At 46.3% G+C, this 72,089-nt stretch overlaps 1 long non-coding RNA gene across 1 annotated transcript; it reads right to left on the reverse strand.

Annotated features, from left to right (window-relative positions):
• Nucleotides 1-25,169: 25,169 nt before the first annotated feature.
• Nucleotides 25,170-55,228, reverse strand: LOC146059123 (uncharacterized). Its single transcript, XR_014470161.1, has 2 exons — nucleotides 55,141-55,228; nucleotides 25,170-25,350 (listed from the first exon to the last, which is right to left on the reverse strand). It is a non-coding gene; the product is annotated as an uncharacterized LOC146059123 (long non-coding RNA).
• Between the last annotated feature and the right edge of the window lie 16,861 nt (nucleotides 55,229-72,089).

A 72,089-nucleotide genomic window follows, 5' to 3' on the forward strand; every position in this document is an offset into this window, starting at 1 on the left:
GCACGAATAAGAATTAATGGTATGCTATCCGATCCTGTGTCAATCGCCAATGGGACAAGACAGGGGTGCCCACTGTCACCCCTCTTATACGTGATATGTATGGAGGCTCTGGCTAGAGCCATTAGAATTAACCCAGATATCAGTGGCTTAAATGTTGGAGGGGAGAACCACAGACTCGCGCTTTTTGCTGACGACCTATTGGCGATTGTCACGAAACCTATGATATCGCTCCCGAGCATTATGAAAGAATTCCTGCGTTTCGGGAAACTATCTAATTTTAAAATTAATTTTTCAAAATCTACAGCCTTGAACATCTCCCTCACCCCCGACATGCAAGCATTGCTGACTCCCCAATTCCCGTTTACCTGGCATCCCTCACATATTAAGTACTTAGGGGTCTCAATCCCAGTCTCCCTCCAGACAGCGGTCTCGATCAATTATGCCCCTTTAATACAAAAAGTGCGCAGGGAACTTGCAAACTGGGTCACCCAGAGGTTCTCTTGGATTGGCAGGATGAGCATTATAAAAATGAACGTCCTGCCTAGATTCCTCTATCTTTTCCAGACTATTCCACTAAAACTACCATTAAAATATATAATAGAGATACAAAGGGTGATCAGCAGATTTGTCTGGGGAGGGAAAAAACCCAGATTCAAGCACAAATACCTATTTCGCAGAAAAGCCCAAGGAGGCCAACAGCTGCCTTGGTTGCAAGCGTATCACCAGGCAGCGGTAATACACAGAATCCTAGACTGGTCGAGACCCGGCACTAACGCGAAACAGTGGGTGGCAGTTGAAAAACATGCCTCAGGATTAGATTTGCAGGCGACTCCCTGGCTCCCCAAAATAACTCGCACAACACACCCGACGGTTGACCCAACTCTGACAATATGGAAGTCTGTGCGGTACAAACTGGGGCTCACGTCCCCGGACACTCTTCTCCTCCCGATAATTAACAACCCAGACTTTGGCCCGGGCACATCAGGAACTGTAGCACGCAGATGGCACAGGGGGGGACTGTTTAGAATACTAGACTTGGTAACAGGTGGAAACATTAAACCCTTTAACGACTTAAAAGAAGCCAACGCATTACAACAGTCAGATATATGGTTCTACTTCCAAGTAAGATATTTCACCCAGTCACAAAGATCTTCCGTCGCACTAGCAAAGAACCCCACAACATTTGAATTACTGTGCACACAGGCCTCAGAACCAGCCCATATAGTATCGGCCATCTATAAGCTTATACTACAGGCACACTCCGCTGATACCCCTACTTTCTGCTCGGCCTGGGACGCTGACCTTTCCCCTAGGGGCATACACATAAAATGGGAAAAACATTGTGAAGGACAACGAAATGGCTGCATAGCCATGTAGTGTATTAAACATGATGAAGCTGGGTGTAGGCTTAGGGTAAGCATGTGACTCGGAGTGTCCAATAGGGACATGGTGTTTGGCAGCTTAGCTGGGTTAATATGGGATGCAGGGGGAGGAGTCTCCCTCTCTTCTCAGAAAAATTTGAGGTGAGTGGTTGTGCTTGGTTTTCTGTGTGAATTCTGTGGTAATACATAGGGTTTTTGTAGGAGGTTTGAGGTATAGTTTGGAGAAGAGTGTGCTTTGGTTACTAGCTGGGGTTTGTGAGGTGTTTGAGGGTAATTTTGGTGATTTGTGCGCTACTTGTGCCTGTTGCCATGTCTAGGCCAGCTCCCCAGCGTCCCAGGCGCGCCGCCAGGCGGCCTGCTCGCTTTGCGGCTGAAGTGGGTGAGGGCCATGCCGGGAGTGAGGCTCCGGTGGGTGCAGAAGTAGCCGCTGATGCCCCCTTGATCCCTGCTCGCGGTCGGGCGGTGGTTGCTGGTCAGGGAAGGGGGACGGCGACTGCTGTGCCGTCTGCGGGTAGGGCTGGGAGGGGTCGCGGCGCGGCCGTGTTACGCGGCGGGCGCAGCTATGCGAGAGGTGCCCGGCGTAGTGCTGGGGCCTCCGCTCCGGCTGGGGTTCTTGCTAGCGGTGCCGGAGGCGGGAGGCAGCCATTAGCCGCGGAAGAGTCGCGTCAGCGCGGCGTAATGGCGGCTAGGCCTGGGAGTGCAAGGGGGCGTGGCGGTGCAGGCAACAGGGCTGCAGTGTCAGGGAGAGCTGGCGTCAGGCAGGGACAGGCGCAGCCTGAGGTGGATTTGCCTATGGAGCCTGCTCCTGACCCGGATACTCCTTTTTATGGCTATAGGCCATCATGGGAGAGACAGGAGCCGGTGCCATCAGGGGTTAATAGAGCTGCTGGGGCAGCGGGTCGGGGTCAGGCAAGGGGGAGAGCATCAACCCGCGGCGGCCGACATGGGGCTGATTCAGCTGCTGAGGCCTCTGGTGGGGGTGCATCCTCTGCCTCTTTTGACCCTGCTTTGCTCTCTGCAGCGTTGTCCTCAATGGCTGGTGCCCTTGCTCCCTTATTGGAGGGCAGGCCTGATGGAGAAGGGGGTGCAGGTAGTAGTGGGCAGAGTGTGTTTGAGCCTATACCAGGCTGCTCGGAGTTTGTGAGGGCATTTGGTCGTGTGCAGACTCCTGTAGTGGCTGAGGATGAGAGCGGTTTTTTGGAATCTGGACCTGGTCCGTCACGCAGGCAGCCCAAGCGCAATAGGCGCTCGCGGTCCCCGAGGCCCCCTTCTTGTGTTCCCACAGGTGGTGAGGCTACCGGTCGGAGTCAAGGAAAGAAGGAAGTGACAGTCGACTTAGTGGACACGGATGTCGACGTCGATGATGATGATGATGATACGTGGGAAGAGCAGGCTGGAACATCAGGTGATGGTTCTTCAGATGGCGAAAGGGGGTCAAGTTCGGGCTCATCCTCTGGGGGCTCTCATTCCTCGCGCTACTCCTCCTCTTCCTCCTCTTCTTCCCCTGGGGGATCTGATGTGGGTAGTGCAGCTAAAGCTCGTAAGAGGGCAGCTAAGTACGCTAAGAAGGAGGCTGGGAAGCGTAGAAAGGGTGACAAGCGCAAGCGCCTAGCTTCAATTTCCAGGAGGGAAAGGAAGCGTAGGAATCTACCTAGTGTGGCCTACCTCCGAGGCCTTCGGGAAAGCTGTCGGAAGAAAATCCAGAAGGGTGACTTTGTGGATTTATTCAGCTTGACAGACGAGGCAAAGAAAGCCCATAAGGCTGCAAAGGCGAAAGGGGGTGTTGGTTCCGAAGCTTTCAGATCCTATGATAACTGGTTATCCGGTTTCTGTGTATTTGCGGCATGCTACTTGGAAGATAGGCCGGAGGAGCATATGAACATTATTCGCTATATTCATATGGTCCACGATATGTACAGAAGGTACGGTGGGGTTGCCTGGAGGAAGTATGATGAGCAGTTTAGGCGCAAGCAGGATTGCTTACACATAATAGATTTTGGCTGTAAAGATGTGGAGGTTTGGATGGAGGTTGCCAGGGTTCACTCGGAAGTGACTGATAGTGGTCGGCCTCCGGCGCCGGCAGCACCCCCGAGCAATACGCCTCAGAGGGCTATCACGGATAGCTCGGCGGCTAAGCGTTTTACACCGGGGGGTAGATCATTTGCTCCGGGGTCAACTAGAGGGAAGTGTTATGCTTTTAATAATTCCTTCTGCAATATGGGTCAGCGTTGCCGTTACAAGCATATATGCATCACTTGTTCTGGCAGTCACCCTTCGTCCAGCTGCTTTTGAGGGGGCCGCCCCTCCAGAGGGGCGGGTCCCGCGACTTCAAATAGACCTCCCTCCTCAGGCTCTGCTCGCTAGGGCAGTGACACCGGTTTGTGTTAAGGCCATGTCCCCATGGCTTCAAAGTTATCCTGACAGGGAAGCTGCAGAGTTTTTGTTAAAAGGTTTTTCTGTTGGTTTCAGTTTGCCAGTTAGGGGTGAAGTTAAAGGGGGGGGGCGTTTAGGAATCTGCAATCAGCAAGATACCATTCTTCAGTTTTAAGGGAGAAGGTCATGAAGGAGGTACACTTGGGTCGCATGGCGGGCCCCTTTTTGTCACCTCCGATTGCTGACATGATCATTTCACCTGTCGGTGTGGTGCCAAAAAAGGACCCGGGTAAGTTTAGGCTAATCCAACACCTATCCTATCCGGTTGGATTTTCAGTTAACGATGCCATTCCATTCGAATGCTGTTCGGTAACTTACCAGTCTTTTGATGATGCACTCGCGATGGTCCGGTCCTATGGTCCAGGAGCTCTTTTGGCAAAAATTGACATCGAATCGGCATTCCGTCTTTTACCGTTACATCCCAATGCTTTTAGGTACATGGGCTTCCGCATGGGGGATGAATACTTCATTGACAAATGTTTGCCAATGGGGTGTTCAGTTTCCTGTGCATTCTTTGAAAGGTTCAGTACCTTTTTGCATTGGTGCGTGGAGAGGTCCTCGGGTTTGAGCGGGATCGCTCATTATCTCGACGACTTCCTCTGCGTGGGACCTGCGGGATCCGATCAATGTGAGTGCATCTTGCTCAGCTTACGGGACATTTTTGCTAAATTTGGCGTGCCCATTGCTGATGAAAAGACTGAGGGCCCCACTACCTGCCTGTCTTTTCTGGGGATCCAGATTGACACGGAGGCAGGCTGTTGTTGTTTGCCTCCAGACAAGGTGGAGAAGCTGAGGGAGGCCATCGCGCAGTGCAAGGGGTCTCGCAAGGTGACATTGCGTCAGGCTCAGTCCCTTCTGGGCCAGCTTAACTTTGCTTGCAAAGTTATACCAATGGGACGGTTGTTTTGTCGCAAGTTGGAGCGATCCACTGCTGGAGTTAAAAGAGCTCACCATTTTGTGCGCCTGTCAACTGAGATCAAGCGTGACCTTGTCATCTGGTCCTCGTTTTTAGAGGATTTCAATGGCATTCGCATTTGGTTGGCTCCGATGGTGGATAGCTCCAGGTTGCAACTCTTCACTGACGCTGCGGGTTCCACAGGATTTGGGTGCTACCTAGATGGGAGATGGTGCGCAGAGGCTTGGCCTGAGGAGTGGTTGAGAAAGGGCCTTAACAGGGATATGCTGCTTCTTGAGCTTTTCCCGATCATGGTAGCAATCGAGATTTGGGGACCTTGCTTGGCGAATCGCAGCATACTTTTTTGGTGTGACAACTACAGCGTTGTCCACGCAATTAATAACCAGAAGGCTAAATCTATTCTGGTGCTGAGGGTCCTGGGGCAGCTGTCGCTACAGTGTTTGCGGTTCAACATCTTGTTTAAGGCGAGGCATGTTCCTGGTGTTCAGAACGAGGTTGCAGATGCGCTTTCCCGGTTTCAGTGGGAGCGTTTTCGTAAGCTAGTGCCAGGGGCTGACGCTTTCGGGGTTTCGTGCTCTCCTTATGTTTGGCAGGTCATCAGGCCGGAATGGAGGGCCTAGCGGAACTGTCGGTAGCGCCGGCTACGCTTAGGAAGTACCGCCAGGCTTGGTCGGAATGGGAAGCTTTCTCCGGAGGGTCTGCGCAGCCAGGTTGGCGGAGGCAGAAACTTCTGCTATCTTTTCTCTTTAAACTTTACAACTCAGGCAAATCCAGGGCGGTAGCAGTTAGTTATTTGGCAGGAATAGCCTTTTTTGCTCAGCTAAAAGGGCTCCCTGACTTTACCAAAGGCTTCTTGGTGCGTAGAGCTATGAGAGGGTGGTTGCGTAGAGCCCCGGTGGCCCCCGACAGCAGGCGTCCCATCGATGCTTCAATTCTCCCTTCCTTATTAGATAAAGTAGCTTGTCATGCTGAGTCTGCGTTTGAAACTCTGTTATTTCGTTTAGCCTTTTCAGTTGCATTTCATGGGGCTTTTAGAATACTTGAACTGGTTGCTCCTTCTAAGCATAGGGATTCTCAATTGCTGGCATCGGACATACGGATAGAGAGGCAGGCGCTTTGGTGCAGGATTCGGCGCTCAAAAACAGATCAGTTAGCAAAGGGTAAGTGGGTGTCAATGCCTCCTGTTTTGCCGGTATCTATCTGCCCGGTAGCTCTGGCAGGGCAATACGAGCTAGTGCGACTGGATTCGGATGGGTCTTGGCTGTTGCACTATGATGGGCTACCTTTGACCAGGTACCAATTTGACTGGATGATGAGGCATTGTTTGGAGAGCTTGGGCTTGGCAGCAGAGGATTTTGGCACCCACTCCTTTAGAATAGGTGCGGCAACATCAGCAGCTAGGGCAGGTTGGCAAGCTAGAGACATCAGAGCATTGGGTAGATGGCGCTCTGCGAGCTATAGAAAGTACATACGTCCGCATCTCCTGCCCGGTTAGTCTGTGTGTGTTCGGTTTCCAGCTGTTTGGTTGTATTCCTATGTTACCCCAGCCCGCCTGTTTCCTACTCGGGGATTAGCTACGCTCTGTTGTTGGGCCAGCGTCCGGAGTTTTCACGCTTTTTTGCCTGACCTGACGGACTGAATTTGGCTTATTAATTCGGCTAATCTGGCTCCAATTAAGAGTCCCTCGGCAGGTTCAGACGTTTTTCCTCCGGCCGAGTAATCCCTTTCTTTCCGATACCCTTCCACTACCTTTCCCTCCCTATGTGTGTTTCTTACCTTTTGTGTCTAGGAGTGGCTTCAATTGCTATTGAAGCAGTGCTACCGCACCAAATTGTGCAACAAACAAATTTTTTCTTTTGGCAGATCCTCCCTTAAAATGTTCATTCCTGTCCTTTTAAGAATCCATAGTAATCCATCTCATCCATTTTTTCCTTCAGGTGTGGGCTTCGACAACGTGAGGGTGTGGGTGGTAGGTCATTCATTTGTCTATTGGGCAGGCAGGCTCATGGAGTCAGGCGAAGGTCCGGTGGTGGTTGGCTGCCAGCGTGTGCGTTGGCTTTGAGTTAGAGGAATGTCCTGGCGCAAGCTAAGGGCTTTTCTTCTTATGAAGGTGAAGAATTTTGGCCTGCCAGAAGTGTTGGTACTTCATTTGGGCGGCAATGATCTGGGAAAGATGTCACAATTAGAGTTAAGGGCCTTGATCCTGGGAGATCTGGCCGCCATTGGGGCCGCATGGCCCACTTGCACCCTGATATGGTCATTTATAGTTCCTCGCCTGTATTGGAGAGGTGCCAGGGACTGTCGTGCGATTGACGAAGCCAGGAAAAAGCTGAACACAGCTGTGGCTCGTTGGGTTCTACAGGCTGGTGGTGCTGTGGTGCCACATGAGAGGATTAGATTCAGGTTTCACCAGCTTTATAGGCCTGACGGGATACATCTTGTCAAGGCAGGTTTGCGGATATTTGTGGAGGATCTGCTGATCGTGGTAGCTTTGGTTCAATAGTATGGTGGCGGGGCGGGGTCTCCGGGACCGGAGCCCCGCTTTGGCTGGAAAGAACGGCAAGTTCATAGATTTTAGATTAGTTATTAAGTTTTGGTAGTTGCGGAATTGGCTTGTTTTTCGGTGCGCTCGCCTCTCGTTGGCTTAGGCCTTTCGCTGGATTACCCGCTCGGGGACTGCGAACCCACCCGGATGGGTGGGTAGTCAATGTTGTAGGTTGAGTGGATACCGTTTTCTGAGTTAGGCTGATTTACGCAAGTTAGTTTGGGGGGTGGAGCTTAATAAGTTTTAGCCGTTCTTTCTGGCCACCATAAAATAACCATTAAAATAAATAAAACTTCAAAATTAGTTTAAAGTTTAAATAAACTCAGCTAACAAATTCTGCCAAATCCATGTCTCCGAGTCTTTATTTTAGATAAGGTTATGTAGAAGTATAAGTACATCAATTTACATGCTAAGGTCACACATCTGCTGATATGATGTTTAGGACAACGAAATGGCTGCATAGCCATGTAGTGTATTAAACATGATGAAGCTGGGTGTAGGCTTAGGGTAAGCATGTGACTCGGAGTGTCCAATAGGGACATGGTGTTTGGCAGCTTAGCTGGGTTAATATGGGATGCAGGGGGAGGAGTCTCCCTCTCTTCTCAGGAAAATTTCCCACCCTCCCTTCCCTAATTGTTTTTGTTTTGGGGGGGGTTGGTCTTGGTGTTAATCGCGTTAGCTGATTGGCGGGAAAGAACGGCAAGTTCATAGATTTTAGATTAGTTATTACGTTTTGGTAGTTGCGGAATTGGCTTGTTTTTCGGTGCGCTCGCCTCTCGTTGGCTTAGGCCTTTCGCTGGATTACCCGCTCGGGGACTGCGAACCCACCCGGATGGGTGGGTAGTCAATGTTGTAGGTTGAGTGGATACCGTTTTCTGAGTTAGGCTGATTTACGCAAGTTAGTTTGGGGGGTGGAGCTTAATAAGTTTTAGCCGTTCTTTCTGGCCACCATAAAATAACCATTAAAATAAATAAAACTTCAAAATTAGTTTAAAGTTTAAATAAACTCAGCTAACAAATTCTGCCAAATCCATGTCTCCGAGTCTTTATTTTAGATAAGGTTATGTAGAAGTATAAGTACATCAATTTACATGCTAAGGTCACACATCTGCTGATATGATGTTTAGGACAACGAAATGGCTGCATAGCCATGTAGTGTATTAAACATGATGAAGCTGGGTGTAGGCTTAGGGTAAGCATGTGACTCGGAGTGTCCAATAGGGACATGGTGTTTGGCAGCTTAGCTGGGTTAATATGGGATGCAGGGGGAGGAGTCTCCCTCTCTTCTCAGGAAAATTTCCCACCCTCCCTTCCCTAATTGTTTTTGTTTTGGGGGGGGTTGGTCTTAGTGTTAATCGCGTTAGCTGATTGGCGGGAAAGAACGGCAAGTTCATAGATTTTAGATTAGTTATTACGTTTTGGTAGTTGCGGAATTGGCTTGTTTTTCGGTGCGCTCGCCTCTCGTTGGCTTAGGCCTTTCGCTGGATTACCCGCTCGGGGACTGCGAACCCACCCGGATGGGTGGGTAGTCAATGTTGTAGGTTGAGTGGATACCGTTTTCTGAGTTAGGCTGATTTACGCAAGTTAGTTTGGGGGGTGGAGCTTAATAAGTTTTAGCCGTTCTTTCTGGCCACCATAAAATAACCATTAAAATAAATAAAACTTCAAAATTAGTTTAAAGTTTAAATAAACTCAGCTAACAAATTCTGCCAAATCCATGTCTCCGAGTCTTTATTTTAGATAAGGTTATGTAGAAGTATAAGTACATCAATTTACATGCTAAGGTCACACATCTGCTGATATGATGTTTAGGACAACGAAATGGCTGCATAGCCATGTAGTGTATTAAACATGATGAAGCTGGGTGTAGGCTTAGGGTAAGCATGTGACTCGGAGTGTCCAATAGGGACATGGTGTTTGGCAGCTTAGCTGGGTTAATATGGGATGCAGGGGGAGGAGTCTCCCTCTCTTCTCAGGAAAATTTCCCACCCTCCCTTCCCTAATTGTTTTTGTTTTGGGGGGGGTTGGTCTTGGTGTTAATCGCGTTAGCTGATTGGCGGGAAAGAACGGCAAGTTCATAGATTTTAGATTAGTTATTACGTTTTGGTAGTTGCGGAATTGGCTTGTTTTTCGGTGCGCTCGCCTCTCGTTGGCTTAGGCCTTTCGCTGGATTACCCGCTCGGGGACTGCGAACCCACCCGGATGGGTGGGTAGTCAATGTTGTAGGTTGAGTGGATACCGTTTTCTGAGTTAGGCTGATTTACGCAAGTTAGTTTGGGGGGTGGAGCTTAATAAGTTTTAGCCGTTCTTTCTGGCCACCATAAAATAACCATTAAAATAAATAAAACTTCAAAATTAGTTTAAAGTTTAAATAAACTCAGCTAACAAATTCTGCCAAATCCATGTCTCCGAGTCTTTATTTTAGATAAGGTTATGTAGAAGTATAAGTACATCAATTTACATGCTAAGGTCACACATCTGCTGATATAATGTTTAAGCATGTCCCGCTGCTCTACAAGCCCGGAGGTCGTGGAGACGCAATATAAACTATTGACCAGATGGTATAGGTGCCCTCCACAGATACACAGATTCTTCCCCTCAGTTTCCCCTATGTGTTGGCGATGCAACTTGCAGAAAGGGACCCTGATCCATATATGGTGGGATTGCCCGAAGATAGTAAAATTCTGGGAGGATGTAATACGGATCTCATCGGAGATCCTGGGATTCCGGGCACCGGAGAGGCCCGACTTCTGGCTGTTGTCCCATTCCACCATACCCTTCGTGAAATACAGATGCTCACTTCTGAAACATCTTAACAATGCAGCAAGAGCGATAGTGCCAGTGCATTGGAGATCAACATCACCCCCGACTATATGGGAGTGGTTTCAGAGAGTAGAATTTTATAGAACCATGGAAGATGTTTATTACTCTACAACAGATAAACAATCAGAGTACGTGGCCACATGGCTACCATGGCTGGAGTACAAGGCCTCGCCCCCATATAAAAGTCACATGCCTAACGCTCCCTAGCAATCTAGTTTAGAAACGCCTGACTTTATGGGATATAAAGGAAGAAAAATCTTAGACCAATGGATCCCGTCAATCTAAATAAGGTGTTTATTGTGTTTCTAAAACCACTTCCTCCATAAGGCAAGTACCCCCGTCCCCCCTCTCCCCATCTTTCACCGTGTCCTCACCCCCCTTCCCGCCAATCCCAAACCTTCACTCCCTAAAAGTGTTTTGCGCTTAGCAATGCACAGAGTTACATTAGGTAAATTGATTGATTAGATGGTTAAGTTGCAATGGACTCTTTTTCATTGAACATGTAAAGGCGATATCAGAAGAAAAAGTTTTGAATAGATTGACTTTGTTCACTGTACTGGATTGTAGCAACTGTTTTAGACAAATGTTTCAAATACTGTATTGTTGTTTCCCTATACTTGAAAACCATAAATAAAGAATATATAAAAAAAAAAAAAAATAGTTGTGATATTGTAATTTGCATGTAATGTATAGTATGATTAGATTGTGTTGCTAATTATTATCATTTTGTTTCTACAAAAATTATAATAGTTTAGAGCCAGTATATGAATAATAATCCCTACACTATGCAGCAAGTTAGGGTGCGATTGGTTCATAGGGGTGTATTTACTAAAGTGCAACTTTTCAGCTGTGCAGATATTGGGCGGTTATTCTGGTTTATCCGTAAGGCTGCAAATTCGCCTCGCGAGTCCACCAAACCCCGCCGTGCGAATGTTCGACTGGTGCTGCCCATTTCCCAAAGGTGACTCGCTCGCATGGGCTTGCAAATGGATGTTACACAGTAACATCCATTCGCAGGGCAGGGGGAACCTCCCACATCTTTCGATGGTCACTGACCACCAAAGGATGTGGAAGGTACATGCATATAAAAGTGACTTTCAAGTCACTTACATAGGCGTACACGCTGGCAAGGAAATGGGTGGGCAGCTGACATCCGGTGATGTCAGCTGCCCACCCCCACGTCATGGCCTCATTAGCATGAGAACCAGTGGCGTAAGTTCGTCTCAATTGCCCGGAGGCAAGATAAAAATTGGTGCCCCCCAACACACACATACACACCACCTTATATAAATATATGTATGCATGTATGTATGTTATGGATATTATGTTTAGAAAAAAAGAGAGTGTGGCATCTATGGTCCTGCTAGGAGGGGGAGTCAGCCACAGAAGTGATATAAACGGCTTTCAATTAACTGATTCAAACTCACAGTGGAGGAGAGGTGCCCCCTTGGGAGCAGGAGCCCGGCGGCAGATGACTCCATTGCCTCCCAGAGTTCTGCCTCTGATGAGAACGCCCAGTGTTTTCATGGGAATGCCCATAAAACGCTGAGTGTTCCCATATGCTGATGAGGCTTGCAGCCCCATGCCCCTATCCGCCCTCTGCCCGCTGTCCTGGGTGCAAACACCCAGCAAACAGTCTGTTCGTCAAGGGTGCATGCACCCTGAGTATGCACGTGAGCAGAACAAAAACATCAGACCCCGTGCGAACGCAGCCCTGCTGCGAAAGGACCAGAATTAGGTCCTTTGTCCTCAGCAACCTCAGCAACCAATCAGATTCTACTTCTGATTGGTTGCTGTTTGCTGTCTCCACATTTAAAAACCTGTAGTTTAGTAAATATACCGCATAGAAGGCATGTCATCATTAGAAGTGTCAGGATGTTATTAGCGCATGGTCACTACAGAGGCATGAAATCTGACACACAGCCGATAAAGAGGTAACAATAAGCCTCAACTGACCTATGGTCCACCTTACATAGGGCCTTATTCAAGTTCACTCTTTCAGACAAAATCCTTCTTAGATGGACAAAACCATGTGCACTGCAGGGGGGGCAGATGTAACATGTGCAGATAGAAATAGATTTGGTGATTTTTTGGTGATTCTTTGCAGGGTAAATACTGGCTGCTTTATTTTAACACTGCAATATAGATCTCACTTTGAAGTAAAACCCCAACCAAATCTAATTCTCTATGCACAAGTTACATCTGCCCCCCTGCAGTGCACATGGTTTTGTCCATCTAAGAAGGATTTTGTCTGAAAGAGTGAACTCGAATAAGGCCCATAGTTACATACAGTAGTACTAGTACTTAAGGCAGAATAAAGCCGTGCATCCATCGAGTTCAACCATTAGAGTGTATGATCTTGCTTTTACATGTAGTCAAGATCTGGTCAGATCGCCAGTGTTCTCTCCATCACTGGTGCATAGTAATGGTGACCATACACGCACCAATCCCGTCGGTGCGATGTGTGCTAAGAGGTGCGCGCTCCCGCGGCACCTCAACGCACAGTACAAAAAGTATGTGCTGCACATACTTTTTGTACTAGCTTTTTATCGCATCGCATCGTATTGCATGCACAACGCATGCACAAGGCATACGATGCGATGTGTGCTAGTTAAGCACAGAACGTACGCCGGGATCGAAGCGTGTATTGGTGCCTTATGTGTGCTGAGCGATCTGTGCTAAACTACACTCAGTACGGGGCTAAAGTCCCGTGTAAGAAAGGGACTTACAGCAAGGGTTCAAGGCAGCCCACTAAAATGTGCACTATCTTTGGCATTATGGGGGTGCAGGAGGGGTTTACTTTTTAAAGCAACAGTTAAAGTGCCAGTTCCAACACCAACCTGCAATCCCATAGTCCAGTATTGTAGAGCCATGCTACATCCGGGCTAAGTAAAATGATTGGGAAGACTTCTGCCACATGGCCTGTTTTGTTACCGCTATGTATGAACATTACAGTGCACAAGTGAGAGCTAAAGCAGAACCTTAAAGGTGGAAGCAAACAAGAGCAGAACACGGCTTTATACAGTAGGTTGGTATAAGAAAATAACAAGAATGTAAATAAAAAAACTTTCAATTTAGAAAAGGAACAATTCCAAGTCAAGTGATGCAATGCAAATTGCTTTACCATTCATTTTACTCATATTTTCTGCACACAGTTACTACAATAAGTATCTAAATTAAATACTTGTATATATTTTAAAATCTCAGTTTGTGGCATAAAATGGTTTTAAAATGTAAAACATCTAGACATTTTGACACACAAGAGCATTCAAAAATGTAATTTTCTCAGCCCAGGAGGGGAATATGAAATCAAATACAGGTTGAGTATCCCGTCCCCGTATATCCAAAAACCAAAATATTCCAAAAACCATGGTGTCCACGGCAGGCTTCAGAGCCCTCTTCAGTGGCATCTCCGGTCCCAGGGGTGCATTGCACGAGTACACGGGTGACATCACAACACCTGAAAACTTACGCAATGCACCCCTGGGACCGATAAAGAGTATCCTGAAGGCCACCGTGGATGCCGGGGGACACAGTGGATGCCAGGGGGACCATGGAGGCACCACCAGTGGACCAGGTAAATATGTGAAAAAATATATTCCTTTCTGCCCTGGGGGACTGTCTGCTGGGGACTTCTATCTATTAGGACACATTTTAATCGCTACGAAGGCTCGCCATTGCTCAGTTGTGGAAATCCTCTGCCATCCCAACTACACAAACCATCGAGAATAAAATACACAAGCATTATCTGTTTGAAATTGCGGATTGCATGTACTCTACAGCACCTATATCAATGTGTATGAGGTGCCTTAAATGGGGTCAGTATAGGGGGAAACAGCATCAGCCCTTGGCTGACAATTCGTAATAAGATCTCTTCATGTTACACTCTCCAAATTCTAGCCATACTGTTTGATATTTGCATACATTGTGGTTGGCCTAATGGAACATTAACATGTACATTTCCTGTGCATCATGTGGTGTTTAATATCAACTACTTTCAATTATAATGCTTTTTACTTATTGTTTATATGTTATTTCTATGTTACATCTTTACCCTAACCCAGGGGTTCCCAATCTTTTTCGAATCACGGCACCCTACAGTATCAGAATTTTTCCACGGCACCCCTAGGCCCAACAAAAATATATCTACAATGAAGTAGATTGTTTATATGTGCTTCTTAGGTTCAGTTATGTGGTAAAGGGCATGATTTGCTTCTGATTGTACATATTTTATGATTGGCAGCCACCAGCACTGGGTTTTGTCCATAAATAATTGATCACAAATAATTTGAATTGGTCCTGGACGACCAACTCGTGGCACCCCTGCAAGTGTCCCGAGGCACCCCAGGGAGCCACGGCACACAGTTTGGGAACCACAGCCCTAACCCCATTTCATTTTTATCCCCCCCCCCTTGATATTTTTGTGTGTGTATCTTAAAGCTTTAATAGAAACTATTATTACAAAATTAAATAAAATATTCCAAAAGCTGGAAAAAACCCTTATCTAAAATGCTTGTATGTACTCAACCGGTAATATTATATATATATATATATATATATATATATATATATATATATATATATATATATATATATATATATTTAAAGGACATAAAATTGTTTAACTGAATCTACCACTGAAGAATAAAGAAGTCAGCATTTCAAGGTCACATTCTCAAACCTTTAAAAACACGCACACACAAAAATAAGCAGCTCAGTGATTTGGATACGTGGAAAGGATGACGGCTGCAACTTATCAGATAATAGTGATCAGGTATCTTGTATAGTCTACCTTTTGCAAAGTTGGCATCTTATTGCTCTGGAGCAGTGGCGTAACTATGGTGTGGCAGCCCCAGCTGTGGCTTGGGGGAGCCAGTGGTCTCAGGGCGCACTGAATAATACCTGCTGTCCTATATGAATACACAGTTTAGTATCACTCAGTAGTAAGGAGTTAGGTCTGCTGGTGGTGGTGCCTTGGTCTGGAGGGGATAGACAGTTGTTGGATGGAAACATCCCTGCCTGTCCCTTAAACACCAGACCCTGGTACTGCCACAAATAGGTGTGAGAACTGTTCATTATTCCATAAAAGGAATAGCCATAAATATTGTTCTACTTTATGTTTAAATCTTAGAAGTGCATGGAGGATTCAGCCACATATATGTATGCATGCATCTATTTATATGCATGCTTGCATGTATGAGAAAATCATGAAAAATCAAGTGTGACTACCATCTGATAATATATAAATTATTTATATATTGCAATTATGTTTTTTAGAAAAACGAATGTACGGCTCAAAATAAAGCAGGTATAGCATATATATATGTATTTTTTAGCCAGTGTTATTAAATATTTTGTATTTTCATTATAGGTAATTTTTTTATATGTGAATTTTGTGAAGCGCTGCTTTGACGGAAATGCCGGTGACTGAATCGCTGTTTTATAATAAGATCTATGGCTACAATCCATAATAAGATGGCCGCCGTGAGTAATAGAGACATCTTCTTCACAAAAATGGCCGCCGCATTCAGTGATATGCATAGAATGATGCGAGTAAAAGAAGGCAATAAATATGTCTGAAAGAAAGTGAAAGAAGTCCGGCACTCCCCTGAAAGCAACGCTGTCAAATGATGTAATTAATGATTGCTAATCAGAGGGCTATATATACACACAAGGTCCATGAACGGACACACCCACTGACGAAGTCCGGCAAGGACGAAACGCGTTTGGGCGGAGCTAAAGGACGGAAGCTGGTGACGCGTGGTGACGCGGTGACGCGGTGACACGTGGTGACGCGGCTTAGTCCAGGAGAGAGACTGTTTGTACAGCGTGCTACGTTCCAGATAGCCCCAAATTGGTGATATACTTATGCGCTTTTGTGTTATTGTGATGATAACACCTGTACTTTTGTGAGTGAACTTTTTATGAGTAAAGATTGATGCTTTTAAATCTAAAATACTACACTATTGTGCGCCTCTTGTTTTTTCCTTTTTTTTTTTACAAATCTACAGATTGGGCTGCTTGGAAGGGCCCATACAGGAGAGCTGCACCAGTCTGAGTAATCAAAACCTGGGACATTACATATTTGCTACAGCGATCAGCGCTTTTTGAGGATAAACTGTTTTTGGAGATTGTGGACTTCCTAAAATCCTCTAGCAGCGATCGGCTGTAGAAGAGTATATACAAAAGTGTGGTAATATTTGTGATTGTAGACTTTTTATATTACTGTCTTCTTAGCTATTTGTGTGTGTTTTTTGCTTACCTGCAAATAGAGAATGTTGCGTACTGACTATAGAACAAAGAGATATGATGAATGTCACAAGATTTTTAATGATCATTTAAAAAAATCTCAAAATGAGCTTCCAAAGAGTTCAAATGAGGATATGGATATAGAGTCAATTTGTGACTATCAAGAAAAACTCCTAATTAAAGAGATGCGTTTAAGTTGGGAGATTACCTCAATTGAAAACTATTTGGAAGTAGATAGAATTCCAAGAGGGTTAAGGATTCATAAAAATCCTACTTTTGGAAATGAAAGAGCTGAGTTTAAAGAGAAATGGTATAACACCTTAGATGCCTGTTCCAAAGAATTAATGAAATTAATCGTAATTGAAAGGAAGAGGGAACTAACAGAGTTGGATAATGAAATGAATGCACTTCTTACTAAAGTAGAGCCGATTAAAGGTTTGGAGGATTATAGAGAAATAAAAAAAGAAATTGATGACAAAGTAAATAAATTGGAAAAAGAAATTATTGAAACAAAAGTGTAAAAATTTAAAAGAGATCTTATGGATTATAAAAATGATAGAGTAAGAAACTGGGCCAGAAATACTGAAAGGAGGATAGATTGGGAAAATGATTCTTGGAAACAAGTACCATATAGAAAAAACAATAAAAGGGACTTTAAAAGACCAGAGAGAAGATTTGAGTTACCCCTATCAAATAGATATGAAAAAATAGAAACCCCAAAACATTCAAAAAATGAGAGACAGAGAAATTTCTCATACAAGGAAAAATACACAAAAAGAAATTTCAGGTAAAACTGGCGGGACAACCAGCAGGAGAGAAGGGACAAACAGCAGGAAACCCCAATATCACAAAAAAGAAAAAAAGAGGTACAAGAAGAGGAAAGAGAGGAGGAAAATGGAAAAAGATGGAGAGGAGGGAATTATCGATAAATAATGGCATTTTTAATTTATCAAGTTATGAGCTAAAAACAGAGGATATAAAATTGTTAAAAAGAGGTTTAAATTTTGCACCAAGTGAGGATCCAAATGACTTTAATTTGTTCATTGACGCCAATAAATTTGTTAGAAACCTAACACTAAAAAGACATTTTTTAAAGTCAGCCAACCCTATAGAAAAATTAACACCTGAAAATATTAATGATGAAGCACTGACAAAACTAAAGAAAAAATCATCCTTTTACCCCATAGAGTCAAGGGGCAATTATGTGGAGACCTATTTTGACTTAATCAAAAAGGATCTGAGTCAATTAGAACAAAAATCAAAATCTAAAAGTAATAATAAAAACAATTTAAGTAATTTTGAAATTAAGGCCCTGAGAGAGTTAGAAAAAAATGAATCCCTTGTTATAAAAAGTGCGGACAAGGGGGGGGGGGGTGGTGCTTATCGATAAAGATGATTATTTAAAGGAATCATGGCGAATTTTAGGTGATGTGAATACATATGAAAAAATAAAATAGGATCAAACAGAGAAAATAGTCAATGAAATTAATTCCATTATTAGGGAAGGCCATAAAAATGGTTGTATCAATAAAAAGGAGCTGGGATACCTATTGGTGGATTATCCAAGGTTGCCAATTTTTTATTATCTCCCGAAACTGCATAAGTCCTTAAAAAATCCCCCGGGTTGCCCGATAATTTCGGGGATAGGGTCCGCAACATCAAAGATGTCAGAATTTGTTGATTTATGTATAAAAGATTATGTTATTAGATTGGATACTTATATAAAAGACTCAACGCAAATTCTTAAGATCTTAGAGGAAATTGAATGGGACAACTCCTGCTGCTAGTGTACTATAGATATTGAAGCCCTGTACACCAGCATTCCTCACGAGAAGGGCTTAAATGCTGTCAACCATTTTCTCCTTGAGGATCCCAGCTTAGGGGACAAAAAAAGAGAATTCATTATAGAATGTATGAGATACATCTTGAAAAATAATTTTTTCAAATTCCAGGATCAGTACTTGGTGCAAAGGTGCGGAACCGCGATGGGAACGCCCTTTGCGCCAAGCTTTGCGTGTCTGTATCTTGGGATTTGGGAGCGCAATTTTGTCTTTAATGAATTGATGAATCCTTTTTTAAAGCATATAAAATTATTTAAAAGATACATCGATGATGTTCTGATAATTTGGGGGGGTACACCGAATGAATTCCAGGAGTTTGTTAATTATTTACATAAGAATGATATGAATTTGAGATTCACTTCGAACCTCCAGGAGAGCAAAATTGAGTTCCTGGACTTGGTTCTTGATACATCAAAATGTAATGGATCTAATAAAAAGATAAATACATATACATTCATAAAAAGTGTAGATAGTAATAGCTACGTACACTTTGAAAGTTGCCACCTGGATAGGTGGAAAACCAACATTCCATTTTCTCAGTTTGTAAGACTTAGGCGTAATTGCCAGGATGACTGTAAGTTTTTAGAACAAAGTGAAATATATAGCGAAAGGTTTAGAGAAAAGAAATACCCTGAAAAATTAATTAAGAACAGTATTGATAGAGCAAAAAATCTCCAGAGAACAAATTTGCTAGAATATAAAAAAAGAGAGAACCCATCTGATATGAATGAATTTTTTGTTCCATTTGTTACTAGATATAATGATAACAGTAATGAAATTAAACAAATATTGAAAAAATATTGGGGAATTTTGTCTTTAGACCCGATTTTGGGAAAAGTAATACCCAAATATCCACAGGTAATTTTTAAAAAAGCACAGTCTCTAAAAACACGACTGGCACCAAGTTTCCTACCAATAACGGGTAATGATAAAACATGGCTGGGGTCCACAAAGGGATTTTACCCATGTTCTAAGTGTTTAGTTTGTCAGTTTGTGAGCAAGGAAAGGACCACCTTTAAGAACTTTGATAACGAGAAAGTACATAAAATTAAAAGCCTGATGAATTGTCAAACGTGTAGTGTAATCTATATGCTGGAGTGTAATTGCGGAGCAAAATATATTGGAAAAACAAAAAGAAATCTGAAGCTGCGCATTTTGGAACATAAGAGAAGTATAGTAAATAAAGATCTCCACTCAAGTGTAGCAAGACATTTCTTCAAATGTCAAAAGTCAAGTTTGAAGAATTTTTCATTTAAAGGAATCGAACATGTAACACTAGACGAGAGGCTGGGAAATCTACAGATAAAATTGGCAAAACGAGAAACTTGGTGGATCCACCAATTGAATACAATAGTACCTGGTGGATTAAATGAGAATTGCGATATTGTCCCGTTTTTATAAACTAAATATAGAGGTTGTTCTTTCGGTGGAATGATGACAGTTAGGAGTTAGGTCTGCTGGTGGTGGTGCCTTGGTCTGGAGGGGATAGACAGTTGTTGGATGGAAACATCCCTGCCTGTCCCTTAAAAACCAGACCCTGGTACTGCCACAAATAGGTGTGAGAACTGTTCATGATTCCATAAAAGGAATAGCCATAAATATTGTTCTACTTTATGTTTAAATCTTAGAAGTGCATGGAGGATTCAGCCACATATATGTATGCATGCATCTATTTATATGCATGCTTGCATGTATGAGAAAATCATGAAAAATCAAGTGTGACTACCATCTGATAATATATAAATTATTTATATATTGCAATTATGTTTTTTAGAAAAACGAATGTACGGCTCAAAATAAAGCAGGTATAGCATATATATATATATGTATTTTTTAGCCAGTGTTATTAAATATTTTGTATTTTCATTATAGGTAATTTTTTTATATGTGAATTTTGTGAAGCGCTGCTTTGACGGAAATGCCGGTGACTGAATCGCTGTTTTATAATAAGATCTATGGCTACAATCCATAATAAGATGGCCGCCGTGAGTAATAGAGACATCTTCTTCACAAAAATGGCCGCCGCATTCAGTGATATGCATAGAATGATGCGAGTAAAAGAAGGCAATAAATATGTCTGAAAGAAAGTGAAAGAAGTCCGGCACTCCCCTGAAAGCAACGCTGTCAAATGATGTAATTAATGATTGCCAATCAGAGGGCTATATATACACACAAGGTCCATGAACGGACACACCCACTGACGAAGTCCGGCAAGGACGAAACGCGTTTGGGCGGAGCTAAAGGACGGAAGCTGGTGACGCGTGGTGACACGGTGACACGTGGTGACGCGGCTTGGTCCAGGAGAGAGACTGTTTGTACAGCGTGCTACGTTCCAGATAGCCCCAAATTGGTGATATACTTATGCGCTTTTGTGTTATTGTGATGATAACACCTGTAGTTTTGTGAGTGAACTTTTTATGAGTAAAGATTGATGCTTTTAAATCTAAAATACTACACTATTGTGCGCCTCTTGTTTTTTCCTTTTTTTTATATATATATATATATATATATATATATATATATATATTTAAAGGACATAAAATTCTTTAACTGAATCTACCACTGAAGAATAAAGAAGTCAGCATTTCAAGGTCACATTCTCAAACCTTTAAAAACACGCACACACAAAAATAAGCAGCTCAGTGATTTGGATACGTGGAAAGGATGACGGCTGCAACTTATCAGATAATAGTGATCAGGTATCTTGTATAGTCTACCTTTTGCAAAGTTGGCATCTTATTGCTCTGGAGCAGTGGCGTAACTATGGTGTGGCAGCCCCAGCTGTGGCTTGGGGGAGCCAGTGGTCTCAGGGCGCACTGAATAATACCTGCTGTCCTATATGAATACACAGTTTAGTATCACTCAGTAGTAATGGGCGGTGGTGGCTGTGTACTGTAGCTGCATACTATAGGTGACAGCCCAACCCCCCTCCCCAGTCCCCTCGCCTCCTCTGCACCTGGGGGCGGCCAGTGTCATTACCCGCACACACTTCCGCTAGTATCCCTGGTCGGTCCTTGGAAGTGAAGTCCGGTGGCAGAAGGCTACAGTACTGTATGTCAGTGGATTGGATGTCCTCCGTATGCCGCCGTATGGGTGCACATCAGTCCTGGGGAGCTGCAGCAGTACACATGGTGGCGCACGGTGGCCCAGGTAACCAGTCTGCATCATTGTCATGTTTTACTAAAGAAGGGGGGGTGGGGGGCGCCAAATTTTTTTTGGCAGGGGGAGCTAAATTTATAGTTACGCCACTGCTCTGGAGAGAATGACATCAGTCTTTACAGTTTTTATTGTGTTCTATATTCAGGTCTCAGAACCCTTGTATTCTATTTCATGTGTACCCCTGTTCCAGACATAGGGCGGGATTCACTAATAATAACTGCTGTACATCGTCGGCATTCGCATTGTTAATAATCGCATATGCATTAACATATGCGATTATTAACGCCAAAGCGAAGGCCGGCGATGTGCAGCGGGTTCCCCCCTCCCTTCCTGCACCCTTACCCGCTGTGTGGGTGCTCCTTTCCTCCTCCCTGCACTCGGAAGAGGTGCAGGGAGGAGGAGGTTACTGGTCCGGGCAGCACAGCAGAAGGCTGCCCAGACACAGGTGAGGGGGGTTCGGCGCTGATCGGCAGGGGGCGGGGGAAGCGAAGGGAAGCCCATAGGCTTCCATGGGGTTACACCATCTAGAACTGGCGTAACCCCCCGCATTGAAGCCCCGGCGGTGGGGCTTTGCTGCATATGAAAATGCGGTAAAAACCCCGAAAACAGGGTTTTTACCGCATTTTCAGTTTGGTGAATCTCGCCCATAGTGATTAAGGCTGAAAAAAGACATTAGTCCATCAAGTTCAACTATGTAACTTGTAATTACTGAATTAAAGTAAGTCATATCTATGGGATTCCCTTAGTGGCCAGAAATGCATCCAGTTTTTATTTTAATTCATTAACAGTAGTTGCTGTAATCACTCCCAGCGGCAATGAGTTCCAGAATTTGACTGCTCTAATAGTGAAGAATCCTCTTCTTAATTCAGTACGGAATTTATTCTCCTCGAGCCTCAGTACATGCCAGTGTGTTCTAAGTATAGGCCGGTTAGTGAACAATTCATCTCCCAGTTCAATATGATTCTCAATCCTGTATTTGATCATACTAATCATATCACCTCTCAACCTCCATTTCTCCAGTGAAAATATATTCAGCCTGGTTAACCTATCTTTGTATTCTAGTGATTCAAGACATTTTACTAACTTAGTTGCCCTTCTCTGTACCTATTCCAATTCATTTATGTCCTTTTTAAGGTGCGGTCCCCAGAACTGAACACAATATTCCAAGTGTGGTCTCACCAATGTCTTGTAAAGAGGCAGTATCATCTTGGCATCCCTTGAATCCATACTTTTAATGCATGCCAGTGTCCGGTTTGCTTTTACTGCTGCACTTGAGCAGTGTAAACTATTACCCAATGTTTCATCTATGATGACCCCCAAGTCCTTCTCTACAGCAGAATTCCCTATAATAACTCAATTTAGCCTATAGGTAGCTTGTTCATTTTTGTTCCCATAATTACGTTACATTTTTCAACTTTAAACTGCATTTTCCACCTTTCCGCCCACCATTCCAGTTTATTTAAATCACTTTGTAGTGTTTCCACATCCTCTCCTGAGTTAATTTCCTTACTCAATTTTGTGTCATCTGCAAATATTGCAATTTTACACACTATGTTACTTTCAATATCATGAATAAATATATTAAACAAGATGGGTCCCAATATTGAACCTTTGCGGGACTCCACTTTGGACCTTACCCCAACTGGAATATTTACCACCACTCTCTATCCCCGATTGTGCAACCAGTTTTTAATCCAATTACAAATTTTATCCCCAACCCTAAATTACCTAGTTTCATTAATAACATTTTATGAGGCACTGTGTCAAAAGCTTTAGAGAAATCAAGCAGTATTACATCAAAAGATTTCCCTAAGTCCAGCCGCCTACTGACTTCTTCATAGAAGCTAATTAAAAGAGTCTGACATGATCTATCTACTGGGGATATGCAGTACAGTCACTATATTGTTACCAAGTAAAGTGGTGGAGACTTTTTCTGCACCTCAAGTATAAACACTTTTCATTAATTTACTAATCTGCTAAGTAATATACACCCAACGAGAATTTATACCACTCATGTGTGCTCACAGGGTTTAGGACTCAGGACCTAATGCATAGATGGACGCAGATCGCTCATCTTTGGATGCAGCTGCTGAGAAATAATGTGCTAATGCAGCAGTACGCATCTTTTGTAAGTACATGCCCCCTGCTGGCTTCTCTGACCCACTGCAGCACCGGATCACTCTGAGTGAACATTGGTCACCTAAGTAACCCTCAGGCATATTCACATTTCACATAGTTGGGGGTCAGTGAGGTTGCATCGGAAGACGCAGACACTGGCCTGGGCCGACATGACACCTCTTTAGAGAACGTTGTCTGTTGCTACCCAGGTCCCCAAACAGAGGCAGTGCGGCAATATTCATGTGGCTTAGTAGGCACCGCGTCTGACAATTCAGAACCTAAGCTGCATGTACGTAACACATTGGGGTCAATTCTATTATTTGCAAAGGGTGCTAAATGCTGTTCGGGTGCATTTCCAATGTGTTTAAATGTCAGCAAGAGCACCTGATTTAACACCCTTCTCTGGCCTGAATTTCTTAAAATTGCTCACAACCCTTTGAAGCTGCAAGCTCTTTTAGGCAAATTCCGTACGCTGTAAAGTACATCAAGTGCCGTGACTATATTCGCGAATCATCTGCGGCTAATAGGAACGGCCCCATTAAATTAATTAGCTCATCATTGAGCAAATTTTTAATCCCCAATATTCTCTGTACCCTTTTAATATTCAATATTCGGTACTCTTTACCTAGCAGGGCGCCCACGATTTTGATCGTGGTCATCGCAGGTAAAAAAATCGCGGCAATCGCGGGCATCGCATGCACTATAAAATCGGGTGCAATGCGACCGACGCGATGCCCGCGATTTCCCATAGGGAACAATGTTAAATGTCTCAATTGACCCATTTTTCCTGTTCAATGCCTCAATTGTCCCGATTTTTCCATAGGAAACAATGTTAAATGGCCCACAGATGCCAAATAGGCACCCAGAAGTGTGAAATGGCCCCCACAATTGTTAACGCCACCCCACGATCAATGTGAACCCGAAGCGTGGCGAGCGCAGCGAGCCCGCGAGGGGCGGCGGTACGCGTCCTACGACCTTTTCATACCCCCACTATCCACGTCGGCGTGGAGTTGAGAATAGAAAGTGTGGCGAGCCCGAAGCGTGGCGAGCGCAGTGAGCCCTGCAAGGGGACGCGGACAGCTGTGAAGCCCGCTAGGGGACGCGTATACCTGTGAAGGTGTCCGCGTACCCTCGCGGGCTCGCTGCGGGCTCGGTGGCTCGCTGCGCTCGCCACACTTTCTATTCTCAATTCCACGCCAACGTGGATAGTGGGGGTATAAAAAGGTCGTAGGACGCGTACCGCCGCCCCTCGCGGGCTCGCTGCGCTCGCCACGCTTCGGGTTCACGTTGATCGTGGGGTGGCGTTAACAGTTGTGGGGGCCATTTCACACTTCAGGGTGCCTATTTGGCCTCTGTGGCCCATTTAACATTGTTTCCTATGGAAAAATCGGGTCAATTGAGGCATTGAACAGGAAAATCGGGTCAATTGAGACATTTATCATTGTTCCTTATATAAAATCGCACCCGTTTTTTTAGTGCATGCGATGCCCGCGATGCCCGCGATGGGCGCCCTTCTAGGTAAAGAGTACCCAATATTCTTTTTCACGTTAAACCAAGATGAAACTTCAAGGGTTTTTCTTAGAATTTTAATTAATTGAAAAATCAAATAAATTGGATTGTTGGATTTAGGGGCAAACCAAAATGAAATGTATATTTAAGAAAATAATCTGTTACATTGAAATAAGAAAGATTCTTACAACACAGGCAGCAAATAGAGATTTTATTTGAACCAAGCCGATCATCTCAGTCAGGGCTTGGAAACTCCATTCTTGGCAGTAAGGAACTCTTTCCAGTGAAAGATCTGTTTTAGGAGGCTTGAATCCAGCCAGTTTCACTAGCATAGACTTTGCTGGGTACTCCATAAGGAAAGGAATCTGAAACAAACTTTATACCATAAGATCTGGTTAGAAAATCAGTTATAGTATTTCACATCTACAATGTCTAGGTCCACAGTCAAAAGGATGACATGAGTTTTTCATGTTTTTTTTGTCTCTGTCGATCACGAGTCCGGATCCCTAGAAAAGCTGCCCATTGTCATTCAATTCACAAATGTGAATTACATTCAGCTGTGAATCATTCAAAGACTGGAAAGCTGAACAATATTAAAAACATCCAGAAAAGCTATGCATTAAATTCAAAAAGATCTCGGCCAATTCAGCTGGTTATGATCAGGATCGTGGGTGTTTTCTGTCTGAGAATGTGGGTTATTTACAACGCTGCCGAATTCTCAGTAATCATACTTTTGGATGGTGAAATCATTTATATTTGGCTACCGAGTTTACCTCCAGACAAACACGGCTGATCCTGAAGCATCCCACAAATCAGTCAGATCCATGTGATGCTTCTGTGTGTAAAAGTCATAAAAAGAAAAAAAAAAAAAATGACGTGGCGTCCCCCCTCCTAAACATGACCAGCCCTGGGCTCTTTAAGCCGCTGCTGGTTCCAAAAATTGGTAGAAAGAAATGCATAGAGGTTCCCTGTATTTTCAAAATCTACACCAGGCTCTTGGACCAATGCTGGTTACAAAAATACAGGGGACAAAAGACACAGGGGCCCCTAGCACCAGACTCCACCAGTGTGACCACTATTAACCTATGTGGTTATCTTCAATGAACTTGGCGGTCAGGCTGATTTACCAGTTCCCATTATAGGACTCAATAGTATTGTCAGAACATTAAGTTCTATGGGGAATTTGACAGTGGAAAAGCTGCTTTTTCGACTGTCGAATTGAATACCATGTAGAACACATAGGTGATTGGCTGAGGGGATTCCCATTGACAAAAGTCAGTGAAATACCCATCATTTACGTAGAGGAGTATCATGTGTAAACACATGCTGCTCTTCAGTCCGTATGGTGCCGGATATTGCATTTTACACACAGGTACCTATGGATTCTACAGGACAAGTGGACCAATCTCATGTATCAACATAGTTAAGGATATGTGCAATTAATCTTATACTTTCATGGTGTGCCTCAGTGCTTTTATTTTAGTATTACTTTGGCTGTAGAACTACAAGTGCAAGCAGGCTTTTTAATGTCGTGCATGCTGGTACTGTAATTGTTTCTATCCAAGTATCGAAGTATCAGCGGTACTTATATGTTAGCCGGGCGCCCGGTTACACTATGCTGACAACGTAGCTTTGGCTATGTAATAAATGTAGCCATTGCCGGACGGCCGGCTAATCTCGGCTGTCCAGGGGGGATTGTGCGGCGGGCGGGGGCGGCAGGGCAGACGGGGGGAGACAGGGGGTGAACTTACCTCGTTGGTGGTAGGCGGGGCGGGCGGCGGCGATTCTGCGGCTGCTGGCGAACATCTAGGCGACGGGAAGCAATGGCGGGGATCTAGCGTAGTCACCGCTGGGGGAGCATCACATGGTTTCCCAGCTCCCCCAACGGCACTACACTAATAGCATCCATGCCGGAGTGTAATGGCAACCGGGACTGCAGGGAGCCAAGTGCTGGAGCCACATAGGGGACATCGTGGATGGTAAGTATGATACACTACACACACACACATACACACATTACACACACACACACGTTACACATGCACACACACACAACATGCACTTACACAATCATATGGCCACTATCCACGTCCTAACCCCAGTGTCCACGTGGGCGTGGAGTTCATTTGAGAGAGTGTGGCGAGCGCAGCGAGCCACCGAGCCCGAAGCGTGGCGTGCGCAGCGAGCCCCGCAAAGGGAGGCAGATAGGTGGCCCCTCGCGGGGCTCGCTGCGCCTGCCATGCTTCGGGCTCGGTGGCTCGCTGTGCTCACCCCACTTTCTAAAATTAGCTCCACGCCCACGTGGGCACTGGGGTTAGGATGTGGATAGTGGCCATATGACCCTTTATGTGTTAGCAGGGCTCCAGTTATGTAATTTGCATAACTTACGTCATTTGCGTAAGTTACATAGTTTACGTAGCCAGCATAGTGGTGTATTGGTATTCTCAATACACCACTACGCAAACTACGTAATGGGCGCCCAACTAACATATAAGTACCGTATCAGCATACTGCGGAGGCTTGATGGAACTTTTAATTCCACACCCAAACCCAATATATTAAGTCATTTTTATACTAACGCTATCAACCAGGGTGGTGGGTGCCCTGGGGGGGGGGGGGGGGTGGAGAGAAAGACACTTATTTGGGGGCATCCATGCTCCCCCTGAGACGTGGCCAGGGCTGCCCAGTTGGGGTTGTTAATGACATGGTTGTGGGACCTACATTTAAAATTGTCCCCGGGCTGTGGCATTACATTTTTATAACCTTTTCTTACTCTTTTACATACAGATGCATCCCATGGATCTGACTGATCCGTTCAGACTTGTGCAAACACGAACGGTGGTCTATTTGCCATTCATATTTTCAGCTGAATAAATGACAAACTTTGCTCATTTGCCAACCTCCCCTTACTGTAAAACCCCAAGACATAATGATGTATTTGGGATTCCAGCATCGGGACATTTAGCAGTGTCAGGCTTCTGGCGCTGTTGCTCCCTCCTCTAGCAATATGAACTAGATACACGTATATGTTCAAAAAAAATCATGGTACTTGTGTATTATCACGGCGCCCATCGCATCGCAAACCATAAGGCATGCGATGGTATGCAATGCGATGCGATGCGATTGGCACCCGATGGTATACAATAAAAAATTGTATACCATTGTATATGGCATACAATGCCATACAATGCGATGCGATTTTAAATTGTATAAGCACCCTAATCGTCGGCGTGGAGTTGATCTTATATAGTGTGGCAAGAGCAGCGAGCCACCGAGCCCAAAGCGTGGCGAGCGCAGGGAAGGAGGTGAAAATTCACAAGGGGACAAAAAAACTCTTGCTAGCAATTTCAGCAGCAGCTAGGAAAAGTATACTGCACGTGTGGTTAGACAAGTCTGCCCCCCTGATAAGTATGTTTAAAGATAAACTATTTCATATATTTCGTATGGAATGGGGAGACGCCACAATACAAAAAGAAAAAAGAGTAAAAAAACTCTTTGAAGTGTGGGAAAGCTTCATTGAAATACAACCCATAACAATAAAAAATCAACTTAGGAAATGTTTCCAACACACACAGTGGTATAAAACCCAAATGTTAATACAGGGTGACCCCATAAGGATATAGGGAAGAAGAGTAAGGAGACCGGACCACACACAGAAGGGAGAAAAAAAAAATAATAATAATTTGAAACAGAAAATAGACAAGTATATGTTTCAAATGAAATGGAAATGATGGTCAAAGGAATTGATATAACAAAATGAATAACCGTATTCTGAAAATGCTATTCTTTTGGAATGCTTCAATATAAGATAAAATAAATATACGTAATTACTCACTAAAGAGTGGTTTAGCCGCTCCATGCATTTGGCACTATAGAACACTAATAGCGCCCACACAGGGCTACCCTCACTGGAGAACACTATCTCCTGCTATATAGCATAGTAGTGGCTCTTCATGTCCTTCTATATTATTTGTTGTCTGATTGATTTGTGTATTTTATATTATTTGTTGTATGATTAAGTTGCTCATTTTTTATGAGTTAGAATTAAAAAGTTAATTTTTTCTCTCACAAAGAGCATTCTAATGACCCAAACAACAAATAGCGACCTTCAGGGGTTAAAAAGGAAAAACTCCTGATGAAGTAGAGTTCCTATATTAGAGAAGCCCTTATTGGGAATTTGATTAGTGACTAATAGGGAAAAGGTTGGAGTGCTTATATAGCACACCCACAAGAGTATAACCACTCAAAACCCACCCGCTGCTCTGTTTACAAAAAGTTGCACTTATGTCTTCACTAACAATAGTTCGTTATATATGTAATAATGTCCTTGTCACCAACGTATACTGGAAATCATCCCTGATACATTGACTATTTGCTGTACTTATAGTGATGTTTCTTTTAATAATGTATACTGGTAATTGAAATGATCTTCTTATTTGACTTTTTAATGTATAACCTGCTTCAATAAAGATATTAAATAAAAAAAAAAAAAAAATCATGGTACTTGTGTATTATCACAGCGCCCATCGCATCGCAAACAATAAGGCATGCGATGGTATGCGATGCGATGCGATTGGCACCCGATGGTATACAATTAAAAATTGTATACCATTGTATATGGCATACAATGCCATACAATGCGATGCAATTTTAAATTGTATAAGCACCCTAATCGTCGGCGTGGAGTTGATCTTATATAGTGTGGCGAGAGCAGCGAGCCACCGAGCCCAAAGCGTGGCGAGCGCAGCAAGCCCTGCAAGGGGACTAGGAATACACGTAAAGTGATACGCGTCCCCTCACGGGGCTCGCTGCGCTCGCCACACTTCGGGCTCAGTGGCTCGCTGCGCTCACCACACTATATAAAATCAACTCCACACCGACGTGGATAGTGGGGGTATGAAAAGGTCAGAGGACGCGTACCGCCGCCCCTCGAGGGTTAGCTGCGCTCGCTGTGCTCGCCACGCTTCGGGTTGGCGTTCATACTGAGGGTGGCGTGGGGGTGCATTTAACATTGTAAGCACCCATTAGGGTGCTTATACAATTTAAAATCGTATAGGTGGCTTATACAATTTTAAATCGCATCGGTGTGCATTGGGTGTATGGCATGCCATGCGATTAAAAGTTGTACGACTTAATATCGGGGGCGCCGTGATAATACACAAGTACCAAAATCATACTGTACATGCAATTCTATGGCAAAAAAGGTCAACTCTACAAATATATGAGAGTATAGTCTCCATACTTTTTTTTATGTTTGCTAAAAAAAAACTTACTGGTGACATCTGTAACTAGCACTACTGGGACATCTGTAACTAGCCCTACTGGGACATCTGTAACTAGCACTACTGGGACATCTGTAACTAGCACTACTAGGGAGAGACATCTGTAACTAGCACTACTGGGACATCTGTAACTAGCACTACTAGGGAGAGACATCTGTAACTAGCACTACTGGGACATCTGTAACTAGCCCTACTGGGGACATCTGTAACTAGCACTACTGGGACATCTGTAACTACCACTACTGGGAACATCTGTGTCTAGCACTACTGGGGACATCTGTAACTAGCACTACTAGGGACATCTGTAACTAGCACTACTGGGGACATCTGTAACAGGCACTACTGGGGACATAATATGTAACTGCCACTACTGGGCAGGGCCAGACTGAGACCAGAAAACGGACCCTGGCATTGACATGCAGATGGGACACTTGCGCGGCGAAGCTGTGCGGCAAAAAGGGGGCATGGCCTCATGTGAAGGAGGCATGGCATCACAAAAAGGAGGCATTACACATTATGGAACACACCGTAATTCCCATTACACATTGTGGCACACACCTTAATGCCCATTACACATTATGCAACACACCGTGATGTTGTTTACGTATTATACCACACACCGTAATGGCTACAACATGTTATGCCATATAAGTGCCGATTGCCTACATGTTAATAGCCCTGGGTTTCTTGTTCGATGCCAGGGCCTTCATACTTGATGCCATGAGGAATTATATGCTCGTAAAGTATGGATCAGGCAGGACTCACTCTCTTTATTATCAAGCAGCCTGTCCAGGACAGGTCCAGGAGGGCAGTTGGCAGAAGACAGCTGGTCGGAGCAAGGGTCTCAGGAGCCAGGTCAGGCCCAGTCCAGACCAGTCCTCTTCTCCAGTGGGGCCTGGGCCTGTATTAGTAGTAGCTGGGACTACTGCACCCAGTAACTCGAACTGAGTGCAGGTTCGAGTCAGGGCTTACGGCCAGACTGCGCAGCCTACTGTACTGCCCAGCGGGAATACTGCACTGCATAACACAAGTCACTCGGCAGTCCTGTCAAGCTCATAGTCACGACGCGGCGTGACTGTTGTCACACAGCAAGCGCCACAGGAGGAGCTGGAGAGAGGCACATGAGCCACTGTCCCTTCCTCCTCCCAGCGTGCACCATGGCCCTTATTCTGGTCGGTGCGCATGTGCGAGCGGGGCGTACGGCCAAATCCTGCATGATATGTGAACACTCCGAACAGGGGGTGGAGAGGGGTGTGAAGGGCTGTTTGGCCTCATTACCATATGCATACGCCCCGCGTTTCATGGGCGTTCCCATGCAAACGCTGGGCGTACGTATGGTAATGCAGTCGTGACGCACGTGTAGGGGGCGGACATATGACATCGCCGGATGCGACCATCGAATGATGGGGGAGGTTCCCTTAGATGGAGGAGGCGTATTCCGTGAAAAATACATGTGCGGTCCGTTCGGCCAGCTTCTTACCGCGTACGGACGGAGTTGGCGATCCATATGGAAGGCAGGGGTTTCGCACGGTCCTGGCCGCATAATCGGATCCGGCTGCACCGATCAGAATAAGGCCCCGTGACTCTAACTCACTGTATGTCACTTTGAGTGTCATAGAAATAGGTGGCACCTATGCAAATGCCGCTCAGCTCCCTCCACCTCTCTCCTTGTCTGCTCTGCTCCACCATCCTGCCCCCTACACCGGTGCCGCTCAGACCAGCTGAAAATGGCATGGCTATCAGTTCAGCATGTAAACAAATGGCGAAAATCGGCCCACCTGGCCATCGACACATGCCAGAAGGGCCAGATGGCCAGTCCGGCCCGGCTACTAAGGGACATGATATGTAACTGGCACTAAATATGTGCAAGAAAATAATTGCTTGGCACACAAATTCAGTGCCTGCGATAGTACACAAACTTAGTTTCATACACAAGTAAAATATATTTGTGTGTATTTCATGTGTTTGATTTGCTTTTACAACATACAAGCAAGATACCTCATTTAACTATAAAAATATTCCAATACAGAACAATCCGTTATCCAAAATGCTTCTTGTCCTGAGCATTTTGGATAAGGGATACTCCACCTGTAATAGAAAATGGGAGAAGATATTAATATCTTGAAACTCTACACTCAGGGGGTTATTCATATCCATTCGGTCCTCTGTGCATTCACACGGAGGACTGATGGTGCGCGTCTGCGCATGTGCAGGCGCGTTTATGCGCATGTGCAGATGTAGGGTGCGTTCGCCGGGTGCACGCACCCATGGCGGTGTGCGGGGGGCGGAGATGGGAATGCCCAGCATTCCACGGGCGTTCCCATGAAAACACTGGGCGTTCTCATGGTAATGAGGCAGTGACGCAGGTGCGGGGGGGGCGGGTAGCTGACATCACCGGATATCAGCTAACCCGCCCATATCCGTGCCAACGTGCACGCATATGTAAGTAACTTAGAAGTCACTTATATATACGTACACGCACCACATCATTCGATGGTCGGCGACCATCGAAAGATGTGGGCGGTTACCCGAGGCATGCAAATGGATGTTTATGCAAAACATCCATTCTCAGCCTGTGCGGCCGAAGCCGCACTTTGAGGGGGCGGCGGGTGGGCGTTCATTCGCCGTGCGGGGTTTGGTGGACTCGCAAGGCTATGCGGGGGGGGATTGCACCATGATAGGGGAACAGGGAGGTTAGCGGTAGCAGGTATATTTTTGCACACCAAAGATGCAAATGTACACGGGGTGTCAGGTGGGAATACTCAGAGGCGTAAATATTCAGGGTGACATACACAGGATTACAGAGGGTGGCATACACACGGGTTGATAGAAGGTGACATCCATGAGGTGACATACAGATGGAGTCCTCCTCATTTAGCCCTTTAATAGGATTACTCTGCTAATCCCCTACTGTATTGTTCTATGTATTGTATTTCTGCTGAGAACACCTAAGGAAGAGAGATGAGTGGGGCTCTATCTGTACACACGAGGTGACAGAGGGACAGAGGGCCATACACAGGTGCCCAGACTGATTTATATTTTACAGATAACCCCTCACCCTGTAATGATATACACAAATGCATTGCGATTGTGATTATTCCCGCCCACCTGCGACCAGTTTGTGGAAGCGTACACACCATGCGATCTGATGGAGTGCCGAGCACATTGTCACATGTAAATCAAAGCCTACACTGAAATAATATAGATGTGTCCACATAGATCTAGGCTCCCTGCGTGGTAAAAGGCCCTTCTAGTTACACCATGCCATGCAGGGACTTTATGGTGCCTAGCATCTTTGCTTGCAACTTTTTCCATTACTGTGTGTATTATTGATAAATTGTGAATATGATGCACAAGCAGACACTGATTAATAGAGATGTGCGGGCTCGGATTTCAGAGATCCGAGCCCCCACGGACGTCATCATTCCGAGCCCGATTCCGAGCAGCGCTCGGAGATTCCCGCCTGACTCGGTCCGTCCGCGTGATTAGAACGTCATCTCCCGGCGTCGGATTTCGCGAGGCTTTATAAGCAGCTGCCGTGCCCCGCCATCTTCACTCCAGTCAAGTAGTGGGTTGGGAGAGGGTGTGTTGGTGCTGCTGCTGGGGCTTAAACTTGAGCTTGAGCTTTTGCAATCGCTGGTGCTGTCTCTCAGTGCTGCTGTGTAGTAGTCTAACTGTGTACTTGTAGTACTACTGTCTCCTCTGTGCGGTCTACCTCTGGTGTGCTGTGCTGCCTGTAATTGATTATTTTATTTGCTGGGGCTGTCTCCCTCAGTGCTGCTGTGTACTCTGTTCTCAGCTTAGGACAACAGTCTAACTGTGTACTTGTAGTACTACTGTCTCCTCTGTGCAGTCTACCTCTGGTGAGCTGTGCTGTAATTAATTATTTTATTTGCTAAGGCTGTCTCCCTCAGTGCTGCTGTGTACTATACTATGTTCTCCTCTGCTTAGAAGAACAGTCTAACTGTGTACCTGCCTGTAGTACTACTGTCTCCTCTGTGCTGGGGCATACATCTGGTGCTGTGCTGTGCCATTATTATATATATCATTATTAATTATATTAAATATAAATATATATAGTCCACTGGTGCTGCACTGCTGCCTGCACTGAATCTGCCAGTCTGGCGGTCTGTGGTCTGGGGCTCACTGGCTATACTGCCGTATGTACCGTCTGGTCTGGGGCTCACTGGCTAATAAATAATTAAATACTGCCTGCCTAATAAATAATTAAATACTGCCGTATATCTCTACCTTTGTGGTCTGGGGCTCACTGGCTATACTGCCGTATGTACCGTCTGGTCTGGGGCTCACTGGCTAATAAATAATTAAATACTGCCTGCCTAATAAATAATTAAATACTGCCGTATATCTCTACCTTTGTGGTCTGGGGCTCACTGGCTATACTGCCGTATGTACCGTCTGGTCTGGGGCTCACTGGCTAATAAATAATTAAATACTGCCTGCCTAATAAATAATTAAATACTGCCGTATATCTCTACCTTTGTGGTCTGGGGCTCACTGGCTATACTGCCGTATGTACCGTCTGGTCTGGGGCTCACTGGCTAATAAGTAATTAAATACTGCCGTATATCTCTACCTTTGTGGTCTGGGGCTCACTGGCTATACTGCCGTATGTACCGTCTGGTCTGGGGCTCACTGGCTAATAATTAAATACTGCCTGCCTAATAAATAATTAAATACTGCCGTATATCTCTACCTTTGTGGTCTGGGGCTCACTGGCTATACTGCCGTATGTACCGTCTGGTCTGGGGCTCACTGGCTAATAAATAATTAAATACTGCCGTACAGTATATCTCTACCTTTGTGGTCTGGGGCTCACTGGCTATACTGCCGTATGTACCGTCTGGTCTGGGGCTCACTGGCTAATAAATAATTAAATACTGCCTGCCTAATAAATAATTAAATACTGCCGTATAGCTCTACCTTTGTGGTCTGGGGCTCACTGGCTATACTGCCGTATGTACCGTCTGGTCTGGGGCTCACTGGCCAATAAATAATTAAATACTGCCGTATATCTCTACCTTTGTGGTCTGGGGCTCACTGGCTATACTGCCGTATGTACCGTCTGGTCTGGGGCTCACTGGCTAATAAATAATTAAATACTGCCTGCCTAATAAATAATTAAATACTGCCGTATATCTCTACCTTTGTGGTCTGGGGCTCACTGGCTATACTGCCGTATGTACCGTCTGGTCTGGGGCTCACTGGCTAATAAATAATTAAATACTGCCGTATATCTCTACCTTTGTGGTCTGGGGCTCACTGGCTATACTGCCGTATGTACCGTCTGGTCTGGGGCTCACTGGCTAATAAATAATTAAATACTGCCTGCCTAATAAATAATTAAATACTGTCGTATATCTCTACCTTTGTGGTCTGGGGCTCACTGGCTATACTGCCGTATGTACCGTCTGGTCTGGGGCTCACTGGCTAATAAATAATTAAATACTGCCTGCCTAATAAATAATTAAATACTGCCGTATATCTCTACCTTTGTGGTCTGGGGCTCACTGGCTATACTGCCGTATGTACCGTCTGGTCTGGGGCTCACTTGCTAATAAATAATTAAATACTGCCGTATATCTCTACCTTTGTGGTCTGGGGCTCACTGGCTATACTGCCGTATGTACCGTCTGGTCTGGGGCTCACTGGCTAATAAATAATTAAATACTGCCTGCCTAATAAATAATTAAATACTGCCGTATATCTCTACCTTTGTGGTCTGGGGCTCACTGGCTATACTGCCGTATGTACCGTCTGGTCTGGGGCTCACTGGCTAATAAATAATTAAATACTGCCTGCCTAATAAATAATTAAATACTGCCGTATATCTCTACCTTTGTGGTCTGGGGCTCACTGGCTATACTGCCGTATGTACCGTCTGGTCTGGGGCTCACTGGCTAATAAATAATTAAATACTGCCGTACAGTATATCTCTACCTTTGTGGTCTGGGGCTCACTGGCTATACTGCCGTATGTACCGTCTGGTCTGGGGCTCTCTGCCTAATACTGCCGTACCTGTCTGGTGTGTGGCTCACTGCCCAATACTGCCGTATCTACCCTCTGGTCAGGGGCTCACTGCCTAAATACTGCCGTATACCATTATCTACCTGTCTGGTCTGGGGCTCTCTGCCTAATACTGCCGTACCTGTCTGGTGTGTGGCTCACTGCCCAATACTGCCGTATCTACCCTCTGGTCAGGGGCTCACTGCCTAAATACTGCCGTATACCATTATCTACCTGTCTGGTCTGGGGCTCTCTGCCTAATACTGCAGTACCTGTCTGGTGTGTGGCTCACTGCCCAATACTGCCGTATCTACCCTCTGGTCTGGGGCTCACTGCCTAAATACTGCCGTATACCATTATCTACCTGTCTGGTCTGGGGCTCTCTGCCTAATACTGCCGTACCTGTCTGGTGTGTGGCTCACTGCCTAATACTGCTGTATCTGTATAACTGCCTGCTGGTGCATACTCACTGACATATATAATTGCACTCCAGTGGTTCTGTTCTGTGACATAACTCCACAATAATAATGGAGATCCAAAATATGGAGGTTAACAAACAAAGGAAAGATGAAGATGCACTTCCTCATAGTTCTGAAGCTGCTGCCACTAGTCATGACATAGACGATGAAATGCCAACAACGTCGTCTGCCACGGCCGATGCCCAGTGTGAAAGCAGAGGGCATGTACAATTGAAACCAAACTTCCGTAAAAGGAATAAAAATATTGGTACTTGTGTATTTTGGCGGCGCCCCCGATGTCCGTCGTACGACGAACAGATCGCATCGCATGCCATGCACCCGATGGCATGCGATGCGATGCGACGCGATTTTGACCCCCTATACGACCAAAAATCGTATAAGCACCCTAAAGGGTGCTTTTGAGCACCCAAATGGGTGCTTACAATGTTAAATGCACCCCCACGCCACCCCCCACTATAAACGTGAACCCGAAGCGTGGCGAGCGCAGCGAGCCCGCGAGGGGCGGCGGTACGCGTCCTACGACCTTTTCATACCCCCACTATCCACGTCGGCGTGGAGTTGAGAATAGAATAGTGTGGCGAGCGCAGCGAGCCACCGAGCCCGAAGCGTGGCGAGCGCAGCGAGCCCCGCGAGGGGACGCGGATACCTTCACAGTTATACGCGTCCCCTCGCGGGCTTCACAGGTGTCCGTGGCGACGCGGACACCTGTGAAGCCCGCGAGGGGACGCGTTTACCTGTGAAGGTATCCGCGTCCCCTCGCGGGGCTCGCTGCGCTCGCCACGCTTCGGGCTCGGTGGCTCGCTGCGCTCGCCACACTATTCTATTCTCAACTCCACGCCGACGTGGATAGTGGGGGTATGAAAAGGTCGTAGGACGCGTACCGCCGCCCCTCGCGGGCTCGCTGCGCTCGCCACGCTTCGGGTTCACGTTTATAGTGGGGGGTGGCGTGGGGGTGCATTTAACATTGTAAGCACCCATTTGGGTGCTTAACATTGTATAAGCACCCATTAGGGTGCTTATACAATGTTTAATCGCATCGCATCGCATCGTATGGCATCGTATGCCATGTACAATGGCATACAATTTCAAAATTGTATGCCATCGTGCACTATCGTACGATATCGCGTCGCATCGCATACCATCGTATGTGTTATGGTATGCGATGCGATGGGCGCCGCCAAAATACACAAGTACCAAAATATTAAATGTAAATCGTTGGAAGAGAAACTTAAACTTGGCAATATGCCATTTACGACACGGAGTGGCAAGGAACGGCTAAGGCCATGGCCTAACTTCATGACTAGTGGTGCAGCTTCAGATGACGAGGAAAGTCCTCCTCCTCCGCTCTCCCCGCCCAATAGGAAATCAAAGAGAGTTAGGCTGACACCGACTCAAAAAAGTATGAAAAAATTTCAGAAAAAAAAACAGAAAAAAATTCCGAAAATAAATCTGGAAAAAACTCATCCTTCTAAAGACATATCCCAAATCCCCACGGAGAGTTCGAGGGTGGCGGTGGTTGTGATGCCGGACCTTCCCATCACTGTACGTGAAGAGGTGGCTCCTTCCACCATTTGCAGTACGCCCTCTGCATATGCTGGAAGGATCACCCACAGTCTAGTTCCAGATTTTATCAGTGAAGGTGATGTTGTACACCAGGAGGAGGATATTGATGTAGCTGGCACTGAGGAGGAAGTTGTCGAGGAGGATGGAGACTTGGTTTGCTTAAATGACGCACCAGGGGGGAATGAGGCACCTTTGGGGGAAAAAGTTGTTGTCCATGGGATGAAAAAGTCCATCGTCATGCCTGGACAAAGGACCAATAAATCCACCTCTGCGGTCTGGAATTTTTTTTATCCGCATCCGGACAACAAAAGTATTGCCATTTGTAGCTTATGTAAAACTCCAATAAGCAGGGGTAAGGATCTTGCCCACCTAGGGACAACCTCCCTTCAACGTCACCTAAAGACGCGTCATGGTTCAGTGTTTAGTCTAGAAAGTGCGGCTAGCAGTCCAGCGACACCTAAATCACTTGGTCCTCCTTTTGGAGCCAAATGCCTGAAAAGCACACCACCAACTCCCTCCTCGACAAATTCCTCCTCGATCCGGATAGGGGGGAGTCCTGCAGTCCATCTCACCTGCATGAATGACTCCATAGATTCCTCCGGAGGATCCTGCAGCACTACGCCTACTACTACTGCCGCTGCTGCTGCTGCTCCTGGAAGTCAGTCATCATCCCAGAGGGGAAGTCAGTCATCATCCCAGAGGGGAAGTCGTAAGACCGCTACGTCTTTCACTAAGCAATTGACCGTCCAACAGTCATTTTCCATGAGGATGAAATACGACAGCAGTCATCCTATGGCAAAGCGGATAACTGCGGCCTTGACAGCTATGTTGGTGTTAGACGTGCGTCCGGTGTCCGCCATCAATGGAGTGGGATTTAAACGGTTGATGCAGGTATTGTGTCCCCGGTACCAAATCCCGTCTAGATTCCACTTCACTAGGCAGGCGATACCCGCGATGTACAGTGAGGTCAGAAAAAGTGTCCTCAGTGCCCTGAAAAATGCGGCTGTACCCACTGTACACTTAACTACAGACATGTGGACAAGTGGATCAGGTCAAACTAAGGACTATATGACTGTGACAGCCCACTGGGTAGATGCATCACCTTCCGCAGCAGCAGCAGCAGCAGCAGCAGCAGCATCTCCTGCATGCCAGCTCCTTCTTAGGCAGGCTACGCTGTGTATCACCGGTTTCAAGAAGAGGCACAACGCCGACAACCTCTTAGAGAAACTGAGGGAAATCATCTCCCTGTGGCTTACCCCCCTTAGACTCTCCTGGGGATTTGTGGTGTCGGACAACGCCAGTAACATTGTGCGGGCATTAAACATGGGCAATTTCCAGCACGTGCCATGTTTTGCCCACACAATAAATTTGGTGGTGCAGCATTTCATAAAAAATGACAGGAGTGTGCAGGAGATGCTTGCGGTGGCACGCAAAATTTGCGGACACTTTCGGCATTCTGCCACAGCCTGCCGAAGGCTGGAGCGGGAGCAAAAACTCCGCAACCTGCCCTGCCATCAGCTGAAACAAGAGGTGGTGACGCGCTGGAACTCCACCCTCTATATGCTGCAGAGGATGGAGGAGCAGCAAAAGGCCATTCAAGCCTACACAGCCACCTACGACATAGGCAGAGGAGCGGGGCTGCACCTGACTCAAGCGCAGTGGAGGCTGATTTCCGTGTTGTGCAAGGTTCTCCAGCCGTTTGAAGTAGCCACACGTGAAGTCAGTTCCGACACTGCCTGCATTAGTCAGGTGATTCCCCTGATCAGGCTGTTACAAAAGCAGCTGGAGAAAGTGAGGGAGGAGCTAAAGCGGAGCGATTCCGCAAAGCATGTTGCTATTGTGGATGAAGCCCTCCATACGCTTTGCCAGGATACGAGGGTGGTCAGTCTGTTAAAGTCAGAGGAATACATTTTGGCCACAGTGCTCGATCCTCGGTTTAAAGCGTATGTTGTGTCTCTGTTTCCGGCGGACACAAGTCTACAAAGGTGCAAAGACCTGCTGGTCAGGAGATTGTCATCTGACGGGGACCGTGACACGGCCCCAGCTCCTCCTTCATTTTCTCCCACACCTGTGCCTGTGAGGAAACAGCTGCGATTTCCCACACAACCCGCTGGCGGGGATGCAGGGCAGGCAGGAGGGAGTTTGGACATCTGGTCCGGACTCAAGGACCTGCCAACGATTGCTGACATGTCTACTGTCGGTGCATTGGATGCTGTCAACATTGAAAAAATGGTGGATGATTACTTTGGTGACAGCATCCAAGTAGACATGTCAGACAGTCCTTACCTGTACTGGCAGGAAAAAAAGGCAGTTTGGAAACCCCTGTACAAACTGGCTCTATTTTACCTGAGTTGTCCCCCCTCCAGTGTGTACTCCGAAAGAGTATTCAGTGCAGCGGGGAACCTGGTCAGTGAGCGGCGAAGGAGGTTGCTCCCAAAAAATGTTGAGTAATGATGTTTATAAAAATGAATTATCAATTATTCAATGAAGAGCAGGAATTGCCTCCAGAGATTATAACTGGACCTGTGATTGTGGAGTCCAGCGGGGACGAATTGATAATCTCTGAGAATGAGGAAGTACACACTGAAGGGGGCGAGGAATCAGAGGAGGAGGAGGAGGAGGATGATGATGATGATGATGAGTGACGATGACATCTTGTTACTGTAGAGCCAGTTTATACAGGGAGATATTATGAATTGTTTTATTTTTTGTGGGGGCCCAAACAAACCAATCATTTCAGCCACAGTTTTGTAGGCCCTGTCGCTGAAATGTTTGGTTTGTTAAAGTGTGCATGTCCTATTTTCGCAACATAAGGGTGGGTGGGAGGGCCCAAGGACAATTCCATCTTGCATCACCATTCATTATTCCTACTGCTGAGAGTCATTCATATGTGGGACTTGTCTTTTCAATGCATACAACTGTTTGCATTCCACTTGATTGCTGCACCTTCATGGGTGAGAATGTGATCTCCCTGACCTGGGGGACTCAGGGCTGGGGCAGGAAGGCTCAATTACACTTCTTTTTTGGGGCGGCTAACCTTTTTTTACCTGTCTGGTCTGGTGCCCACTGCTGAGAGTCATTTTTAATGCACATCAGGGTCAGGATCAGGCACATCATAATTAATAATCAATCAATCATAATCAATCAATCATAATCAATCAATCTATCATAATCAATCAATCATAATCAGAATCAAGCCTGGGCGGCTGCAATTAAAGTTCTTTGTGGGCGGCTAAAGTTTTTTTTAGTTTTCCAGTTACTGCAGTTTTATACATAGCTTGGTTTTTGTAAGTTGAAGACTTGTCAGTGCAATTTTCTTTTACAATATCCTTTATCTTTGCATGGACTTTGTGTATTTGGTTAGCATTCTGAGGTGTACACTGACTGCCTTCACCTTGAGCATGATCAGTTTCTGAAGCGGCAAAAATCCTTTTGTTTTGAAGATAGTCACTTTCTTTGCCGTTAGTTGTACAGGCTGACCTACTAACAGTCACAGTTGCTTCGGAACAAGTTGTTGGAAATTTTTTAGGAGATAAAGCTGTACAAACCTTCTGGCCCCCCTTTTCAATTTTTAATTGATTTGCAAACATTTTGTAGTATTTGTCATATGTGCATAGCCTTTTAGAGAGAACTGCTTTTTCCTCATCAGATAACCTTTGTAATGATTTGACCTTCGCATCTCTCTCCTTTTTATTTAATTACAAGAACGATGAATACTTCTTTAATTTCTTCATCAACTGTTCTTTATTCATGAAATGGTCCGATAAAGCCTTTCCTCAAAACTTAAGTAAAGTTATGTTTCCTTGATAATACTTTCACAGCTCACAAAATTCTCATCACTGGCTTCCTTTTCTTTGCCACTTGATACCTTGTCTTCACAATAAAGATTGATTTATTTTTGATGACCAGTTGGGTACAATTAGTTACACATCTTTTTGGGCGGCTAAACTTTTTTGGGGGAGGCTGCATTTAAACTTCTTTGGGGGCGGCTGCAATTAAACTTCTTTGGGGCACAGGGGCACAGGGGGTATCCTGTAGTGGGCTGCCACACATTTTTTTTAAATATGGATCTTTCAGCACAGAGACAAACTGCACATCAGGGTCAGGATCAGCCAGGTTGTTAAACGGGGTTTCGACCACTGTTGGAGCAGTCCTCTTAAAGTAATCTTTTCACGAGCGTCCATCACTTTGATAGGCTTGTCTCCTGCCATGATCTGTTGCTTATTCGAATTCAGCATTTCACGGGCGTCCTGCACTTTACCCCTTATGCGGAAGCGAGCATCTTTGGCCACCAACTTTTCACGGGCATCTTTTATCCCTAGTTTTTGGCGTGCATCAGTCACACCAATTTTCTGACGAGCATCAAATGTTCTCTGAAAACTGGTGGCAAGTGGACGATTGTTCACAGATGGTTGGAGTCTGGATCTCACGTTTCCTATACCTCCCCTGTTACTGACCCTGCGGTACATCCCGGTGCCCACGGACATTCCCCGTTTCCTGATCAGTTCATCCAGCGACACGTCGGCCATATTCCTCCAACCACACAGCTGCTATATCTAATTTGATAAAAATAAAAATAATACTTGTGCTGTGTGGGACTGTAAAAAAGAATTCCATGCTGCTTGTGCACTGACGTCTGCCACTGAGTGCCACGGCCAAGCAGTACCTAATAAGAAAATTAATTATTATAAATTCTGCTGGTGCACAATACTAGTATTGCTGACGTATCTACCTGTCTTGTGCCTAGTACTACTGTCTTATCTACCTGTCTGGTGCCTAGTACTGCCATATCTACCGTCTGGTCTGGGGCTCACTGCCTAATACTGCCGTATCTACCTGTCTGATCTGGGGCTCACTGCCTAATACTGCTGTACCTGTCTGGTCAGGGGCTCACTGCCTAATTTTTTTTGGAGCCTTGACACTTTTAGGGGTGCTGTACTAGCCGACACCTTTAGGTGGACTCTGGTCTGTCTTGTATCAAGCACAGTGGTCTCATGTGCATGAGATTGTTCTCTGTCCTCTTTTAAAATTGTGTCACCATCTTCATGGGTGAGAATGTGATCTCCCTGACTTGGGGGAGTCAGGGCTGGGGCAGGAAGGGTACAGGCTGAGTGGGGGTAGGGCACCCTTGTACTCTGCTGCTTTTGCCGGCTCCGGCTGGTAGCGTCTCCCTGGTGTCACGGCTGGCACTCTGCAGGGCCTCCCTCTTGCCTTCCTCATGATGCTGGCTGCTGGCTCTCTCTGTGTGCGCTGCTGTCCATCACCGCCGGGTCTCCTGCACGGAAACGCTGCCCGGCTCTCTCCTCTCTAGCGGGTCTCACTTCTGCACGCTTCCAGGCTGCGCACTCTGCTGCTCTCCTCTCTGTGGATCTTTAGGGTGCCCAGCCTGTCTTCTCTCTCTAAGCATGTGTCATCCTCTCTCACGCTGCTGCAAACCCTCCTCCGGCACAGTTTCATTTCACCTCTGACCTCTCCTTTTGCGCTCCTGTGCCAGTGCCCCTGTAACGGTGTGGTGCAAAATAGTACCTGAATCTGGAGCTGATTACGGCGGCAGCTTCTGGATTCCTCATGGCTTCTTCCGGAGAACCTGTGGCAGGGAATGGCACAACCCAAGGAGAACCCACAAAAGACAAGGCTACTACGGCTAGCAGCAACAAATATTTATTTAAAGGAGGAAACGCTGCCCGGCTCTCTCCTCTCTAGCGGGTCTCACTTCTGCACGCTTCCAGGCTGCGCACTCTGCTGCTCTCCTCTCTGTGGATCTTTAGGGTGCCCAGCCTGTCTTCTCTCTCTAAGCACGTGTCATCCTCTCTCACGCTGCTGCAAACCCTCCTCCGGCACAGTTTCATTTCACCTCTGACCTCTCCTTTTGCGCTCCTGTGCCAGTGCCCCTGTAACGGTGTGGTGCAAAATAGTACCTGAATCTGGAGCTGATTACGGCGGCAGCTTCTGGATTCCTCACGGCTTCTTCCGGAGAACCTGTGGCAGGGAATGGCACAACCCAAGGAGAACCCACAAAAGACAAGGCTACTACGGCTAGCAGCAACAAATATTTATTTAAAGGAGGAAACGCTGCCCGGCTCTCTCCTCTCTAGCGGGTCTCACTTCTGCACGCTTCCAGGCTGCGCACTCTGCTGCTCTCCTCTCTGTGGATCTTTAGGGTGCCCAGCCTGTCTTCTCTCTCTAAGCACGTGTCATCCTCTCTCACGCTGCTGCAAACCCTCCTCCGGCACAGTTTCATTTCACCTCTGACCTCTCCTTTTGCGCTCCTGTGCCAGTGCCCCTGTAACGGTGTGGTGCAAAATAGTACCTGAATCTGGAGCTGATTACGGCGGCAGCTTCTGGATTCCTCACGGCTTCTTCCGGAGAACCTGTGGCAGGGAATGGCACAACCCAAGGAGAACCCACAAAAGACAAGGCTACTACGGCTAGCAGCAACAAATATTTATTTAAAGGAGGAAACGCTGCCCGGCTCTCTCTTCTCTAGCGGGTCTCACTTCTGCACGCTTCCAGGCTGCGCACTCTGCTGCTCTCCTCTCTGTGGATCTTTAGGGTGCCCAGCCTGTCTTCTCTCTCTAAGCACGTGTCATCCTCTCTCACGCTGCTGCAAACCCTCCTCCGGCACAGTTTCATTTCACCTCTGACCTCTCCTTTTGCGCTCCTGTGCCAGTGCCCCTGTAACGGTGTGGTGCAAAATAGTACCTGAATCTGGAGCTGATTACGGCGGCAGCTTCTGGATTCCTCACGGCTTCTTCCGGAGAACCTGTGGCAGGGAATGGCACAACCCAAGGAGAACCCACAAAAGACAAGGCTACTACGGCTAGTAGCAACAAATATTTATTTAAAGGAGGAAACGCTGCCCGGCTCTCTCCTCTCTAGCGGGTCTCACTTCTGCACGCTTCCAGGCTGCGCACTCTGCTGCTCTCCTCTCTGTGGATCTTTAGGGTGCCCAGCCTGTCTTCTCTCTCTAAGCACGTGTCATCCTCTCTCACGCTGCTGCAAACCCTCCTCCGGCACAGTTTCATTTCACCTCTGACCTCTCCTTTTGCGCTCCTGTGCCAGTGCCCCTGTAACAGTGTGGTGCAAAATAGTACCTGAATCTGGAGCTGATTACGGCGGCAGCTTCTGGATTCCTCACGGCTTCTTCCGGAGAACCTGTGGCAGGGAATGGCACAACCCAAGGAGAACCCACAAAAGACAAGGCTATTACGGCTAGCAGCAACAAATATTTATTTAAAGGAGGAAACGCTGCCCGGCTCTCTCCTCTCTAGCGGGTCTCACTTCTGCACGCTTCCAGGCTGCGCACTCTGCTGCTCTCCTCTCTGTGGATCTTTAGGGTGCCCAGCCTGTCTTCTCTCTCTAAGCACGTGTCATCCTCTCTCACGCTGCTGCAAACCCTCCTCCGGCACAGTTTCATTTCACCTCTGACCTCTCCTTTTGCGCTCCTGTGCCAGTGCCCCTGTAACGGTGTGGTGCAAAATAGTACCTGAATCTGGAGCTGATTACGGCTGCAGCTTCTGGATTCCTCACGGCTTCTTCCGGAGAACCTGTGGCAGGGAATGGCACAACCCAAGGAGAACCCACAAAAGACAAGGCTACTACGGCTAGCAGCAACAAATATTTATTTAAAGGAGATATGTAAATGGGTTGCTGCAATACACTCACGTACTTATGCAAAACAGTCACTTTATATCATTCAGTAATTAAAGCTATAACTAATCAATGACCAGATTAAAGAGAGAACGATTACGCAATAAATTACATCACAACAATAACAATATGACAGAATAATATTACGTCACAACATGTCCGCCAAGTGGCGCTATGCACCCTATATACACTGCGCGGTGGTCCCTGGTGCAAAACAACACAGTTCCTGAATTTGAATAACGGTCCCGCGAAGGAAATCCTCACAAGGTGATTAGGCCATAACTTAGTGTGCACACTACTTTTATGTATAACAAAAGTGATCAAAAATCCTCTCTAAGAGGGGCAGGCAGATTCCCATCCCTTAGGGCAATCTCCTGTATCAGAGGCAAACAGGCAGTCCTGTTAGTGGGGGTATCCAACACCCCAGTACCTGAACAATCAGCTGCAGTTGCCAGCTCCTGCTGGTCACGACTCCTGGCTGGCCACTGCCTGTCTTGGGTGCTGTGTGGTCCTCTGGGTGACTCCCAGATGGGCGGCAATGTCCCTCTCTGCCAAGTGTGGGTTTTGGCAGATCCCTCTGGACAGAGCCTCTTCCATGCTTACTGCCTTCATGACCCCTATTGGGTGCTACGTCTTCCTACGCATGCCCTATGGCATCACCACGGGCAGCGAAGTTTTCCAGCGCTGCATGGAGCAACAGTTCGCTGGCTCTCCCTTTGACATCATCGCTGTCTGCATCCTCCTTATCTGCACAGCCGGGTCCATTAGTTACTGCCACTGCTGCAACCAATGCTAGTGATGGTTACGCATGCCCTATGGCATCACCACGGGCAGCGAAGTTTTCCAGCGCTGCATGGAGCAACAGTTCGCTGGCTCTCCCTTTGACATCATCGCTGTCAGCTTCCTCCTTATCTGCACAGCCGGGTCCGTTAGTTACTGCCACTGCTGCAACCAATGCTAGTGATGGTTTACATTACATTACATCTTCCATCTGCCACCTTAAAATTGATTAGCCCACTCCCCTACACCCATTAGGCAATGATTTAAGAGACGACTGGTAATAATAAATGAATAATAATCACAAAATTAAACAATCAGATTACATTATCACACAATCAAGCCAGATAGGGGTCTTGTTGGATGTTAAAGTGATCGAAACAGTTACACACTTGCAGACAAACTCTGTGCTGCACAAAATGCCCACCGCTCCTTGGCTGCACATGGTAAACAGTGCATGATCAAGCCAGATAGGTATCTTTTATGGGCCTATTTTTTTAAACTGCCATCATGTCTGCCGCTGCAGTGCCACTCTTACATGAGCCACGTGTTTGTGCCGCACACTTGTGTGGCTTAGCATAGTTATCCAGCTACCTCAGTGCAAACTTTGGCAATAAAAACAATATTGTGAGGTGTGAGGTGTTCAGAATACACTGTAAATGAGTGTAAATGAATGTTATTGAGGTCAATATAGTGTAGGAGCAAAAAAAACACAAAACTCTGCAATTTTTGCTGTTTTTAGGCTTTTTTAACAAAAAAATCAGAACCCAAAACCCAAATAAATCCAAACACAAAACACTTAGGAGGTGTTTTGCCAAAACCCATTAGAACCCAAAACCTCAAGGTAATCAGAACCCAAAACCCAAAACCCGAAAAGTGGCCGGTGCACATCTCTACTGATTAACCCCTTGAGTGGTGGGTTTTGCTGGGGCAGGGCAATCCTACCAGTTTGTCCTGCCCCAGCAAAATCCACCACAGAGCATAGCCTCCCTCCCACCTTCCTGTCCGGGAACTCTCCATACTGGACCTCCTCTGCCGTTGCCCCAGCCGTCAGTCACAGCAGTGACCAGATGCGGCAGGCTCGGGTGGCTCAGGTGGACTCAGGCGCCTGCACTCTTGAGCGCTCCCGAGTCCCCTCGAACATCCCGAGCCTGCCGTCTGCTCCCTGCAAATAATGATGGTGGGGGCAGCGGCAGGGAATCTCCGGCGTAGGATCGCGGGAGCAGAGGTGAGGGGCAGCGATGGGGGGGGGGGGGTGACCAGACAGGTGATGCACCAGTGGTGCACAGCTGCAGACACCACTGGCACGCACCTTGATATTAGTGGTATGCCCGGAAATATTCTGGGACAGCCCGCTGTGGTAGCACATCTGAGCCTGGAAAATTTCCGGGCCTACCACTCAAGTGGTTAAAATGATATGCAGCATGCCTATATTCTGTGTATGATTACGGCTGTTATCTGCATATAAAAGTTCAAGAGTATTGATGCTTGGTAATAATCACCGATCTCCAGTAATCCTGATCTATAGCCGATCTCCAGAAATCCTGATCTACAGCCGATCTCTAGTAATCCTGATCTATAGCCGATCTCCAGTAATCCTGATCTATAGCCGATCTCCAGTAATCCTTATCTAATAGTGGGGGGGTGGGACAGTAGGTTCAGCCTTTATGATCAACAATTATTTATCTGCCAGATGCATTGGTAGATTACTTGCAGGACAGTCTGTTTCCATCTGTGCTGCCTGCTTTACCCCTCAGACACAGGCGGCATCCTAAGTGTCTGGCAAAGACCACAATTGCAATTCTCTAGGCTATGGAACTGTTAATGTTGGCACAGGAATGAAACAAGAAGCCCACCAGAGCCATCACCGCTCATTCACAGTTGTGTACACATTAACAGACTATACGCAAAATGGGGAACATCAGAGATAGTCTATTCCTAAGCAGACTGGACACAGCAGTAGCCACTATGGGCTTGCAGCTGTCAGGAGATGCACACCCAGAAAGCGGCCATGACACTCCTGCTTTTTCCCAACCACTGCCCATAAACTCCTTCAAACGATCACTTGTGTCAATCATTTTTCCATGAATTCCTCATTGTGAGTGAGATCGCCGCGGCCCCTTTGGGCATGCGCATTGTGATTGCAGCACATGCGCAGTCTGTTGATAATAGCTCTTTGCGTGTTAATCGGACAAACATGAATTAGTCCCATAGTGTGTTTGGTCACTCCTGCAGCACAACGGGCCAATCCTAGCACCCTTTTTATTTGGCGACCTATTGCATGTCGACCCTATGACCCCATACCCAAAGAAAACCCCATCTGTCTGTACAGCGTTAATCTACCCACAGTCTAGTAGGCTTAGACATGTTTGTAATGCAGATTTAAAGTACAGTGGCTCTTTGCTGGTGACTTGTAACCTGTATTATAGCACTGCGCTTCTCTGCAGGTTCCGGGGGGGGGGGGGGGGGGGTTTGGCGGGTATACACACAGGGCGATGTGTGCTTAATTTCTAAGTGATCTAGTTAGATTGCTTAGAAATAGCCCTGAAGTTGCCCCATGTGAGGGGGCCTTAAGACTGATCAGTTTATTAGATAGCCACAGGAACATACTACTCTCACTAATTAGGCAGGACTCATCTTGCGCATAGTGGTAAAATATGTAATATAATAATATTATTATTAGGGAAGTGGTAATATACAAAGTGTTCATTATCTTTCTTCAGTTTTAACAGAATGATAAATTATATATTTTTCTTTTTTCTTATCCCTGCCCTAACCCTCTAGTGTCGCTAGTGGTTGGGGTGACTGGATATTTTTCAATACCCTTAGGGAATATATAGCTGTGATGGGTTATGTCTTCTCTGTACTGTAAAATACTCAAACATTGAGCTTATTTGTAGACTGTTTCAGCCCCCATATGTGTTCTATCGTCAGTCATTTGGTGGCTGATTATATCATGTGAGTGTGCACTTGATTGATGAATGGGCAGTGAGCAGATACTATGTGCATAATTAAATGCACTGCAATGTGTTAGATACTGTACTGGTAGTGCAGTATGGAAGGTACCGGTAATGCAATGTGTAAGGTACCGGTAATACAATGTGTAAGGTACTGGTAATGCAATGTGTAAGGTACCAGTAATGCAATGTGTAAGGTACTGGTAATGCAATGTGTAAGGTACCGGTAATGCAATGTGTAAGTTACTAGTAATGCAATGTGTAAGGTACCGGTAATGCATTGTGTAAGGTACCAGTAATGCAATGTGTAAGGTACTGGTAATGCAATGTGTAAGGTACAGGTAATGCAATGTGGAAGGTACCGGTAATGCAATGTGTAAGGTACCGGTAATGCAATGTGTAAGGTACGGGTAATGCAATGTGTAAGGTACCTGTAATGCAATGTGTAAGGTACCGGTAATGCAATGTGCAAGGTACTGGTAATGCAATGTGTAAGGTACTGGTAATGCAATGTGTAAGTTACCGGTAATGCAATGTGTAAGGTACCGGTAATGCAATGTGTAAGGTACCGGTAATGCAATGTGTAAGGTGCTAGTAATGCAATGTGTAAGGTGCTGGTAATGCAATGTGTAAGGTACCGGAAATGCAATGTGTAAGGTACCGGAAATGCAATGTGTATGGTACCGGTAATGCAATGTGTAAGGTACCGGTAATACAATGTGTAAGGTACTAATAATGCAAAGTGTAAGGTACCGGAAATGCAATGTGTAAGGTACCGGTAATGCATTATGTAAGGTACCGGTAATGCATTATGTAAGGTACCGGTAATGCAATGTGTAAGTTACCGGTAATGCAATATGTAAGGTACTAATAATGCAAAGTGTAAGGTACCGGTAATGCAATGTGTAAGGTACCGGTAATGCATTATGGAAGGTACCGGTAATGCATTGTGTAAGGTACCGGTAATGCAATGTGTAAGTTACCGGTAATACAATGTGTAAGGTACTGGTAATGCAATGTGTAAGGTACCGGTAATGCAATGTGTAAGATACTGGTAATGCAATGTGTAAGGTACCGGTAATGCAATGTGTAAGGTACTGGTAATGCAATGTGTAAGGTACTGGTAATGCAATGTGTAAGGTACTGGTAATGCAATTTGGAAGGTACAGGTAATGCAATGTGTAAGGTACCTGTAATGCAATGTGTAAGGTACTGGTAATGCAATGTGTAAGGTACCGGTAATGCAATGAGTAAGGTACCGGTATTGCAATGTGTAAGGTACTGGTAATGCAATATGTAAGGTACCTGTAATGCAATGTGTAACGTACCGGTAATGCAATGTGTAAGTGCTCTGTATGTAGTGACTGTGTATATAGGGGCACACTGCTGTGTGCTGTGCTGTGCTGTACTTTGGTATGGCTGTGCTCTGTATATAGCGACTGTGTATATAGGGGCATGCTGCTGCTCTGTGCTGTACTGTGGTATGACTGTGTTCTGTATGTAGTGACCTGTGTATATAGGGGCACGCTGCTGTGTGCTGTGCTATACTGCAGGGTTGCCGACTTTAAGTTTCTCCTCTCCGGGAGAAGCCCGGAGAGGAGAGATTCAGCAGCCACTCAGGGGGCGGGGCTTGCGAGTGACATCACTAAGCCCCGCCCCGTGCTGGTAAAGCAGCTAATTCATGGATCTCCGTGGAGGGGGCGGAGCTAAAATGACGCGATTGTGCCGTTTTAGCTCCGCCCCCTCCTCTGAGACCCGAGGATTGCGGCATTTTAATGCCGCGATCCTGGGGTCAGCGGGGGTCCCCCCTAAATCCGGGAGGGTTGCCCACCCTTCCGGGGGGCCGGGAGGGGGACCCGATTTTCGGGAGACTCCCGGAAATTCCGGGAGGGTCGGCAACCCTGCTATACTGTGGTATAGCTGTGCTCTGTATGTAGTGACAGTTTATATAGGGGCATGCTGCTGTGTGCTGTGGTATTGGCTGTGCTCTGTATATAGTGTATATAGTATATAGAGACTGTCGTCTCTCCTCCACCCTGATCACTGCTTCCCATGCTAGAGTACAGGACTTTGCCCGTGCTGCACCCCTTCAGTGGAACGCACTCCCTCGCTCCATTAGACTCTCCCCGACCTTGCAAAGCTTCAAACGGGCACTGAAAACTCACCTTTTCATCAAAGCGTACCCTTCCACTGCATAAACCAGCTGGTTCTCCGATCCCTTGCCTGTTTACATCCTGCTATATAACCACCACCCCCTCGCTTGCACCTCTTGTAATCTGTCTGTCTCCCCTTCCTACTAGATTGTAAGCTCCTCCGAGTAGGGCCCTCTTCCCTCCTGTTGTCAAAGCCCACTTCTCTTCACATTTCACTCACTGCTCTCCTTTACTCCAACACCCAGTGACAATCTTCATACTCATCTCCATCATTGGCCTCAAGCCTCTAGTTGTATGTTGATTGGGTCCTCACTACTTACATTTAAGCTGTAATGTGTATTGAACTGTGGTGCTCTTTTATTTGTACTGTATTTTTGTTATTTATTCAATGTTATGCCAAGTTTTGTCTCCCTGTATTGTTCCTTTGTACGGCGCTGCGAAACACTTGTGGCGCCTTATAAATAAAATTATAATAATAATAATAATAATAATAGTGAATGTGTATAGGGGCAGGCTACTATGTGCTGTGCTGTACTGTGGTATTGGCTGTGCTTTGTATATAGTGACTGTGCATATAGAGGCAAGCTGCTGTGTGCTGTACTGTATTGCGGTATGGCTGTGATCTGTATATATTGACTGTATATAGGGGCACGCTGCTGTGTGCTGTGCTGTACTTTGGTATTGGCTGTGCACTGCATATATAGTGACTGTGTATATAGGGGCACGATGCTGTGTGCTTTGCTATACTGTGGTATGGCTGTGCTCTGTATTTAGTGACTGTGTATATAGGGGCATGTTGCTGTGTGCTGTACTGTACTGTGTTATTGGCTGTGCTGTATATAGTGATTGTGTATATAGAGACATTTTGCTGTGCTGTACTCTGTGGTATCGCTGTGCTCGGTATATAGAGACTATGTATATAGGGACACGCTGATGTGTGCTGTACTGTGGTTTTGGCTGTGCTCTGTATATAGTGACTGTGTATATAGGGGCATGCTGCTGTGTACTGTGCTGTACTGTGGTATTGGCTGTGCTCAGTATATAGTGACTGTGTGTATAGGGGCACACTGCTGTGTGCTTTGTTATACTGTGGTATTGGCTGTGCTCTGTATATAGTGATTGTGTATATAGGAGCACGCTGCAGTGTGCTGTACTGTACTGTGGCATTGGCTGTGCTCTGTACATAGTGACTGTGTCTATAGGGGCACTCTGTTGTCTGCTGTGCTGTACTGTGGTATCGCTGTGCTCTGTATATAGTGACTGTATATAGGGGCACGCTGCTGTGTGCTGTGCTGTATGTTGGTATTGGCTGTGCACTGTATATATAGTGACTGCGTATATAGGGCACACTGCTGTGTGCTGTACTATGGTATAGCTGTGCTCTGTATGTAGTGACTGTGTATATAGGGAAACGCTGCTGTATGATGTACTGTGGTATGGCTGTGCTCTATATGTAGTGACTGTATATGGGGGCCCGCTGCTGTGTGCTGTACTGTACTGTGGTATTGGCTGTGCTCTGTATACAGTGTCTGTATATAGGGGCACGCTGATGCGTGCTGTGCTGTACTGTGGTATTGGCTGTGCTCTGTATATAGTGACTGTGTGTATAGGGGCACGCTGCTGTGTGCTGTGCTGTACTGTGGTAAGGCTGTGCTCTGTATATAGTGACTGTGTATATAGGGGTACACTGCTGTGTGCTGTGCTGTACTGTGGTATGGCTGTGCTCTGTATATAGTGACTGTGTATATAGGGGTACGCTGCTGTGTGCTGTACTGTACTCTATGGTATTGGCTGTGCTCTGTATATAGTGTCTGTGTACATAGGGGCATGCTGCTGTATGCTGTACTTTACTGTGGTATGGCTGTGCTCTGTGTATATAGGGGCATGCTGCTGTGTGCTGTACTGTACTGCGGTATGGCTGTGCTTTGTATATAGTGACAGTGTATATAGGGGCATGCTGCTGTGTGCTGTACTGTACTGCACTGTGGTATGGCTGTGCTCTGTATATAGTGACTGTGTATATAGGGGCACTCTTTCACTGAGGTGGACTCTAGCTGTGCAATATTTAATATTTTATTATGTGACAGCCATTTATATATTGGTAATATAATAATGATTGCCCAAATTAGTAATCAATAAAAAGTGCCCCAATAATCTAATAAAGTATTGCTATCTTTGATTATATATTTATTTTTCCTCCAGCCAATATATTTATTAAATAATATTGCCCAAATGGTATAAATAATAATGTTTGTTGTTTCCTTAGCAGCATATAATTGCGCACAAAAAAGGGGGTGGGGTCACAGCTCATAGGGGCGGGTTCACGGCTCATGGGGTAGTCATGGGTCTACGCCCTCATAGTAATTGTACCTATTTTTGTGCTGCTTTTGCCAATTGTAAAACTGCTACACATATCCCAATGTTTTATCATTATAAAGAGGCAACTGGATGACAGTGTTATGTTATAGTTAGAAGTCACTGAGATATATACAGTAATACCCACTAACACTAACTAACTAACTGCATAGCGGCCATCTTGTCCCATGACATCATTATGACATCACAAATGCTCTGACAGAGGACTTTCTAACGGCATCAGGAGAGGAAGCAGATATTTTCTCTTGTGCTTCTGCTCTAATTTTTTGGCCGTACCTATATAATACAGCTGATAATATGGGCTGCATGTGCAGTAAACTGTGCATCCCTGCACCCAGCAGGAAGGTAAGTGCGCCGTTATATTTATGGGTTGTACTCTGTACATACAGAGATTATCATAGGCCGCCATAGGGGGAGCTCAGCCGATATTGGGAGTTTCTGGGCAGATATGGTGGTGATTTGTCCAGTTCTGTAGCCTAAATACGGGGGGATAGGTATATTGTATTGTTATACAATCATATAGGGACACATAGTGGTATGGGGGTACAGTGCACACAGGTGTCTCGGTAACATGGGCACAAACTCATTTACCTGAATAATGGGGATTTATTACGCTCCCCCTGGTCCTCCCCAGCACGGGGCCTGAGATGTAATACTTACACCATTATGTACATCTCCTATACCCTCCCCTGCACTATTCCCAGGCAGCAGTGTCTTATAATGTGGGCATGTTGTGTAGTAACACTCACATTTCTCCATTAGCCTCACAGGCTCTCACATTATCAGTACTGAAGTGTCCATCCCCCTCTCCCCCCCCCCCCCCCCTTTGCTGGACTTTGTGGTTCTGCAGCACTTCTACTGCTGTCGTACATGTAGGTTCCCCCTGGAGACCCCCTCTCACCTATTTGGCTCCCTGCAGTGTGCGCCTTTCTCCTGCCGGTAGCTGCCTCCTGCCCATTTTCCTCCTGCCTGACTCTAACTGCCACTAATGGCGCATGCCACTTGGTGACCAGTGTTGCCAGATCATCATTTTAATAAGAGCATATATAATTACACAGGTCCCAGGTGTCAGAGATCATGCCAACTGTCATTATGTCCAATGAGTAGTCAAGTTTAGCCCCAGAAGCTGTGTTAAAAAGATCTTGACTGCTCATTGGATGTAATGACAGTTGGTATGAACTCTAACCCCTGGGACTTGTGTAATTCATATGTGCGCTTATTAAAGGGATGATCTGGCACCCCTGCTGGTGATTCTCATACCAGGGGAAACGCAGGATGTAAGAGGGGGTTTCTCCCAACATGACCCATTCCAGGAGGGACACAATGCTCTGCTCCTGCTCTTCCCTCTGATATTATAATTGCCGTCACCTGTGTTGAACTAGTTACTTGTTAAGAAAGGTTATAGCAATTTTAAAATAAGTAGGCATTGATGGTTTCTGGCTGATGTTGAATAAAACATTTTTGCCATCAATGGGGGAGAATCAGATGTTTGCCTTCATCGATGGTGCAACATAACACCTGTGATGCCCTGCCCCTGGAACTGATTGGGATGACCATCGGTTGGTGAAACCACAATTACATACTGTAGATGGCTACCGTTGATGACTACATGCAATATCATCATCGATGGCAACCACACTGATGGTCATCCCTAATTAAGAGAGAAGTCCAACAAAACTAGAAAAGAGCATTTTGTCCATTCTGGAGTAAGTCAAGTTGTAAGGTATGTAATATTATATATATATGTGGATGTTTCGGTGCTGCGAGCTGGCACTCTATTCGATAAGGCAGTCACCAGTTAATGTTAAACAGACACACTAGATCATATGCAAATCAGTTCCAGGGACAACGCATTGCAGGTGTTATGTTGCACCATCGATGAAGGCAAACATCTTAATCTCCCCCCATTGATTGCATATATATATATATCTTCTTCTTCTTCTTCTATATATATATATATATATATATATATATATATATATATATACACTAGGTGATTCATCGTGCCTTACGGGTGCTCTTTACACCGGTGTAGGGGGCTCCACCCCCTCATCATGTGAACGCCTTTATTGTGTGGTGAGGGTTGGGTGCAAGGGTGCCATGGGTGGGGGAAGGTGCATGGGGGTGGTGTGGGTGGGGGAATAAGGGTATAGATAATGTGGGGTATTTATTATGTAGTTGTTGGTAGGACAGTATGTTGTGGCTACTATTTTTAAAGCATGCTACTATTTTTAAAGCATGTGAAATTAATACCCCTTGTACACCACCGCAAAAACCCGGTGGATCACCCCATGTCCCGTTACATAGGAATTCTACCCAGGTCCTGACCTGGGTAGAACATGGCTAGGACCTGGGTAGAGGGCAGTGCAAACTGGTACACCGGGTCATCCATCCCGACTCCCATTTACATCAATGGGGGATGTCCAACCTGCGGATCTACAGGTTGGATGGGGGGGGGGGGCACACACAGCCTCCGCTGCTGTACTCTGCAGACATCAGCGGCGGCAGCAACGGAGGAGGTGAATGGATGCCTGTGTGCAGCATCCATTCACCTCACGGATGACGGATGAGGGGGGGTGCATGGGGCTGGGGGCAGCCCAGCAGCTTACCTTGGTGCTAGGCGCTTGGAGATGATGTCATCTCCAAGCACCCCCTCCGTCTACACTGCGAGTAAGCACCGCAGTGTAAATGGGGTAAATCCCAGATCCGACCCTGCTTGGATCCTTTGTCCAAATTCCGGGTTGGATACGGGATTTTTGGTGTAAAAGGGGTCTTAACGAAGACCCTCTTTATCCCAAGTCATGGACCAAGAGGCGTGTTGCATAGTTGGGCTACTTGTGACTGCATTATGGTGATGGGTCAGTGTTGGCGGATTAACCCTGGCCACAGGGATAATGGTAGGGATGGCCATAGATGATTGAAAATCATCGATGGTTTATGGCCAATGTTGAATATTTTTGCCATGGATGGGGGAGAAGCAGATGGTTTCACTCCATCAATAGCACAGGCAAACCGATGCTTTGCTTTTTAATTTAAATTTTAAAGTGTCAGGACACAGAGCATAGCCCCATCCCCATGTTTGGATTGGCCCACAGGCCAAGCAGTAAAAAACAATGGATGACCATCGATAGGTAAAAACCTTGATGGTCATCCATTGGAAACCATTGATGGCAATAGCAACGATGGCCATCGCTAATGGAAGCCACAGCGCTGAAAGGGTTTATGGGACAAAGGGCGCTTGGCGGCCAAATTCAAAAGTGTCTTAGGTGTCGCTGGGCGCCGAGTGTTTAAGCTGAAATAACTGTTTATTTTGTAATGTGCATAGGCGCTGCGCCCCCCCCCCCCCCTTCTGCGACCATGGCACCCCTCAGGTGTAACCCCCGGTCCTGTGAGAGTAGAGGGGAATGTGGCGTGGCCTAGCGGTGAGCTTGGAGCCGCTGCAGGTGGGATATCGTCCTGGTGTGCAAAGTTCTGGGCGCTACAGAAGCCACTGGTTAGAAATCATTGATTGTTAATGGCCAATGTCGAATAGTTTTGCCAGTTTTCATTGTTAGACTCCACCCATTCCTAGCATAATGCCACAATTCCCAGGTCTGTGTGAAGGGGTGGGGAAAAAATGATGGAAAAAATGATGGAATTCTTTTGAATGATGTCATATTATACCCTTCCCCTCACCATAGACCCGCTACTCATGAAATTATGCTGTGAGGGTTGGGGCTATGCCGGTCCGAGTGCAGATGTTTAGAAGAAAAGCTGGGGGGGGGGGGGGGGGGGCAGGTTTGAAGTTACTGGGTACCCCCATTTTGTGTGATAGTGCAAACCCCTGGTAGTCACTTTGTACTCTCCAGTGAGTGTTACACTAACAATGGTTATATGTTAGTTACACTATATGAAATTTAGTGAAAATACAGTTAAAAAAAAAAAAGCTGAGTGGATCTAATCTCCATCATTATACATTGCTATAATCTTATTATAACTGCTGACATTGGTACTAACAGTTATAACAAAAAATTATAAGCCACAATGGTGACGCTCCAGCTGATGGTATCCGGACTATTTGTCTACAACACGAAGATAGTCAGCCATTAGGTCGACACCATTAATTCGACAACTCAATAGGTCGACATGCTTTTAGGTCAACATACCATTAGGTCGACATACCATTAGGTCGACATGTCATTAGGTTGACATGCCATTAGGTCAACACTGCCATTAGGTCGACAGTGTCTGGGTCGACAGTCAAAAGGTCAACATGGTTTTTTTCACTGTTTTTTGAGCCGACATGTGGCGACAGGCGGTATTTCATGCCCTACCATCCACTAGGGCGTGGAGTTAGATTATAATAGTGTGCCGAGCGCAGCGAGGCACTGTGCCCGAAGCATTGCAAGCGAAGCGAGCGATGCGAGAGGCTGCGGTTCACTTCAAACTGTGTCCATGTTGACTGTGTCGACATTTGGGTAAAAAAAAACAGTAAAAAAAAACATGTCGACCTTTTGACTGTCGACCTAGACACTGTCGGCCTAATGGCAGTGTCGACCTAATGGCATGTCGACCTAATGACATGTTGACCTAATGGTATGTCGACCTAATGGTATGTCGACCTAAAAGCATGTCGACCTATTGAGTTGTCGAACTAATGGTGTCGACCTAATGGCTGTCTATCTTCTTGTTGTAGACAAATGGTCCCGCATCCCCAGCTGATTCCACTGCCCTGATCTGTTCTATAGCTTCTATAGTAGAAAGTGACTGCACTGTTATGTAGCGTTATGTAGTCACAGCTCATGGTGTCTCTTCCTCTGCTCCTTATAGACAGGCAAGTCTGTTAAAGTGAGGAGGATCATGGTCCAGCCCAGGAGTGCTGTGAAGCCCCCCACTACCAGTGGCACCACTCCTCTACTTGTGGTGGCCAAACCTCTGACGCAGGAGGACATGGTCCAGCCCATTACTGTGAAGGTGGACACACCTCTGGCGCAGGAGGACATCTACCTGCCCAGCGAGGGTAAGCTTCCCCAGGTGTTATGTACGGGCTGGATGTAAGCTTCCCCAGGTGTTATGTACGGGCTGGATGTAAGCTTCCCCAGGTGTTATATACGGGCTGGATGTAATCTTCCCCAGGTGTTATATATGGGCTGGATGTAATCTTCATCATGTGTTATGTACGGGCTGGATGTAAGCTTCCCCAGGTGTAATGTACGGGCTGGATGTAAGCTTCCCCAGGTGTTATGTACGGGCTGGATGTAAGTTTCCCCAGGTGTTATGTATGGGCTGGATGTAAACTTCACCAGGTGTTATGTATGGGCTGGATGTAAGCTTCCCCAGGTGTTATATACGGGCTGGATGTAAGCTTCCCCAGGTGTTATGTACGGGCTGGATGTAAGCTTTCCTAGGTGTTATGTACGGGCTGGATGTAAGCTTCCCCAGGTGTTATATAAGGGCTGGATGTAAGCTTCCCCAGGTGTTATGTACGGGCTGGATGTAAGCTTCCCCAGGTATTATATACGGGCTGGATGTAATCTTCCCCAGGTGTTATATACGGGCTGGATGTAATCTTCATCATGTGTTATGTACGGGCTGGATGTAAGCTTCCCCAGGTGTTATGTACGGGCTGGATGTAAGTTTCCCCAGGTGTTATGTATGGGCTGGATGTAAGCTTCCCCAGGTGTTATGTATGGGCTGGATGTAAGCTTCCCCAGGTGTTATATACAGGCTGGATGTAAGCTTCCCCAGGTGTTATGTACGGGCTGGATGTAAGCTTTCCTAGGTGTTATGTACGGGCTGGATGTAAGCTTCCCCAGTTGTTATATAAGGGCTGGATGTAAGCTTTCCCAGGTGTTATGTATGGGCTGGAGGTAAGCGTCCCCAGGTGTTATGTACGGGCTGGATGTAAGCTTCCCCTGGTGTTATGTTTGGGCTGGATGTAAGCTTCCCCAGGTGTTATGTACGGGCTGGATGTAAGCTTCCCCAGGTGTTATGTACGGGCTGGATGTAAGCTTCACCAGGTGTTAAGGGCTGGATGTGAGATTCCCCAGGATGTTAAGTACGGGCTGGATGTAAGATTCCCCATGTGATATGTACAGGATGGATGTAAGCGTCCCAAGGTGTTGAGTATGGGCTGGATGTAAGATTCCCCAGGTGTTATGTACGGGCTGGATGTAAGCTTCCCCAATTGTTATGTACAGACTGGATGTAAGCTTCCCCAGGATATATGTACGGGCTGGATGTAAGCTTCCCCAGGTGTTATGTATGGGCTGGATGTAAGCTTCCCCAGGTGTTATTTACGGGCTGGATGTAAGCTTTCCCAGGTGTTATGTACAGGCTGGATGTAAGTTTTCCCAGGTGTTATGTACGGGCTGGATGTAAACTTCCCCAGGTGTTATGTATGGGCTGGATGTAAGCTTCCCCAGGTGTTATGTATGGGCTGGATATAATCTTCCCCAGGTGTTATTTACGGGCTGGATGTAAGCTTCCCTCGGTTATATGTACGGGCTGGATGTAACCTTCCCCAGGTGTTATGTACGGGCCAGATGTAAGCTTCCCCAGGTGTTATGTGCAGGCTGGATGTAAGTTTTCCCAGGTGTTATGTATGGGCTGGATGTAAGCTTCCCTGGGTGTTATGTATGGGCTGGATGTAAGCTTCCCCTGGTGTTATGTATGGGCTGGATGCCAGTTTTCCCATGTGCTATATAGGGGTTGGATGTAAGCTTTCCTAGGTTATATGTACGGGCTGGATGTAAGCTTCCCCAGGTGTTATGTACGGGCTGGATGTAAGCTTCCCCATGTGTTATGTACGGGCTGTATGTAAACTTCCCCAGGTGTTAAGTACGGGCTGGATGTAAGCTTCCCCAGGTGTTATGTATGGGCTGGATGTAAGCTTCCCCAGGTGTTATGTATGGGCTGCATGTAAGCTTCCCCAGGTTTTATGTACGGGCTGTATGTAAACTTCCCCAGGTGTTAAGTACGGGCTGGATGTAAGCTTCCCCAGGTGTTATGTTTGGGCTGGATGTAAGCTTCCCCAGGTGTTATGTACGGGCTGGATGTAAGCTTCCCCAGGTGTTATGTACGGGCTGGATGTAAGCTTCACCAGGTGTTAAGGGCTGGATGTGAGATTCCCCAGGATGTTAAGTACGGGCTGGATGTAAGATTCCCCATGTGGTATGTACAGGATGGATGTAAGCGTCCCAAGGTGTTGTGTACGGGCTGGATGTAAGATTCCCCAGGTGTTATGTACGGGCTGGATGTAAGCTTCCCCAGGTGTTATGTACAGGCTGGATGTAAGCTTCCCCAGGATATATGTACGGGCTGGATGTAAGCTTCCCCAGGTGTTATGTATGGGCTGGATGTAAGCTTCCCCAGGTGTTATTTACGGGCTGGATGTAAGCTTTCCCAGGTGTTATGTACAGGCTGGATGTAAGTTTTCCCAGGTGTTATGTACGGGCTGGATGTAAACTTCCCCAGGTGTTATGTACGGGCTGGATGTAAGCTTCACCAGGTGTTAAGGGCTGGATGTGAGATTCCCCAGGATGTTAAGTACGGGCTGGATGTAAGATTCCCCATGTGGTATGTACAGGATGGATGTAAGCGTCCCAAGGTGTTGAGTATGGGCTGGATGTAAGATTCCCCAGGTGTTATGTACGGGCTGGATGTAAGCTTCCCCAATTGTTATGTACAGACTGGATGTAAGCTTCCCCAGGATATATGTACGGGCTGGATGTAAGCTTCCCCAGGTGTTATGTATGGGCTGGATGTAAGCTTCCCCAGGTGTTATTTACGGGCTGGATGTAAGCTTTCCCAGGTGTTATGTACAGGCTGGATGTAAGTTTTCCCAGGTGTTATGTACGGGCTGGATGTAAACTTCCCCAGGTGTTATGTATGGGCTGGATGTAAGCTTCCCCAGGTGTTATGTATGGGCTGGATATAATCTTCCCCAGGTGTTATTTACGGGCTGGATGTAAGCTTCCCTCGGTTATATGTACGGGCTGGATGTAACCTTCCCCAGGTGTTATGTACGGGCCAGATGTAAGCTTCCCCAGGTGTTATGTGCAGGCTGGATGTAAGTTTTCCCAGGTGTTATGTATGGGCTGGATGTAAGCTTCCCTGGGTGTTATGTATGGGCTGGATGTAAGCTTCCCCTGGTGTTATGTATGGGCTGGATGCCAGTTTTCCCATGTGCTATATAGGGGTTGGATGTAAGCTTTCCTAGGTTATATGTACGGGCTGGATGTAAGCTTCCCCAGGTGTTATGTACGGGCTGGATGTAAGCTTCCCCATGTGTTATGTACGGGCTGTATGTAAACTTCCCCAGGTGTTAAGTACGGGCTGGATGTAAGCTTCCCCAGGTGTTATGTATGGGCTGGATGTAAGCTTCCCCAGGTGTTATGTATGGGCTGCATGTAAGCTTCCCCAGGTTTTATGTACGGGCTGTATGTAAACTTCCCCAGGTGTTAAGTACGGGCTGGATGTAAGCTTCCCCAGGTGTTATGTTTGGGCTGGATGTAAGCTTCCCCAGGTGTTATGTACGGGCTGGATGTAAGCTTCCCCAGGTGTTATGTACGGGCTGGATGTAAGCTTCACCAGGTGTTAAGGGCTGGATGTGAGATTCCCCAGGATGTTAAGTACGGGCTGGATGTAAGATTCCCCATGTGGTATGTACAGGATGGATGTAAGCGTCCCAAGGTGTTGTGTACGGGCTGGATGTAAGATTCCCCAGGTGTTATGTACGGGCTGGATGTAAGCTTCCCCAGGTGTTATGTACAGGCTGGATGTAAGCTTCCCCAGGATATATGTACGGGCTGGATGTAAGCTTCCCCAGGTGTTATGTATGGGCTGGATGTAAGCTTCCCCAGGTGTTATTTACGGGCTGGATGTAAGCTTTCCCAGGTGTTATGTACAGGCTGGATGTAAGTTTTCCCAGGTGTTATGTACGGGCTGGATGTAAACTTCCCCAGGTGTTATGTATTGGCTGGATGTAAGCTTCCCCATGTGTTATGTATGGGCTGGATATAATCTTCCCCAGGTGTTATTTACGGGCTGGATGTAAGCTTCCCTCGGTTATATGTACGGGTTGGATGTAACCTTCCCCAGGTGTTATGTACGGGCCAGATGTAAGCTTCCCCAGGTGTTATGTGCAGGCTGGATGTAAGTTTTCCCAGGTGTTATGTATGGGCTGGATGTAAGCTTCCCTGGGTGTTATGTATTGGCTGGATGTAAGCTTCCCCTGGTGTTATGTATGGGCTGGATGCCAGTTTTCCCATGTGCTATATACGGGCTGGATGTAAGCTTTCCTAGGTTATATGTACGGGCTGGATGTAAGCTTCCCCAGGTGTTATGTACGGGCTGGATGTAAGCTTCCCCAGGTGTTATGTACAGGCTGTATGTAAACTTCCCCAGGTGTTAAGTACGGGCTGGATGTAAGCTTCCCCAGGTGTTATGTATGGGCTGGATGTAAGCTTCCCCAGGTGTTATGTATGGGCTGGATGTAAGCTTCCCCAGGTTTTATGTACGGGCTGTATGTAAACTTCCCCAGGTGTTAAGTACGGGCTGGATGTAAGCTTCCCCAGGTGTTATGTACACTCTGGATGTAAGCTTTTCCAGGTTATATGTACGGGCTGTATGAAAGCTTCCCCAGGTTATATGGATGGGCTGGATGTAAACTTCCCCAGGTGTTAAGTACGGGCTGGATGTAAGCTTCCCCAGGTGTTATGTACACTCTGGATGTAAGCTTTTCCAGGTTATATGTACAGGCTGGATGAAAGCTTCCCCAGGTTATATGGATGGGCTGGATGTAAGCTTCCTCAGGTGTTATTTACAGGCTGGATTTAAGCTTCCCCAAGTGTTATGTACGGGCTGGATTTAAGCTTCCCCAGGTGTTATGTACGGGCTGGATGTAAACCTCCCCAGGTGTTAAGTATGGACTGGATGTGAGATTCCCCAGGATGTTGCCCATAACAAGCAATCTGATTCTGTCTATCACTTTCTAGAAATGTGTACCGATTCCTCGGACAGTAACAGCTGTGAATCTGAAACCAGCAGTGTTGATTCTGAAACCAGCAGCAGCAACACCATAGTGCACCTCTCAGCATCATCACCTCCACCACCAGATGCTGCAGTCGTTGCAGCGGTGAATGCTATTATATCGGAGAGAGTAGCGTTTTTCCTGTTCGGTGCAGGTAAGCTTCCCCAGGGGTTATGTACGGGCTGGATGTAAGCTTCCCAAGGTGTTATGTACAGGCCGGATGTAAGCTTCCCCAGGTGTTATGTAAGGGCTGGTTGTAAGCTTCCCCAGGTGTTATGTACAGGCCGGATGTAAGCTTCCCCAGGTGTTACGTAAGGGCTGGTTGTAAGCTTCCCCAGGTGTTATGTAATGTAAGCTTCCCCAGGTGTTATGTATGGGCTGGATGTAAGCTTCCCCAGGTGTTATGTACGGGCCGGATGTAAGCTTCCCCAGGTGTTATGTAAGGGCTGGTTGTAAGCTTCCCCAGGTGTTATGTACGGGCCGGATGTAAGATTCCCCAGGTGTTATGTATGGGCTGGATGTAAGATTCCTCAGGTGTCATGTACGGGCCGGATGTAAGCTTCCCCAGGTGTTATGTACGGGCCGGATGTAAGCTTCCCCAGGTGTTATGTACAGGCCGGATGTAAGCTTCCTCAGGTGTTATTTTTGGGCTGGATGTAAGCTTCCCCAGGTGTTATGTACGGGCCAGATGTAAGATTCCCCTGGTGTTATGTATGGGCTGGATGTAAGCTTCCCCAGGTGTTATGTACGGGCTGGATGTAAGCTTCCCCAGGTGTTATGTACGGGCTGGATGTAAGGTTCCCCATGTGTTATGCATGGGCTGCTTGTTTCTGATCACTTGTCTAATTATAGTGTTGCTTTGTTCGGCACATGCTTAGGTGGTGCTGACATCACTGTTAGGTTCCGTCAGTGTGACAGGCTGGTAACTAGTATACATGTACTAAGCTAGGATTTCTGTGACAGGCAGGTAACTAGTATATATTTAATAAGCTGGGAATTATGTTACAGGCAGGTAACTAGTATATACAGTATGTAACAGACTGGGAGTTCTGTGACAGGCAGGTAACTATTATATACAGTATGTAATAGGCTGGGAGTTCTGTGACAGGCTGGTTACTTGTATACAGTATATGTAAAAGACTGGGAGTTCTGTGACAGGCAGGTAACTAGAATATACAGATGGGGCAGGTCCCATCTTTGCAGGGGATGGCTATGGCGACGCCAGCCGCCATCCCCCGCCAGCGACATCTGTATAGCGAGAAGGGGATGCGCGCGCACGAGAGGCTTCCGACTGCGCTTCCTGCGCTTCCCCCAGGTCACCGCTGGCTCGTCGGCGGTCACCCGGGGTCCCCGCCGCCTGCCCGCACCCCCCCCTCTGAAGCGGAGACGGACAGGGTTCCCGTTGCCCCGCCGACGGAGATTGAGACGCGCGAGAGACGCGCATGCGCGTGAGACGCACACGCGTCTCAGTCAGATGGTGAGCCAGGCTGCTGGCGGATTGCAAGCGGTGACGTTCTGGCGATTCGCCAGCAAAGAAGAGGCCTGCCCCATCTGTATGTAATAAGCTGGGAGTTCTGTGACAGGCAGGTAACTAGTATATATGCAATAAGCTGGGAGTTCTGTAGTAGTAGTAGTAGTAGTAGTACGTTTATTTATAAGGCGCCGCAAAGTGTCCGCAGCGCCGTACATAGCAAACAAAAAAAACTAATTACAAGGTAACGTACAGGGTGTGTTAAAAGATACAGTATAAATAGGGGTATAGCTGGTAGAACTAAAATCAGCATCAGTTTAGAAGTAGGTGTCAAAATTGTCAAGGAGACTGAAGATGAAGTAGAGGAAGGGAAGAACAGGACAGGAGCACAGGTGAGGTAATGAGGTAGGGTGAGTACGTGAGGAAGGAGGGCCCTGCTCATAAGAGTTAACATACTAAAAATAGGTGGGTGGACGAACGAAATACAAGAGGATAAGTAGGAACGGAGGGGAACGGAGGCAGGATAGGAGGATCAAAAGAGGTTAGGAGGAGGGATAGGCTAGTCGAAAAAAGTGGGTTTTGAGGGAGCGCTTGAAGGAGGTAAGGGAATCAGATAGCCTGATGGGTGGCGGGAGGTTGTTCCAGTGCAGGGGGGCAGCGCGAGAGAAATCTTGGACACGGGAGTGGGAGGAGGTGATTAGGTGAGAGGTCAGTCGGCGGTCAGCGATGGAGCGAAGAGGACGGGAGGGAGTGTGGATAGAGATCAGTGAAGAGAGGTAGGGAGCGGTGGAGGAGGAGAGAGCCTTGTAGGTGGTGGTGAGGAGTTTAAAGAGAACTCGGAAAGGAATGGGGAGCCAGTGAAGAGATAAACAGAGGGGGGAGGCGGAGGTAGAGCGGCGGGAGAGGAAGATGAGCCTAGAAGCAGCGTTAAGAATGGATTGGAGGGGTGCGAGGCGGGTGAGAGGTAGCCCAGAGAGAAGGATGTTGCAGTAGTCAAGGCGGGAGATGACAAGAGAGTGAATGAGAATTTTGGTCGCGTCAGTGGAGAGGAATGGTCTGATGCGTGAGATGTTGCGTAGGTGAAAGCGGCAAGACTGTGAGAGAGCACGAATGTGTGGGGTGAAAGAGAGGGAGGAGTCAATGATGACACCGAGGCAGCGCGTTTGGTCGGTGGACGTGATCTCGGTTTCACCAATGCTGATGGAGATAGTGGGAGACAGGCAGGTAACTAGTATATATGTAATAAGTTTGGAGTTATGTGAAGGGACAGGAGTTTGTTAATCTCACAGCCTGATTCTCCCTTATACATTATACTGCTTTAAATTTGCACAGTGGAAATTGTGCCTTTGCACAGAACTGACAACCTATTACATAGATCCCATAGACAGTACAGGTTCATTTACTACAATGAAAAGAGGTGATGTTGCCCATAGCAACCAATTGAATTCTGGCTGTCATTTTCAGATGATACGACATCTATGGATTCCTCTGGTAGCAGCAGCAGCAGCTGTTCAGAGCTAATGGACCTGGTGGAAACCCCATCAGATAACAGCCCCGGCTCTTGTGCGAGCAGAGACTCCTCCCCCTGGTAGGTACAGATAAATGTAGTCAGTAAGGGCCATTAACATGGTGCAGGTGCTGGATAGCAGCAGGCCAGGGAATAATGAGATGACTTGTACATGGGAAACATTTTTGTCTTCACAATAACAGTCACTGATCAAGGTTTTTATTTATAGGAAGGACATCTACTACAAGCCTGCCTCTGTGGGCTTCCTGTGCCAGGACGAGGAGGATGGGATGCCCAGGGTGGATATATAAGACCAGACCCTGAACATCGGACTCACTGAGTCAAATTCTAAATTGATATTGATTGTTATGAGCATAAAACTCGAATCGTTGAAGTTTATGCAACTGTTATAATGAATGTTTAAAGCATGTCCTGTTGACATGTCCTGCTGTCCTGTTGATAGCTAATCCCCCTACCGAAACCTGTCCCGTTGACGGGTAACCCCCTACCCCCAATCTCTGTCTTCACAACTCCCTCTCTCCATATCCAGCAAGTTTGATACATATCATTTTGCTTTCCCTTTCTGAGGAGTCATTTGGTCCGTTGAGCGGCCTATTATGTGTAATACACTCACATACAGATGAATGTATATATGTATCTATCTGTTGTTTCACCAATAAAAAGTAAGACAAATCAATCAGTGTCTGCTGTGTTATTCTCCACTTACTATTGTGAATGTTTCCCATTGTACTACTGTATACGTCTGACCCTTACTCGTGTTAGTCTGACCCTTACTCGTGTTAGTCTGACCCTTACTCGTGTTAGTCTGACCCTTACTCGTGTTAGTCTGACCCTTACTCGTGTTAACCATGTGAGTGCCAAGTGAATTTGTCCAAATAGATGTAAAATTTCCAAGCAAACATTTGTATTCTTCATAATGACCTGTAATGTTTATAGGACATATAATATTTTTTTTACTCAACATTTTTTCTTTGAATCTATATAACAAGTGTGAGTGACGCTGGCATAAATATTAGCTGAGATTTTGCTGAGATTTTGGCACTCAACGGGTTAAATAGTTGTGATATTGTAATTTGCATGTAATGTATAGTATGATTAGATTGTGTTGCTAATTATTATCATTTTGTTTCTACAAATATTATAATAGTTTAGAGCCAGTATATGAATAATAATCCCTGCACTATGCAGCAAGTTAGGGTGCGATTGGTTCATAGGGGTGTACCTACTAAAGTGCAACTTTTCAGTTGTGCAGATATTGGGGGGTTATTCTGGTTGATCTGTAAGGCTGCAAATTCGCCTCACGAGTCCACCAAACCCCGCCGTGCGAATGTTCGACTGGTGCTGCCCATTTCCCAAAGGTGACTCGCTCGCATGGGCTTGCAAATGGATGTTACACAGTAACATCCATTCGCAGGGCAGGGGGAACCTTCCACATCTTTCGATGGTCACTGACCACCAAAGGATGTGGAAGGTACATGCATATAAAAGTGACTTTCAAGTCACTTACATAGGCGTGCACGCTGGCAAGGAAATGGGTGGGCAGCTGACATCCGGTGATGTCAGCTGCCCACCCCCACATCATGGCCTCATTAGCATGAGAACCAGTGGCGTAAGTTCGTCTCAATTGCCCGGAGGCAAGATAAAAATTGGTGCACCCCAACACACACATACACACCACCTTATATAAATATATGTATGCATGTATGTATGTTATGGATATTATGTTTAGAAAAAAAGAGAGTGTGGCATCTATGGTCCTGCTTGGAGACAGCCACAGAAGTGATATAAACGGCTTTCAATTAACTGATTCAAACTCACAGTGGAGGAGAGGTGCCCCCTTGGGAGCAGGAGCCCGGCGGCAGATGACTCCATTGCCTCCCAGAGTTCTGCCTCTGATGAGAACGCCCAGTGTTTTCATGGGAATGCCCATGAAACGCTGAGTGTTCCCATATGCTGATGAGGCCTGCAGCCCCATGCCCCTATCCGCCCTCTGCCCGCTGTCCTGGGTGCAAACACCCAGCAAACAGTCTGTTCGTCAAGGGTGCATGCACGGGGTCTGATGTTTTTGTTCTGCTCACGTGCATGTGAGCAGAACAAAAACATCAGACCCCGTGCGAACGCAGCCCTGCTGCGAAAGGACCAGAATTAGGCCCTTTGTCCTCAGCAACCAATCAGATTCTACTTATCATTTGTCTAGCAAGTTCTTGAATATAATAGCTATAATCTGATTGGTTGCTGTTTGCTGTCTCCACATTTAAAAACCTGTACTTTAGTAAATATACCGCATAGAAGGCATGTCATCATTAGAAGTGTCAGGATGTTATTAGCGCATGGTCACACAGCCGATAAAGAGGTAACAATAAACCTCACATGACCTATGGTCCCCCTTACATAGTTACATACAGTAGTACTAGTACTTAAGGCAGAATAAAGCCGTGCATCCATCGAGTTCAACCATTAGAGTGTATGATCTTGCTTTTATTTTCTTCTATGGTACCACCTTGTGCATTGTTGCACCTGCAGCAACTATAAGTAGCTTGCCTTTTTGATTTATGCCATCACTCTGTGCATTGTTGCACATGCTGCTACAATTTGTACGTTTGTTATTATCACCCCGTGCAGGGTTGCACCTGTTGCTACTATTAATTGCGGGTCCTCTTCATTAATATTATTTATTTGTGCATGGCTGTACATGTAACTATTAATAGTGTATCTTGTTTTCATATTTTTACTCTGTGCATGGACTGTTGTCTCTCCTCCACCCTGATCACTGCTTCCCACGCTAGAGTACAGGACTTACCTATTCATCAAAGTGTACCCTTCCACTGCATAAACTATCCTGAAGCTGATTCTCCGACCCCCTTCCTGCCTACATCCTGCTATCAAGCCACAGCTCACATGCTTGCGCCTCATGTAATCTGTCTGTCTTCCCTTCCTTCTACATTGTAAGCTCCTCAGAGCAGGGCCCTCCTGTTGTCAAAGCCCCCTTCTCTTCACATTTCACTCACAGCTCTCCCATACTCAAACACTCAGCGACCATCTTCGTCGACATACTCTTCTCCATCTTTGGCCACCAGCCCCTAGTAGTACATTGATCTAGTCCTCACTACTTATATTTAAGCTGTAATGTGTATTGAACTGTGGCGCTCTTCACCTGTACTCTATTTTTGTTATTTATTCAATGTAATGCCAAGTTTTGTCTCCCTGTACTGTTCCTTTGTACGGCGCTGCGAAACACTTGTGGCGCCCTATAAATAAAATTATAATAATAATAATAAACTTATCCCCTTATTTGGGAGTTACCTTATTTCTTTATTACCATTCTGGGATTGATTTAATGCCAGGTTCAAGATGTCTATGATTGGTGCATCCCTTCTATTGTGTAATTTTCTTTAATCCACTGGCCCTTCTTCTTGCCATGTCTAGCCTCCAATAGTTTCCTTGTCTATAAGAAAACCTGGGGGCATCTAAGTACTGGGAGGACCTAATTCTCCTGGGAAAGGCGGCTGCTATAGGAGAAGAATTTGAGTGCAGGAGACTGGAGGATAGCTAGGCAAGGGTAACTGTGTCACTGGGAGCATCAATCGTAACCAGACGCTGCTCGTACCTTTTTGGGGGAGGGGGACTGCCTCTGGCCGCAGCCACGACGGGGGTACCATGATGCAGGCACACACCCCCCCCCCCCCCCCCATCGCCGGCCCGGCCTCTCCTCACGGTCTTTGCACTGTTCCTGGCGCCTGCGCTATGGTGACAGATACCAGGACTGGCGCTTGCGCAGTACAAACCTCTATAATGTGCATGCGGCCAGCTTCTATGGGTTGCTTCGGTAACAGCCCAAAGAAGGGAAATCAAGGTCCCGACGTCTGTATAATACAGATGACAGGCACCGGGACCGGTAATGTGCATGCGCAACTAGGATTTTGTCCGGCAGCCCGCAGAAAGGTGTCCTGGAGGGAGGGATGACCTCCCAATGGGACTGCCTTGGTGACTGGCCGGTCAGACTTCCAATAGTAAGTCACTGCCAGTCACAGTGAAGCCAGTGCAGTCTCACACACTGCATCTGGCTTCACTCCAGTGGTGGATTTTACCTGGGGGGGGGGCTGCAGCCCATAGGTAAAAGCCGCCACTGATACATATATTTAGATCGCACTGGAGACATCCTTGGTTATTCTAATTACAGTACCCTGAACAGTTTTTGTGTCATCAGTAAAGATGGAAACTTTGCTGAGCATACCCACCGCCTATACCCATCATGAATACAGACATCCCTCACTTAATGACCGACCTGTTTACCGACCACCCGGACTTACGACCTGGGCCTTCATTTAGCCTCCGTGCTGTAACTCCTCGCACTTACGACCCCGCCTGCTCTGATTTACGACCTGCCCACCTACCCTCTCGCAGTTATGACCTGCCCAGCTTGTTTAGCGACCCGCGTCTCAGAAGTCTTAAGGGGTTTTATATAGGTTAGTTTAACAACCAATTCGCTTAATGACCGGGTCGTAGGAAAGGAACCTGGTCGTTAACTAGTTGGAATACACTCTTCTTGTTCATTTAAATGAGAATTTACAGTTTACAGCCCCTACAAAGCAAACGGTACTGCTTTCCTAGCACGGCGCCCGTCTCATTGATTGTATGCCTGTACTTAAGGCATACAATCAACGCGATGGACCCGATTTTTTAATCTCATGGATCTTATGCATACATAAGATGCATGAGATCCATGAGATCCATGAGCTAAAAAAATTGTGAGCCCCCAATAACCATTGTTAACGCCACCAGCACTATCAACGCCAACCCGAAGAGTGGCGAGCGCAGCGAGCCCGCAAGGGGCGGCGG

Source organism: Crinia signifera, chromosome 2 (assembly GCF_055691185.1).
Source record: "Crinia signifera chromosome 2, ASM5569118v1, whole genome shotgun sequence".
Lineage (NCBI taxonomy): Eukaryota > Metazoa > Chordata > Amphibia > Anura > Myobatrachidae > Crinia > Crinia signifera.